General features: G+C 52.0%; 2 long non-coding RNA genes across 3 annotated transcripts; both read left to right on the forward strand.

The window, feature by feature from the left end:
* Nucleotides 1–21,316: 21,316 nt before the first annotated feature.
* Nucleotides 21,317–22,631, forward strand: LOC142058345 (uncharacterized). The gene is made up of 3 exons (XR_012660922.1): nucleotides 21,317–21,459; nucleotides 21,551–21,649; nucleotides 22,512–22,631. It is a non-coding gene; the product is annotated as an uncharacterized LOC142058345 (long non-coding RNA).
* Nucleotides 22,632–46,608: 23,977 nt separating this feature from the next.
* LOC142058346 (uncharacterized) lies at nucleotides 46,609–48,119 on the forward strand. Of its 2 annotated transcripts, XR_012660924.1 has the most exons (4): nucleotides 46,609–46,677; nucleotides 46,801–46,878; nucleotides 46,970–47,068; nucleotides 47,931–48,119. It is a non-coding gene; the product is annotated as an uncharacterized LOC142058346 (long non-coding RNA). The 2 variants fall into 2 exon arrangements; XR_012660923.1 differs by having other exon boundaries at nucleotides 46,801–47,068.
* Nucleotides 48,120–60,948: the final 12,829 nt, after the last annotated feature.

A 60,948-nucleotide genomic window follows, 5' to 3' on the forward strand; every position in this document is an offset into this window, starting at 1 on the left:
GATACCCAGAAGAGAGTATCTATCTCTTCTGTTACTGCTTATTGCACTAAGTGCTAAATAAATGAATTGCAAGTTCCCTGCAGTGAAGAGCTGATCTTTTAGGCCCTCTGACATACAGATACCAGTGAGTCTAACAAACAGAGCTATCTGGGTGTCTAAAATCCTGTGTCTCTGGGGGTGTTTGCAGTAGTTGGTCCCAGTTAAGAGGTGAGCAGCTGCATAGATGACCAGAGGAACCATAGCCATAGGACTGTGTGTGCTATGTGATAAGTACAGCCCCCACAGAGCTTCTTGTTTATTTCTTGATATTTTGATTTTCAGGTTTAAGTTTTATATTGCTAATATTTACTGGCCTGAAGAATTCCTGAAAGATGCAAGTGTTCAGGAATGTCCTGGTTTCAACTGGGATAGAGTTAAATTTCTTCGTAGTAGCTAGCATGGGGCTATGTTTTGGATTTTTGCTGGAAACGGTGTTGACAATGTGGAGATGTTTTGGCTGCTGCTGAGTAGCACTTACACTGGTCAAGGACTTTTTCAGCTCCCCGTGCTCTGCCGGGTGCACAAGAAGCTGGGAGGGGACACAGCCAGGACAGCTGACCCCAACTGACCAATGGGATATTCCATACCATGTGATGTCCTGCTCAGTATATAAAGCTGGGGGAAGAAGAAAGAGGGGGGGGACATTTGGAGTAACGGCGTTTGTCTTCCCAAGTAACTGTTACGCGTGATGGAGCCCTGCTTTCCTGGAGATGGCTGAACACCTGCCTGCCCATGGGAAGTAGTGAATGAATTCCTTGGTTTGCTTTGCTTCCACATGCAGCTTTTGCTTTACCTATTAAACTGCCTTTATCTCAACCCATGAGTTCCCTCACTTTTACTCTTCCGATTCTCTCCCCCGTCCCACCAGGGGGGAGTGAGTGAGTGGCTGCGTGGTGCTTGGTTGCTGACTGGGGCTAAACCACGACAAGGAAGGACATGAGGGAGGCAGTAAAACAACAGAGAGATGTATCTAAGAAAGAGATGGAGACACTGTTCAAGGAGACCAGGGGAAGATGATCAAGTTAGCAGCATAAGTGTACTAAAGGAAGGATGCCATGGCCCCTAATAGTCAATGGGCCATAAATTTCCAGAGTCTTACACCAGCATTGGGGGTGGCAAGGTGGACTTGATGTCAGTGGACACATCCAATAGACAGGGAGGTCAGCGGTACCAAAAAAAAAAAAAAAAGGAAAAGAAGGAAAGCAAATTATTCTAGATCAGTAAAGTAGCTATAGAAGGAAATGGGGACATATTCTGGGGAAAAAAAAATCAAAATTAAAGCAGAAAATCAAAGACTAAGCCAGCTCCCCAATAGCACCACATCCCTGAACAGTGTGTGAGGGTCTCTAACTACTGAAGATCAATAGACTTGATAAATAGCTGGCAGTGGCTGAGACCATCAGGCAAGACTGTGACAGAGTCAGAGGCAGACTAGAGAGGATGAGATCCCATCACCTCCAACCTTAGTTATTTGGCTAGGAGAAATATTCTCTGAAATAAAGCTTCAGGGCTTTATTGTAAAATATTTATGTCACTGTTTTGGAAACTTATAGGTGATCCACATCTGTGACAGATCGCAGTCCCCTTTTTGTTCCCCTTGTATTTCCCTTCTACGTAAGCAGCTGATCCACTTTTCCTGGGAAAGAAAGAGGGCAAAGCATACCAGCCCATGCTGCATACACTGTGTACATTTAGTACATAACTATACCAGTATATATAATCCTGTATGTGCATACTGAATGTCAATAGATTTGTGTTTTAAAACAAATGTAGAAAATGATGACCAAAGACACTCCGTTACACTGGAAACACATGAACTGCTAGCATGACTGCAAGGAAGGAAGCCATAAGAGAAATGGAGTTACAGTAATAAATATTTGTAATACCACAGTACATATCTACAGTACTTTTCTTTACCCATATGGTGAGACTGAGGTAAACAAGTCCTACAATCTGCAGTAAAAGATGCAAACCTTGTTTCAAAAACAACCCTTCTTAAATAGTGTTTTGTGCCAATATACATGTGAAAACATAGTTCAGACAATGTTGTGGCAAGAGTTAAAGATTTTCTATAGCAAGAAGCTCTCCAGAGATTTACTAAAATACACAAACTTTTCAGTGAGAAAAACATACATATGGCATTAACTTGATTTGTCCCAGTTTTGGAGAGTAGTGTTCATGTATATATTAATCCTGGCTCACCTGCCTTATGAGTCTGCTTGAGAATCGCCCCAAGGTATTCAGTCAATTTGCATGAAGGCTTGACATAATCTTTGAGACCCCTGGATAACCCCTAAGGTTTTTTTGGGTGTGGATTTTGTTGGGTTTTGGTGGTTTGTGTTCTTTTTTTACACTTCAGTTGCAGTTAATAGATCACAGAAGATGCAAGAAGTTCTCCACACAGAGGCAGTTCCTGCCTTGGGGCAGAGGCTCCGTGTTCCCCAGTCCCATCTTCATTACTGATTTAGCATGAGTCAGTTCAGAGTTAAGACAATAAGCTTCTGCTACGTGTGTGTCACAATCCACTGTTGGGTTGCACAATTTGGCAGAAGTTGAGCCCCCTTGCTTTCTAACAAACCTCAAATAATCCTGGGTGGCTAGGGGCGGCTGGGCTTAACTTCTGAGTGATGTTCAATTGGATGCGTTATCATGACCAGGTTTGTTGTATTCTCGGGAACAGAATTAAGACTCAGAACGGAGTCAAGTGCGAAGTCACTTTATTTGGCTGCCAACAGGTATGCAGGAGAAAAGGAGAGAAAGAGGAAAAAAGGAAAAAGAGAGAGCTGCAATAGCTACCACCACGGATCTGCGGCGTCCCGTCAGTCCGATGTATCTTCCGTCCGGTAGGGGAACGTTCCAACTAGTCTCTGCTGGTTCCGCCTTTTATAGCATTGTCCCGCTGCACAGTCAATGAGCTGTTTTACATAGCCACACCTCCCACTCGGCAGTGGGGCGCATGCGCAATATCTCACTAGGGGGTGCTCAACGGTTCCAGAGGGTTCCAGGGGGTGCAAGCCGCCCTCCCATATGTTGTAAGATGACCCTGGGGCCAGGTGCATGTGCAGAGGACTGGGCCTACATGCTCCGAGACAAGAAGATAGAGATATATATGTTCCTGTTGGGTAGAACTTCCTCAGTTGCCGTCGTGGTGAAGCCTTGGTAGTCAAGCCATTCTGCCGACAATGTTGAGACAAGTTTCTAGTCCCTTACAGTGTGTAATGAAGGGGGCTAAATAAATGGAAAATGCTAATTTTTTATGGGCCTAATGCCACAGTGTTATTTGTGTTTACTGAAGGCTGCCACACAAAACACTCTAAACTAGCATCCTGCAGCACTATCCATCCTGGTTTCCAGTTGCCCTTGCACAGACAAGGAAAGGGCTTCAGAGGATCTGCTTGGACTCCTTCAGCTTCTCCCGCACCCACTGAGGGCAAGGCAGGCTCACTGTGGTGCTCACAACTTGTCAGTGCAGATCTTCCAAAAACCAGTTAATGCCAATTACCTAACGCACCTCCTTACTCCTCCGTTGCAATTGCTACTTACTTCATTTAGATGTTTTAAAGAAAAACATAACCTCAACCTGAAACAGTTGCCACAATTTTCTTTTGTTTCTCTGTTTCAACCTTTTAGACTACTCACTCCACTATAACCAGCATTTGGGAAAAATACCAGAAAAATAGTTCAATTACCTGGTATAGAGCAGATATTGCTTTGGCATTCGAAATAACAGCAAGCAACTGTAAGCTTAAATGCTGTTTTAGCAAACTGAGAGTGGCTCTGTGCAGGTGTATGTCGTGGTTTAGCGGCAGCTCAGCCCCACACAGCCGCTCGCTCACTCCCCACCGGTAGATGGGGGAGAGAATCAGAAGGGTAACGCTCGTGGGTTGGGATAAGAACAGTTTAATAATTAAAATTAAAAGAAACAACAGTAGAAATGCAATGTAAAGGAGAACAACGAGAGGCGCAAAGCCCCGGGGGAGGGGGGAAGGAGGAGAGAGGGGGAAAGGAGGGGAGAGGGGGAACGAACCGCCGGAACAAACCGCACGCACCGCAGCCGCCCGCCGACCCGACGCCGCGCCGCCTCCCTGCTGCCACTGCCCCCCCTCAATATACTGGTCATGGTGTCACATGGTATGGAATGAACCTGCCATTGGCCAGTCGGGGTCAGCCATCCCCACCATGGCCCTGCCCCTCCCAGCCCCCCCCCCCCCCCCCGCCACGCGGCAGAGCGCGGGAAGCTGGAAAGGTAGCCGACCCCCACAGTGAGGAGAATTAACCCCTTCTCAGCCAAAACCAGCACAGTGTAGCAGTGCACAGGGACAGCACAGACCCAGCAGCCCAGCAGTCTTCTGCATTGTGAAGAACACAGAAAAGAGGTAGGAGTGTACAAGTAATCATCCTTGACTGAAGATCCTAAGATAGCATCAACATCCCTTACCAAAACTCGGTCCCACGCCTAAGGCATGAAAACAGGTGTATGTTTTTCAAAACCCTGTCAAAGCATCTGCTGGCACTGGCACCTTTCTGTTTTGCTGTTTCAGTTCACTTTTGTTGTGGTTTAACCCAACAGGCAGCTAAACACCACATAGCCATTCGCTCACTCCCTCTGCTCCAGTGGGATGGGGGAGAGAACTGGGAAAAAAAAGTAAAATTCATAGGTTGAGATAAAGACATGAAATGGGACAGAAAAGGAAGGGAAAATAATAATAATAATAATAATGATGATGATAAAAGAATATACAAAATAAGTGACAGTGCAACTGCTCACCACCTGCTGACTGACGCCCAGCCAGTTCCCATGCGACAATCGCAGCCCCCCAGCTAACTCCCCTCACCTTACATACTGACTATGACATCATATGGTATGGAATATCCCTTTGGCCAGTTTGAGTCAGCTGTCCTGGCTGTGCCCGCTCCCAGCTTCTTGCTGGCAGGGAAGCTGAAAACTCCTTGACTAGCATAAGCACCACTTAGCAATAACTAAAATATCAGCGTGTTACCAACATTCTCATACTAAATCCAAAACACAGCAATATACCAGCTATTAGGAGGAAAATTACCTCTATCCCAGTAATAAGTTATTAATTAATCTACTCAGACAATTTCATACCTTGCCATTCTGAGTAATAGTAGCAATTAGAAAATAAGGAATTGGATTTGAACAGTACTCCCATCTCAGCTAGCTTTTATGTAAATTTTAAACAAAGTTTACAGCTGTTCCTTGTCTTTAATACTAAAACATTAAAGATTTGAAATTGTTATACCTGAGACAAAACTACTGCTGATATTCTTGTCTGTTTCCCACCCAGTTGTTTTGCATGTCTGGTTTTCACCAGCTCATAAGTACATCAGAGGAGTAATGGGGGACAGTATCAAAGACCCACAGAGGCTTTTAAAAACATTTTTAAAAATATTTTAAAACTGGGTTTTGTTTCCTGTTCCCACCCTATAGACTACATATGTGAACACTCTAAAAATTATTATGTACTCTTGCTCTCCTGGGACATCCAGTTCCTTTAGAGTTACCAGTCTCTCCATGAATATCATTTTGGTGTCCCAAATGCCCAAGTTTTTAATTTCTTTGATCATATTTTTTGACAAATTAGATGCATGTTCCAGACGTATCACTCTACTGGACATAGTACAAGTTTATGTGTGGTTTTGTGGAGTGAACAATCTGCAGCACAGAGATACCCTGTAGGAATAAGTGTAATTGTGTTGGTGTAATAATAGGTGTAATTGAAGTTGCTGTTTTGCTCACATTGGCATTTGGATCAGGTTTCCAAATCAATCATTTTGGAACATTAAGTAACTGAAAAAATATTGATATACAGGCAGCCTTCTCACACAGTAGTGATACATGCAATAGAACCTAGAAAATGTGCCTAAAAAGTCATATTTGTTCTTTTCTAGGACTATTTCTGAATCAAGCACTATAACACAAAGGCAATTTTTCAGCTTTGAAATAACACATCTTTACAGATTCTACAATGCTTATTGGTTGCTGAATGCCACCTATACATGAATCAGTGACCAAACAGCCAAAAAACACTCTTTCTTGTCACCAGCCCATCTTTAACTATGGTTCTTCATCTTCAGAAATTATATGATAACAAAATATTTTTGCCTCTTAATAGCAATAATGCAGGATGGTAGCAGATGCAGTTTTACATTTTAATTAAAACCTGTGGTCCCCAGAGATGCTCCAGAGTTACCTGACTCTTCAGGCAAGTCCCAGTTCCCTCAAACATGACTGCCCTAGCCAGGGGCGTTTTTTTTCATGGCCCACAGTGGTAGAAAACCACTGCTACAAGGCTCTGACGCCAGCATTCCATGCTATAAACAGAGCAGACACTCTCTCTTCTTCTTTTGCTACTGTTTTTCTTCAGCAGGGGGTGGAGAAGTAGGAGCTAACTATTGAACTTACCTGGAGTTGATCAACAGCAGTATCTACAAAATTGTTTTTTATTGTCTCTGCTTCAGGGCTAAGGAGAAGAAAAACTTGCAAGCTTTTCAGGGGCCATATTCTGCTCTCAGGGGAATGTGCTCTTTATGGGAAGCTACCATCCAGCAGACCTCCTGCCAACGATTGCCTTAACCTATTTCAGCTCATTCCTTCATCCCTTTAGCAAGTCCCAGGTTCTGCTGCATGAGGAACCCTCCATCACCACAGCTCCCACCAGGCACCCTGTGGGCACCTGGCCCCCTCACTGGAAAGGTCCCAGCCAGGTGCCACTAGCTCTGCCTGCATTGGGGACCTCACTCTGTATAGACACACCTTATAAAAGTGTTATAAGCCACCGGCATTATAGTGATGTATTTTCATTGCTATAAAATTATGTCATTGCTTCCATAATAAAATTGTTTCATCAGGTTGTAAATCAAGTGTAAAAACGCTCTTTGGGCTGCAGTTTGGTGCATGCATGCATGCAAACACATACACAGAGCCTGATTTCTGGGAAGGGGAGAAGTGGGGAGAGATTCTGCAAATTACTTCTGAATCCTGTGCAGGAGCAGAGGATTTTCTGTGGGCTTTTTTCGTGGGCAGAAGCTGCAGAGCTCCTGCAAGGGCAATGGGGAAGGCAAGGACTGATGGAGGCAGGATGGAAACAAAACTGACCTGCAATACCATTCCCAGTCCTTTCCTTCCTACCTCCCAGCTCTGGAAACGAAAGGGGAAAGGCCACTTCTCTGCTGGCTCTGGACATTAAGGTCCCTCAGGAAAGGGACAGAGGTTTTCCGAGCTCAGTCTAAAACTATGAGAGTATAGGAACACTTCAGACTCCCCTGCATGTACCCCAGTCCCCCGATGCAGCTTTAGAGAAGGATTTCTTGGAACCTCACAGAGACTTGAGATAGACTAAACCCATCCTTCAAACAAGCTTTGTTTCAGATTGGTTTGGATGCACCTGAATATTACTGCAAACTGCAGAGGAGGAATGCCTTTATATGACCAGGACTTTACTCGGACATGACTACAAACAGTGCAAAACTGGCTGCTTACAGAGGCCCCTCCTACAGGGGCCCTGCAATTTCAGCACTAGTACTGGAAGAAGAAATCATGCACCTGGATGCCACATCCAGCGGTACTTGTACAGGACATTTAGTGGGAACGGGAGGAGTTTTTAAGAAGCGTAAGGGAAGAGAGTGAGCCTCTTACTATCTCTTGACACTTCACCCAGCTCCTCATTTCAGAGTTAGAGCCCTTCTACCAGAAAAGAGTAGGGCACAGATTGACTGTAACTGCAGCATCCTTTAGATCATTTGGAGTTGAAGGTGTTTAATATACTTGACCTTTCTTAATGAAACAATAAGTACATTTTCTTCATGCTTCCTTCACAGCCTACAAGTCTATTAAAAAATTTACTGAATCCAAAGCAGTCATGTGCTGTGACATTTTGTTCCCCAAATAACAAAGTGTTCCACCTTTATGTCAGTTTTCCTGTGGTTGAAAATCTCTGTCTAGCCCATGGACGTGAGTCATTTCCCCATGTGCTTCCACTGCTGCTGCAGCTGCAGCCCTCCTTGAGTCTAGATGATGAACATATATAAAGGAGAAGCACATAGTAAGAACTATAATAATATATTACCATATTATCCTGTAATAAAGAAAGGGAACATGGTTGACAATAAGGGTATTCTTATTTAATCTCATGTAAACATATTTAGTGATATTAGTGGTTTGAGCATTACTATTCATCATCCCAACTAGAAATTATCTGACTCTCTGGTTACACACATCATTGGAACTCAGGAACATATCACAGCTATGTCTTTCCATGGTACAGGAGGTCATGTGTACAGCAGTAGGATCTCTGTAACTATTTAACAGAGCAGACCCTGAGCACAGCATTTTGCTCCGACTCTGAGCACAGGGTGATCCCAACCTAAAAACTTTTGATGGATAAATTATTATGAGTATTATTACAGCAGGAACTCTGATGGTTATCATGAGATAATCATCACACATCTGTATTTATAAGACCTGGGGCATAGTCTGGTGCCTTCTATTCCCGAGTGACATGATCTCATAACCACATGCCCCTGGAGTTGCACTGTGGCTGCTGCTAATGAAGCACTTTATGGTGGGGGAAGTATGCATTTCTATGCTGGAAGAACATTAAATTGGCAGCTTGTAGCTGTAGTTTACGCAAAGCTGTTTGTTTCTTGTAAACAGATTTCTTTTTCTTCAGTGGTAGGGACCCAGGAGACCCACCACACAGCAGCATAACAGAGAGCATCTCCTTGCAGAGCAGTAGTGGGGGAAGGATGGACCTTCTGGTGCGGGCAGAGTGCTCCTATGGTGATTGCTTAGGTGAAGAGGTGTAGTGAATATGTAAGGCTAGATAAGGTCAGAAAATCTTTTGCTGTATGAATGAACTTACTACTATTTGTTCTGCAGGTTTCCAGGCATTCTGTTCTGGGGCTGGGCTAATAATTCTTCCCAAACAGAGGTGGTGCCATGTTGCTCCTTCCCTGGGTCTGTTTATAACTATCTGATCATTCCTCACAAGCTATGGCGCTAGCCCAGTCCTCACCCTCTCATCAGTAGCAAGCAAGATTTAAATGATCCTTACCCTCCATCCACAGAGATGTATTGAAACAGACCCACACTAAGTACGGAAAATACCCATATCCAAAACATCTGCTTGATACGACTTCAGATGATGCACCCTACCTGTGTCAGCCCCCAAAGTAAGGCAGGAAGGAGATCTCTGTGGCAGCTGAAGATCAACACTGAAACTCAAACTCTCTCAGGACTCCTGTCATCTCAGGTGCATGTAGGGCATCTCTCCATCCAGCCTGCCCCACTGCTTCTCATCAGTGAGGAAGGACAGTGCCCACTCACCACCCACACTGCAGCCAAGGAGGCAGCTGAAGCTTGCACAGATGTACTTCAGTTCCCTCTGAACTGATCAGGTTGGTGTCTGGGAACAGCATAACCATGACCACAATTATGGTGCTCAGTACAGGCTGCAAATTCTGCTGGAAACATACAGCAATATTTAGGTAGCTTTCTACACTAACCTCCATGTTTCTTTATGCTGTTCCTGGTACCTGTGCTGTGTGAACCCAGGCTGTGGATGCTCTTTGAGCAGAGATGAACCTTTGGGGCCAGCTGCCTAATGGCAAGGAGATGCCAGACTCTTCAGAGTTGCTGGTGTCCTCTGCCTGCCCTGCAATTAATAGCCACAAAGCATTTCTCTCCCCTCTTATTTCTTCTCCCTGTTCCCTCAGCCACTACATCAGCTCCTCAACCCTTTTTTCTGTCTCTCTAGAAATTGCAGGATCTCCTGTCCCCTTCGTGGGGAAAAGCACTGTGGACTCCCTCCCCCAGTCTTCACACCCGGTTTATCCTTCCACATGCTGGGAGATGCATTGGAGGATGGAGAGGGAGAAAACAGCAGAGGTCAGCCAAGACATTTATACAGGAGAGAAATTAGGAGAGTACTTAGTTATTGGGCTTTTTTCATTCCTGTCTTTCCTCTTCTTTCTCCAGCAGCTGAGGGAGTGCTGTAGAGGCTGCCTGACCCCTTTTCCTTTCTCCCATGCAAAGCTCCTACAAGTTCCTGAGAGAAGAAAGGAGATCTCTGACTTGGGCTCCAGCACACCTGATCCTTCCCTCACAGCAAAACTGCTCACAGTGGGATTTTTCCTCAAAGCAACGCTGCAGCTCCCTCAGCGTGAGGGCTCCCCGCAGCATCTCCTGCTGCACCCAAGCCCAGCCAAAAACAATCATTAAGAGTGTCACTCAGAAAGGTGGCAACTGTGGGAGCTGCCCCACAAAGCACTGGTTTCGTGCACTGACACTTACCTGCTGCTCTGTTCTGCTTATATTTCCAACTTGGGAGACAGTAGCCTGCCTGGCTTGTCCAGTGTCTGCAGCCATATCCAGCATTTCCTCTGCCTCATGTAGTTGGCTACATGTGCCGGGAGTGTTTGACAAATGGGGCTGGGAAATCTGGGGATAGGAAGCTCCTGTAACGTCATGGAGGAATTTATGGTGATGTGTAAGGAAAAGGGAAATTGAAGAGTAATTTGCCTTTTAGGGAAAAAAGCAGTGAATGTGCTAGTTTTTTATCACAAGGTCCAAGTATTTCAAGCAACATTTAATTATTTCTTGTAATCATAGCTATTTACTATGAGCAAGAGGAGAAAGAGATAGAAACACACAAAAATGTATTGGGAAATGTTATGTGCCTGCCCTACTCTGCTTGTGGCCTGGATGGCTCAGAGCAGCCCAGCCTGGATCACAGGGCGAGTCTTTGCAACACCAGCAGCAAAGGTTCACTGCCCCTCTGCAGCCAACGCCTTCCCACTGAGGATGTGCTGATGAGCAATGGCATGAAGGTTATTTAGCAGAGTACAGTCCTGAGGGGAGAAAAACCATCACCACCAAAACAGGGCAGAGAGAATCAGATCAAAACACCACAGAAAACACAGTTGTGTGCTGGAGCAAACATGAAGTTCATTAACAGCACTATGCACTTCACAGTGTAATGCCACTTACTTACATTTACAAAGCCAGGGTTATCTTATCGCTGGGTTGTTTGATTTGATTCATGGGATCCAACAAATCTGTTTTACATATTTTTAAAAGATTGCCTAGGATGCCCACCACCCTGGGTGGCTGCTCTTATTATAATCAATAAAAACGATAAAACAAAAAAATATGCCCAGCAGCTTGGCATGGTGTGTTATGCAAAAAGAGGGCCCATTCTAGACTCCAGTGGCACACACACTGATACTGATTTTCGTCTGGGAAAGCCGCTGTGAATTCATTGTGCTGAAATAATACACTGACCTGTGTGAACCAAATCTTCACAGCGGGAACATTTTTCCTCCTACTTTTTCCAAACAAAGATCAAACATATAGTAAGAAATCACCCCATCTCTACTAATCAATGGCAGCATGAGAACATCAGCAACGTTTCAAGTGAAAATCTTTCTAGTGCACTAAATTAAGCTTTCCCTGGAGTGGAGGAAGAACCTTTGTGCTTGAAAAACTCACTTTCCAGTAAATCCATGGGCTATAGGAAAAGCAGCCTTTTTTCTTCTTTTGATCTTTATTCAGTTTTTCATTTAGCCTTCCATACCTTTTAATTACCAAATACACTGTTAAAATAAGTAAGAACCTAGTTCAAAACACTTAAATGAATCATTCTGTCAGCAAGAAGACATGAGACTGAAGTGTCACTTTATTGTATGACATTCTATTACTGACCGCAGTTGGCTCCTTTCAGGCACAGCTTGCTCCCTTCCTCTGCCTCCCCTCTTCCATGTCTGGCACAAGCATCCTTCAAAGCAGCAACAGCAGGAAGGGGCTGCAAGAAAACCTCACTCTGCTCCTTTCCTGGAATGGGTGTGCAATGGTTTCAGTAGCATCGCTACATATCTCCCTGGGAGAGGGAGTTTAAAAAAAAACACCTCAGTGCAAAGGCAGATGCAAAGGGGGCAACACAAAAGGAGATGCAAAGCGGGCAACATGCCACATGAAGGTAAGCCGCAGAGAAACACAACATTGCTCGAGGACATGCCACTCACCCCCAAACAGGGGCTCCAGCTGGGCTCTCGCTGTTTCCCAGGTCCCCATGGGCACCCAGGGAAAAGCAAACCCCAGTGCACCCCAAGGGACAGAGAGGCACCTGCCACCTCCTGTACACCTCTGGCCAAAGCATGTCTAAGAAGCATGGAAAAATGGTACATTCAGAAAAGTGAACTTCACCCACTGACATGGTGGGCTGCAAAGTTCAGCACAGAGAGAGTTTCCACCTGGGCTGCTCCCCAGGGGAGCACCTCTGCCAGAGCCACTCCTCTGGTGCCTGCTGGGCAGCTTCCTCTGGCTGCTGGATATCTGCAAGGGTGGCTCTTGTGCCAGAGAGGAGCTACGGCACAGGACAAGAGGGACCCATTCCCAAGCCACCTCAGCCATGCTCAGGAGGGATAGCTGTCCTTGACTGGTACTTGAAGCAAAAGGGTTCCCCAAGTGGGTGTTACAGTGGGAAGCAAAAAGCAAAGGCTTAGGGAAAAAGGGACTGTTGCATGGACACAGAGGTTCTTTGTGTAAGGTATTATAAGAAAACATAACATGTAATGTTCTTGAACCATAAATAAGCCAGGAAAAGTGGTAGTAATTATTTCCCAATGCCTTTGAAATTAACCCACTTCCCCAAAATTCTCTCAAATTGTAATATTTAATAAAAATGTATACATAATATTGCACACATAATATTGTAAACACATCTATGTAGTATATATGCAATACGGCACCTCTCACTGCACTGCCCACCTACCTGTTACGGCTACTCCCTCTGCTAAGCCATAACCTGCTGCTCCACGCACCCCAGGAGGCTGCAGGACCACGCATGGGCAGGGGCTGTGGGTGTGTGGAGGCTGCTCTCCTGCTTGGCCTCCCCCTCTGGATCCCCCGCAAGGACATGCTTGTGACTTGGGCCGTCTAGTGCCACAAAGCCTGTAGGTTGTCGGTGTGTTTTGGAACTTACTGTATTATTGATGAATGTCTTGCTGTAAATTCAGTGAATCATGTCTCACCAGGACATGCTTCCAAATAAGGACAAGCAGGGGCTCATTGTCTGGAAGGGCTTTCCATAGAAATGGGAGGACCTGGACCAGTGGGACTGCTGAAGTGCAGTGGGGAGAGTGTCCAGGCAGGCTGCCAGTGCACCAAGCCTGGAGCAATGGAAAATCCATGGTGGGAAAGAAACAACAGAGCATCTGGTATTTTGAAATGTGGCTACAGTTCTCCTGTGCACTCTGGTTATGAGTCAGTAGTGACAGGCTGAGAGATTCCTGTGCTAAGCTGTTGTCTATCTCGCCCCAGTATGCTGCTTCCTTGGGGCTGAGCCATGGGGTGCAGCTCAGGGAGGAGACCTGGAGGAGGTTCTGGAGTCAGCCAGGTCTCTCAGGTCAGCTAGGGTCCCCCCCAGAGCAGAGTAGAGCCCTGCTGTGGGATCCCATCCCCCAAATGCAACATCAGAAGGTTGTTCAGGAGGTACATCCCTGCTCAGACAGGTGTTGCAGAGGTGTCTGTTCAAGGGAACATTAAGCAAAGAAGGCCCTGGGGGCAGAAATTACCGAGGCAACCAGTCGCCTGCAGCAAGCCTCACACTTCAGTAAGTTGAGTGGCAACAGTGTTTTGCCCCAGGCAGTCATGTGTACTGAGCCAGCCCAGCCTTGGGCCAGGCCAGAAGGAGCACAGGAGCACAGAATGTTTTTTGCCAGAAAGAAGAGAGGTCCAAAACAGATACTTCAGCAGCAATAGCAATGCTGCTTGCTGCCAGCCAGGCACTTTCCCTGGGACATCACTCTCCCATCCACACTGGGAGTAGGGCAGGTGTGCGAAGGGGAATTGCCTCTGGGTGATGGCTGGGGAGCAGCAGCCTGCAGGATGGGCGCTGCAGACCCTTCCATCTCACTGTGGCGAAGCACCACAAAGAAAGCAAATAGCAATGGAACAAAGTATTTTCATTCCATTAAAAGGCCAGCAGGACCACAAGCTGCTGTTTGTGTATAAAAATGTCATTACGGAAGCAACGGGGTAAATTAATAGTAACATCTGCTCCGAGGAGCCCTTTGCAGAGTGACCATGCATGCAGGGGCAGTAGCCACCCCATGATTCGGGGTGGGGGGAGAGAGGGAGAAGGTCATGCTTGCTATCCTTGCAGTCCTACTCAGCAATACCTGCAAGCGAAGGGGTGTGAGAGACGCTGCGGGAGCAATTGTCCGCCCCTCAGCAGCCTCCAGTAACTCAAATAGGGAAAACCACAGTAACACAAAACCAACCTTGGAAACCTTTCACGTCCATTCCAAGGGGCTGAGCAGGGAAAATGCTCAGAGAGCACACATGCAGTCCCTCCTCGTGCAAAGGGGAGAGGACTCAGCCCGAGATAAATACTTTGCCTGGCGAATCACTGAAGAGCTGGACACAGGTCCTGACTGCCAGCAGAGCCTCCAGCTCAGGGCTAAATTCACACAACCAAGCACAACCACAGCTGAGACCAGCCCCTGCATCAAGGTTTTACAGATCTCGTCACCATAAACCTGAGTACTGCATCGACAAATGACACCCTTGGTCTCACAGACACTTGGGAAAAGACCTTACCAGAGCTGATACCCTTTTTTTCTTCTGTTCTGCTGTATTCCTCCTCCCCTAGTGCAGAGCTGCTGTGAGATGAGCCCTTGCAGGACCAGGGACATGTGGGCAGCTGGACTGCCTGCTGCTTGCATTACTGGACACAGGGAGGCAACTGGCCAGCACCTGCCATCATGTTACCCATCACTTCCACCTTGCAATGCCTGGCAAGAGATACACAGAGGTACTGAAACAGTAGAAGGAGGCAGAATCTCAATTTTTTGTCTCAAAATAAATCTTTGAACACTACACCAGAATCTTAAGGATCCTTTTATCGTGCATCAGTGAAAAGTGTGAGCACTTGCATGTGGCTGTAGGAGACTGAATGAACAGTGAGAGGGATGAGAAGTATCTGTAAAAAATCATCTCCAGGCCTGCAGTGAAAAGGAGAAAACCCATCTTTTTTTCCCCCAGCAGTGAAAGCGTCATTTCAGAAGACATGAGCTTTCATTTCTTCAGAAGGCTGCCTCCTCCTCCCAAGTAAATTCCTAGACCAGAAAAATCACTCTCTGACTACATAGCAGTGGTGATAAAGAAGAAAGGATAAATTTGTATCAAAGCTACACAAGCAGATAAAAGCAGGTATCAGCTGGGTAATCAATCTACATAATAGTAAAAACAACTGCCCATAAAAAAAAAACACTCACTACCTTACAACCTATTTTTCTCCAAGAAGAGGGTTTTCTTCATCAGTAATAAATTATATTTAGGGATAACTCCCAGACTTGGAGGTATACACTAGGATATAGGGGAGATTCCGATTGGACACTGTCGTGGTTTAGCCCCAGTCAGCAACCAAGCACCACGCAGCCACTCACTCACTCCCCCCTGGTGGGACGGGGGAGAGAATCGGAAGAGTAAAAGTGAGGGAACTCATGGGTTGAGATAAAGGCAGTTTAATAGGTAAAGCAAAAGCTGCATGCGGAAGCAAAGCAAACCAAGGAATTCATTCACTACTTCCCATGGGCAGGCAGGTGTTCAGCCATCTCCAGGAAAGCAGGGCTCCATCACGCGTAACAGTTACTTGGGAAGACAAACGCCGTTACTCCAAATGTCCCCCCCCCTTTCTTCTTCCCCCAGCTTTATATACTGAGCATGACGTCATATGGTATGGAATATCCCGTTGGTCAGTTGGGGTCAGCTGTCCTGGCTGTGTCCCCTCCCAGCTTCTTGTGCACCCGGCAGAGCACGGGGAGCTGAAAAAGTCCTTGACCAGTGTAAGTGCTACTCAGCAGCAGCCAAAACATCTCCACATTGTCAACACCGTTTCCAGCAAAAATCCAAAACATAGCCCCATGCTAGCTACTACGAAGAAATTTAACTCCATCCCAGTTGAAACCAGGACAGACACAAGAGGAAAATTTTTCACAGTGAGGACAGTCAACCATTGGAATAATCTCCCCAGGGAAGTGGTTGACTCAGCCACATTGGACACCTTCAAGAGTCATCTGGACAGGGTGCTGGGCCATCTTGTCTAGACTGCGCTCTTCCTAGAAAGGTTGGACTAGATGATCCCTGAGGTCCCTTCCAACTGTGATTCTGTGATTCTGTGAAATAGTTTCTCCAGTATTACCTGGAATTTCAGCCATAACCCAGAGCACCCCTAGGGTCATTATTGCAAAGAATAAGTACTGAACAACAGCATCAGCAGCAGTTTTAATTTGGTAGAATCATAGAATAGTTTGGGTTGCGAGGGACCTTTAAAGGCCACCTAGCCCAACCCCCCCTGCAATGAGCAGGGCCATCTGCAACTACATCAGGTTGCTCAGAGCCCCATCCAACCTGACCGTCAATGTTTCCAGGGATGGGACAGCTACCACCTCCCGGGGCAACCTGTGCCGGTGTTTCACCACCTTCAGCATAAAAAATGTCTTCCTTATATCTACTCTGAATCTACCTTCTTTTAGAATCATAGAACCATAGAATCATAGACTGTCCTGAGTTGGAAGGGACCCATAAAGGTCATCAAGTCCAACTCTGTCCCTGCACAGGACAACCCCAAAATTCACACCATATCTCTGAGGGCATTGTCCAAGTGCTTCTTGAATATCGTCAGGCTTGGTGCCATGACTACCTCCCTGAGGAGCCTGTTCCAGTGGTCCACCACCCTCTGGGTGAAGAACCTTTTCCTAATATCCAACCTAAACCTCCCCTGGCACATCTTCCTGCCATTTCCTTGGGTCCTGTCATTGGTCACCAGAGAAGAGAGATCGGTGCCTGCCCCTCCTCCTCCCCTTGTGAGGAAGCTGTAGACCACGATGAGGTCTCCCCTTACTCCTTATACCGTTTCTCCTCTAAACCCTTCACCAACTTCATGGCCCATCTCTGGACACTATCCTGAGCTTTATATCCTTAATGTACTGTGGCACCCACAACTGCACACAGTACTTGAGGTGAGGCCACACCAGTGCAGCGTAGAGCGGGACAATCACCTCTCTCGACCAGCTGCAATACAGTGCTTGATGCACCCCAGGACACAGTTGGCCCTCTTGGCTGCCAGGGGACACTGTTGGCTTATGTTCAACTTGCCGTCGACCACAACCCACAGGTCCCTCTCTGCAGAGCTGCTCTCCAGCCTCTCGTTCCCAGGTCTGAACGTATATCCAGGGTTGCCATGCCCCAGGTGCAAAACCCAGCCCTTGCCCTTGTTAAACTTTGTATGGTTGGTGATTGCCCAGCTCTCCAGTCTGTCCAGATCCCTCTGCAGGGCCTTTCTGCCCTTGAAAGTGTCAATAGTCCTCCCAGTTTTGTGTCATCAGCAAAATTAATTAGTATTTCTTCCCGTCCTGCATCCAAGTCATTAACAAAGAGAGTAAAAAGTACCAGCCCCAAGATGAATCCCTGCAGAACCCCACTAGTGACTGGCCGCCAGCCCGATGTAACCCCATTTACTATAATCCTTTGAGTCTGACCCATCAGCCAATTGCTCACCCACTGCATTATGTGTTTATCCAGCTGTACGCTGGACATTTTGTGTGGGAGGATACTGTGAGAGACAGCATTGAAAACTTTACTGAAATCCAAAAAGATCATATTGACTGGCTTTCCTTGGTCAGCTAGGTGCATGACCTTGTAATAGAAGGAACTCAAAATTGTTCGGCAGGACTTTCTGCTTGTGAACCTGTGCTGGCTGGGACCAAAGAATGTATTGCCTTTCAGGTTTTTTTCAATAACTCTCAGAATAATCTTCTCCATAATTTTACCAGGCATAGAAGTGAGACTGACAGGCATGAAGTTACTGGCATCATCCCTGTTGTCCTTCTTGGAGACTGGGATGTTTGCCAGCTTCCAGTCAACTGGGATCTCTCCAGATTCCCAGGAGCATTGAAAAATCATTGAGAGAGGCCTCGCTATGACATCAACTAGCTCTTTAAGTACCCTTGGATGAATCCCATCAAGCCCCATAGACTTACAGGGATCTAGGTGTAGCAGCAAGTCCTGCACAAGGTCAGGGTTTATTAGGAGTTTATCATTCCCACAGTCATTGTTCCCTAGCCCAGGGCTCTGGGCAACCCTGAGCCCACCATCGGTGTTGAAGACAGAGGTGAAGAAAGCATTAAATGTCTCTGCCTTACATATGTCCTTGCTTGTGAGGTGACCATTCTCATCAAGCAATGGGCCAATGTTATTTATAGCTTTAACCTGCCTTTTGCCATTAACGTATTTTAAAAAGCCCAACCTAATAGCTTTCACAGTACTGGCCAGCTTCAACTCTAACTGAGCTTTGGACACAGGTATTTCCTCCTTGCAGTGGCGAACAGCATCCCTGTAGACCTCCCATGTCGCCTGACCTTCCTTCCACTGGCCATATACTTTCTTTTTTCTCCTTATTTCAAGAAAAATATCCCTGCTCAGCCTAGCCAGCCTTTTGCCTCACCTGCTTGACATCCTACACTTGGGGATTGCCTGCTCCTGTGCTTTAAAGAGGTGGTACTTAAAAAGCGACCAACACTGATGGACTCCAGCACCTTCAAAAGCTTTTTCACAGGGGACCTTACTAAGTACTTCATTGAGCAACCTGAAATTTGCTCCACACATGTCCACAGTTGAGGTCTTCCTGACAAAACTCAACTTTTTTTCCTTTAAAAACATTATCCCTTGTCCTATCACAACAGGCCCTCCTAAAAACTCTCTCCACATCTTCCTTACAAGCCCCCTTTAAGTATCGAGAGGCTAAAGGAGGTCTCCTCACACATATCTCAAGTCTGAACAACCGCAACTCTCTCAGCCTTTCTTCATAGGAAAGATGAATTTGTGGCACTCCTCTGCACCTGATCCAGCCCACCCGCCTTCAGGCCTAATGGTCCAGCCCTCCAGAAGGGGCTGAAGACAGCGCTGCCAGGGGAGGGCTTGGGGGTGCAATTACAGAGCAGGCTTACCAGTGGTGCACAGGATGGGCTGACGTTCCAAATTGCTCCTCCAGATGTGGTCGGCGAGACAACCCAAAGTGTTTCCAACCCCCAGAGCACCACTAGTTTTCTCTGACCTTAAGACGCGTGAAGAGGCTGTATGATAGGCACAGCAGCAGCCATCATTTCCGTGCCACTTACGATAGTGTTGTGCTATGTCATGATCCGGTGGCAGAGGAATAGAAGATGGTGAATCATACATTTTGCCTCCTCGTGACTGCTTCCTTTGACGACTGCTCGTCATAGCCATGAAGCATTCCTAGTCAGGCTGCTGTGGAGGGGCTAGTTAGGGCTTGGCCAAAAGCTCTGCTGAAGCTTCTGCTGCTATTGGGTGCTTTATCTGGCATCTTGATTCCTGGGCCTTCATCCTGGGAGCCCGCTCTGACTGGAGCCAGTGTCAGCTCAAACTGACCCTGCCTGGACAAGAGCAGCCCCTTCACGAGAGCCAGGCCAGGGACAAAAACTAGTGGGGATGAGCTTGCCCTAGAGCGCAATACACGCACTAGCACCAACTCCTGACCAGCGAACCTGCCCAGAGGAAATGCCCCTTCTCGCTGGGGCCATGAGGTGCAGGCGTCCACCTGGGCCAAGGTGTGCCGGCAGCTCACCCGTGCAGGGCAGCCTTGCCAGCTCAGGGCTGTGCTGTGGATTGGAGAGTCCCTGTGTCTCATCTGGAGCTAAGGGCCTCAGCAGCCTCTTCTCTCCACAGGCATGCCTCTGCAGCTTCAGAAGTCTGCCAGGAAACGGGTAGCTGCCCTTTGCGCCCGCAGAGCCGGACCCACCGGCCCAGCAACCCTGAGAGCTGGACCCAACGCCAGCGGCCGCCACTTGTGCATGGGAAACCGGCACGCCCGCCCTCCCCACGGCCCCTGCGCCCCCCCAGCCTGACCCCAGCAGCCTTCTTGCAGCGGGACCGGCCCAGCACCCTCCAGCACCAGCCCCAGCCTAAACGGCCCCCCCGCCCCCCAAGACCGATGGTCCGGCCCCCCGGCAGGGGCTGAAGGCAGCCCCGCCAGGGGAGGGCTTGGGGGTGCGCTGACAGAACCCCCACCAACAGCTTCGGGGATCCGCCGTTTCTCTACAAATAAAGAGGGACAGAGCTGGCGCACAAGTCTCCGGGTGGTACAAACAGCAAACCCCAGGAGGCACCAGCACCAGCTGAGCTCCGCAGCCGGGCGCAGCCACGGATGCCCACTGTGTCGGCAGGCAGGAGACAGGCACGGGTGGGCCCATGTCCCAGCCCTTGGACAGAGCTGCCGAATGGGACATGCTTCCCTCTCCGGGAGGGCAGCTCCACCGGCTGTTCCCCAGTAGCTCTCCACGAATGCCCTCAGAGCTGTCCCCATGCAGACTCAGCCCCGTCAAGAGGTCACAGCATGGCTGTAACGTCACAGAGCCTTGTGGTGCTACACTGGCCATGAGCACCGACCACCCAGTCCCGACATCAGAGGAGTAGCAGCATGGCCATGGCCACCACCCGCCGCATCTTCCTCCTCCTCCTCCTCCTGGTGGCCCTGCATGCCAGGGCTGCCCAGGCTGCTCCATGGCAAGCACTGGAAGCAGGTAAGCAGGCAGCGCTGGTGCAGCCTTTCATAGGCCAGGGGGCATGGGTGATGGGTTTTTTCCTCCGGACCTTTAACGAGGCTTACCTCTGTGTGTGTGAGAGAGCTCTCCCAAGAAGAAAGCCCCAAAGGGCCGTATGTTGGCCCGGCTGCTCCTCAACGGGTGTTGCACATGGCCTGCAAAGAGTGTCTGAAGAGATGCCAGGAGCCACCCAAGACGTCCCCGGGTCCCTCTGCAGCTTTGCCACTCCCCACCTACATCTGGCTCCCACCTTGTTACCTGACCCCCTTCCAGTGTCTGCAGTTCACAAAGGCAGAAGTGGATCCCAACATGCGATGGAAACATTTCTCATCTGTGCTTGCTTCTAGGCGAGGGGCGTGCCAACAATTATCCAGCTTCTCGCCTCGATGTTGGTTTGGAGACCTTGGGGCATCCTAGAGGTAAGGGCTCAGCATCCCTTTCCTTGAAAGAATTAACATTGACACTGTGGCAAGAGCTTAGTCATGTGCCATTTTCCTGAAGGTCCTCTCGAAGTCGAGAGCTTCCCGACTTCTTGGCCTCTTCCTGTCCCCGAGCCTGAGAGCAATCCCACAGGTTAGGCAGTGGGAGGAGGGAGCAGTCACCTTTTAATCTTCTTGCCATGCGAAATGCAAGCTGCTCCTTCCGTGGCCGATGATGCGCAGACAACAGGTGATGGAGGCTTCTCTGGGTGTTTAGTTACAGACGTGCCCGTAGGGAGGACTTCTGCGGCTCCTCGGCTGGATGCTGTGCTACAGCGCGGCTGGCATCGCAGGGGTGAGTGGTCCGTCTCCGCTGACCTTGCAGGCTAAGCACTGGTTGCCTGTAATTTATTCCTGTGAAATTGCACCAAATGCTTTCCCTGAAGGTCCTCCAAGAGCCAGGTACCAAGCTGAAGGAGGGAAAAAGTCCCCGGAGCCATCGCATGCCCTAAGGCAAATGCTGGAAGAACTGGAGAGAGGACACGGTGGGTGTCTTTCGCTCTGCCTTAGCCGTGAGATGTGACAACCGGAGGTTTTACATACAAGTCTGGGCACGCTGTAGCCTGCACAGCAGGAAGGGATCGATCAGGGCCTCGTTGCAGCAACACTGGCTTTCACACCTTGCAGGTGCTGGCAAGCCATAGAGATGGCGCAGAGCCTTTGCTGCCTGTTGTGCTTCAGGCCGAGTGCCAGAGGCAGCTGCAGTCCCAGCTTGCCCAGTACGGCTCAGAGGCGGCTTGTGCAGATGTCGCAGGCAGATTGGAGGGCCTGGCGCGTGCTGCACTTGTGCTCAGCTCACGCGCAGCACTGCTTGCCCACTGAGAGCCGGTTCCAGGTGGGGGTGAGGTCCCAAGCAGTGCTGCTTGCCCTTTCCTAGTGCTGAAGGTCGGGCGGAGATGCTGACTCAGCAGGCTTTCTGCCTTGTGCTCGATTTCCCATCTGCAGACCGATAGCTGGGATGGGACGAATGTGACCGATGCTGGGGCTTACAGGGAAGGGCAGGAGGGCCTTGCATAGGAGCCCTGCTCAGAAGGGCTGTTTCCCCGGCTGGCCTGGCTGCATCTTCTTCCCATCCTCTTTGAAGGAAGGCATTTAGCATCACCTTACCGTTTCCCAAAAACGCACTACGTGCTATGCGAGCCAGGAGATCGCGTGCAATTTCCTGGTCTCCCAGCAGGTCAGGCCTGGCTGTTGTTTGGACTATTGACTAGGCGCAGCCCCAAAAGCCCCGGCAATTTGTCTAAACCTTATTACCCATGCCTTTGAGAAGCACTGCCTCCCAAAGATGCCACCTCCCTGATGGGGAAGGCTTCCATCTAATCCAACTGTCCCACTTGGTTTCTCAAGGGACGGACCGAGAGGCTGCGCAGAAGGAGGCGTTTTTGGAAGGAAGCAGTGGTTCCCTGCCAGCCTCTGCTGAAGAAACAGAGGCGATGCAAGCCAACGGCATGCCAGGTAATTGCCGTCCCGTGGTCAGGCGGTGTCACCCATTGGGATCGCTATGTGTCAGCAGGCTCCTCCCCCAGTGCCGGCTCTGGCACGACACAGCAGCAGCCAAAGATGAAAGGGTTTTGGGTTCGAGGGATCGGGAACACGTTTCGCAGACGGTGGGAAACGTGACTCTTGCACAAACATACCTCCCGCTGTGGCTGCATCCCAGCGCTTGCCGTGAGTCCCTAGAGGCCCAAGGCACAAGAGCAGCACAGAGCGGGATCCCTCCCATGAGCTGAGGTCCAGAGCAATGCCCTGACTCCCCGACTGGGCAGGGCCTAGAGGGAACCTCCCCGTCCTCCTGCACCTGCTGCGCCTGGGCCGTGCCGAGGCTTTACCTGTCATCTCTGCTTTTTGCCAGGGCTGTCAAAGGCCAGAGGAGACCACCATGGCAGCGTACATGAATTTTTCCGCACAGACTCAGGTACTGAGCAGTCTCGCTGGGGTCCCTAAGCGGGAGACACGTCCCAAAACCTGGGAGCGGCTGCAGGTGGTGCCCATGCTGGAGAAGAGGCAGAAGGGGAGAGCAAGGCTCAAGGGTCTCTTGAGAAGGCCTGACTCAGTCCCCTCGGGGTGTGGGGCCTGGCCTGGAGGGAGGGAGGGAGGGAGGGTAGCGCGTGCCCCCCCCTGCTGCAGGGATGGTTTTTGTCCGTATCCCTCGAAGGAGCAACTGCTCAAGCAGCTGTGCTCCCCTGCCATGGTCTCCTGCCGGCCGCGTGAGTTTTGGTTGGTGGGACAGCCTGTTCCAAAGGGTGGGAGTGTACCTCCAGGCACCAGCACTGGGGGAAACAGAGACCTTCCTGGACAAATCAGACATGCCGCGGGCTTCCCAGTGGTGCACAGGACGAACTAACGTTCCAAATTGCTCCTCCAGATGTGGTCGGCGAGACAACCCCAAGTGTTTCCAACCCCCAGAACACTGCAAGTTTTTACTGTCCCCAACATGTGCGAAGAGCCTGTATGATAGTCACAGCGGGAGTCGCCGTTTCCGTGCCACTTGAGATAGCATTGTGCTATTTCATGATCCGGTTGTGGAAGCACTTCTAATAGTGAGTAGTTGATTTCCGCACCGACTGCTTCCTTCCATGGCTGCTCATCGTAGCCACGAAGCATTCCTAGTCAGGCTGCTGTGGAGGGGCTAGTTAGTTAGGGCTTGGCCAAAAAACTCTGCTGAGGTTTCTGCTGCTGTCAGATGCTTTAATTGGCGTCTTGACTCCCGGGCCTTTGTCTCGAGAGCCCGCTCTCACTGGAGCCAGTGTCAGCTCAAACCGACCCTGCCTGGACAAGAGCAGCCCCAGGAGCGCCAGCCATCGGCAAACCAAGGTCAGGGATGAGAAATAGCAGGGGTGAGCTTGCCCTAGAAAGCGAGACATGTGCTAGCGCCCACTCCTGACCAGCAAAGCTGCCCCGAGGAATGCCCCTTCTCGCTGGGGCCATGAGGTGCAGGCGTCCACCTGGGCCAAGGTGTGCCAGCAGCTCAGCCCTTGCTGGGGCGCCTTGCCATCTCAGGGCCGTGCTGTGGATTGGAGAGTCCCCGTGTCCCATCTGGAGCTGAGGGCCTCAGCAGCCTCTTCTCTCCACAGGCATGCCTCTGCAGCTTCAGAAGCCCGCCGGGAAACCAGCAGCTACCCCTCGCGCCCGCAGAGCCGGACCCGCCGGCCCAGCACCCCTGAGAGCTGGACCCAACAACAGCGGCCGCCGCTTGTGCGTGGGAAACCGGCACGCCCGCCCTCCCCACGGCCCCTGCGCCCCCCCAGCCTGACCCCAGCAGCCTTCTTGCAGCGGGACCGGCCCAGCACCCTCCAGCACCAGCCCCAGCCTAAACGGCCCCCCCGCCCCCCAAGACCGATGGTCCAGCCCCCCGGCAGGGGCTGAAGGCAGCCCCGCCAGGGGAGGGCTTGGGGGTGCGCTGACAGAACCCCCACCAACAGCTTCGGGGATCAGCCGTTTCTCTACAAATAAAGAGGGACAGAGCTGGCACACACGTTTCCGGTGGTACAAACAGCAAACCCCAGGAGGCACCAGCACCGGCTGAGCTCCGCAGCCGGGCGCAGCCGCGGATGCCCACTGTGTCGGCAGGCAGGAGCCAGGCACGAGGCTCCTCCGGCCAGCGGCGGGGCCCCGAGGGGCTGGGGCAGCCCACGGCCATGGCCAGCAACACCAACCTGACCCACACGCGGTGCGGGAGGCAGTGACGGGGGCCCAACCTGGCCAGTTACACGGCCCGGTGAGGGTCCGTGGGCTCAGTAAACGATTGTTGCAGCGGGATCATCTGGCCACAGCGGACCTCCTCAGATGGCATACCCAGGAAAAGGGGGGAGCCATCAAATGCAGCTCCAGGGGCACAAGCCTGACAAGCAAATGTACTGGAGGCAAAACAAGGTCCTCATTAATTGATGGGCCCTTGATGGGCCCTAATTGATGGGCCATCACCAATTGGGGGTGCTGCAAAGGGTCTCCACACCTGGCTGCTGAGCCTGCTGTTAAGCAGCTCCCTGAGCCAGGCCTTTACTGCCTCGGCAGTAAGAAAGTGGTGACCACCCCCACTGCTTGAAAGGCTGCCTGAGGCATTTGTAAGAGTTCAGCTGTGCTGCTCAGGCTGCGGCCACTGTTCACAGGACACCAAAGCAAACCACACACTGACAACCAAGGCCCTTTGCTGGTGCAGATCAGGCACTTTGGGCGAGGTACAAGAGTAAGCACGTGGCTTTTTAGACTAAAGGGAGGCTGGGCCCGCTCTTAGTTCTGAGGCCTTGGCTTAGATCGCAGTTATTATTGCCATCAAGGTGTAAAAGTGTTGAGGGGGAAAGGGGTTTAACGCTTCTCCTCCAGAAGCCTGGATGATGGTTTTGCCCTCCAGTGCTTCAGCGCGGGCTTCCCCTGTTTGCGTGTGAGCTCTCCGGGTCAGCGAGCCCAAGGGGCCGTACGTTGGTCCACCCGCTCCTCGACGGCTGTTGCACATGGCCTGGAAAGAGTGTCTGGAGAGCTGCCAGGAGCCAGCCAAGAGGTCACCAGGCTCCTCCGCTGCTCACCAAATTGGTGCTGTAGGTCACAGGGGCATGGGAGAGCACACAGGAGAAGTATCACGTGCTGGCCTTGCTCCAATGTGCCACCCTGGGCTTCGCCCACAGGCAAGGGACCCTAGGCTAGGCCAGCTTCGGGTTTGATGCCTCCCTCCTGTTGAGAGAACAGCAGGACTGCGGTCTTTCGTTCCAGCCATTTGTCACAGGCTCATTGATAGCATGAAGGTGCCCTAACTTTAGACACCTGGGCTGCTGCCACCTGCTCCAGTCCCCTCATCTTCATCTTTTTGGCCCTGCTCTGCGCCCGCTCCAGAAGGTCCCTGTCCTTCCTATGCTCTTTATTACCACCGTACACCCCGTGGGATAAACACCAGGGGAGAACCGCAGCTGAAGTCAATGTAATAGGAAAGACCCAGCCTGCCCCTGTGCAAAAGACAAGAGCAGAAAGGGGAAATTGGCCAGCACCCTCAGTCAACACTGAGCACAAGAGTTGGCGGAAGATGCGGTTAGACAAAGGGCTCCCTTCCAGTCCCTCAGAAAGGGCTGCCAACTCCCATTTTATGGTAATTGGTTGTATTTCCCTCATGAATTCCTCATCATGGTCCTCCGGGGTCTGTGTTGGGAAATGGAGTGACACCGTACGACATGGGATCCAGCGGATGTTAGGGGTGTGACCCCAAATCCATCAGCGCTGAACCGAGCCTGCCACCATGCGGGGAGCTGGGGTCAGAGCTTGATCCGTGGAGCCGCTGCCCCCACCGCTCAGGCTGCCAGGCCTGAGCCAATGGCTGCAATTAGGGATTGATTCTTGACAACGCTCCTCCTTCACACGCAAACCTAACTAGCGATGGCACGTCAGGACACTTAGCAAAGGACAGCCTCCACTGAGCAAACGTTGCCTTAGCATGTAACACAAAGCCAATATGTAGTTAAAAGGATGCCAGTGTCTGTTCAGGACCGCACAATGACTTTCCAGGGTTACTTGCTTGGGGTGGGACGCTCCAGCCCTCGCTGGGAGCTGGCACACTCTTTCTCAGGTTATTTCCATTTTCCTTCTGGAGGGCCAAAGAACAGAGGAAAAAAAACTCCCCAGCAGGCCAGGGCTTGACCAAAGCCCGTGGAGAAGGTAGTCCCAACAGTCAGCTAGTCAGCCTGCTAGGAGAACATGACGAGTTGGGCATAAGCAGGCAAGTCCTTCATTTCGCTTTCATTTGTGGTAGTGGAGGGACCAGGCACTCTCAGGCACTAAAGTTAATGCAAGTTCTGCTCCACTCCACCCAAAACAGCTCCGAGCAATACTTTTTCCTCTGCCACGCTCTTTCAGAGGCAAAAGCCCTTTGGCTTATCCTAACACATATTTCGCGTTCAGATTGACTTGGTCTTTGCAGTCGATGCTCCCAGCACCCTGAATCATAGCATCACAGAATGGTTTGGGTTGCGAGGGACCTTTAAAGGCCATCTAGCCCAACCCCCCCTGCAATGAGCAGGGCCATCTGCAACTACATCAGGCTGCTCAGAGCCCCGTCCAACTTGACCGTCAATGTTTCCAGGGATGGGACAGCTACCACCTCCCGGGGCAACCTGTGCCGGTGTTTCACCACCCTCAGCATAAAAAATGTCTTCCTTATATCTGCTCTGAATCTACCCTCTTTTAGTTTAAAACCACTACCCCTTGCCCTATCACAAGAGGCCCTCCTAAAAACTCTCTCTCCATCTTTCTTACAAGCCCCCTGCAAGTATCGAGAGGCCGCAAGGAGGTCTCCCCGCAGCCTTCTCTTCAGTTGGGCTGAACAACCCAACTCCCTCGGCCTTTCCTCATAGGAGAGGTGTTCCAGCCCTCTGGTCACTTTTGTGGCCCTCCTCTGGACCAGCTCCAACAGGTCCATGCCTTCCCTGTGCTGAGGGCTCCAGAGCTGGATGCAGTACTGCAGGTGGGGTCTCACCAGAGCGGAGTAGAGGGGCAGAATCATCTCCCTCCACCTGCTGCCCACCCTTCTTTTGATGCAGCCCAGGATAACATTGCTTTGTGGGCTGCGAGTGCTCATTGCCGGCTCCTGTGAAGCTTTTCATCCACCAGTACCCCCAAGTCCTTTTCCACAGGTCTGCTCTCAATCCCTTCATCCCCCAGGCTCTATTGATACCGGGGCTTGCCCCGACCCAGGTGCAGGACCCTGCACTTGGCCTTGCTGAACCGCGTGATGTTCCCATGGGCCCACTTCTCGAGCTTGCCCAGCTCCCTCTGGATGGCACCCCATCCCTCAGGCGTGTCAGCCGCACCACTCAGCTTGCTGTCGTCTGCAATTTGCTGAGGGGGCACTCAATCCCGCTGTCTATGCCATTGATGAAGATGTTAAACAGTACTCGTCCCAGTACAGACCCCTGAGGGACACCACTCGTCCCTGATCTCCATCTGGACACTGAGCCATTGACCACAACCCTCTGGATGCGACCATCCAGCCAATTCCTTATCCACCAAGCAGTCCATCCATCAGATCCATAGCTCTCTAATCTAGAGAGAAGGATGATATGGGGGACTGTGTCAAAGGCCTTTTGGAAGTCCAGCTAGATGACATCTGTAGCTCTTCCCTTGTCCACTGATGTAGTCACTCCATCATAGAAGGCCACTAGGTTGGTCAGGTGGCATATACACACCCTGTGCTCTCCTGGGTTCCCTTTTGCATGTCAAATAATTGGAGAGAGTACTCTTCTGTTTTAAGGATTGACTTTGCTCTTTCAGGAGCCTGACAGAGCGTACTCCCTTAAATTTCACACGAAGAAGGAATGGAAAAGTCAAGGCTTCATCTTTGGTGGAAAACAAAAGTGGCTCGTTAGCCCTGGGGTCCCCCAAGGCACCAAACTGGGCTCCAGCCTGGAAGCTGCTGACGGAAGGGGATCTTGCACTTGTCTTGAGACTGAAATAGCTCACTCTTCAGCCTCACGAGCTGTTGCTAACAGCCCCCAAGGAGGTCAGAAAGCCCTTGGCTGTGGTTTCTGGTTGTTCTGGGGGACTGTGAACTCCTTGCTGCCCCTGTGACAGTGCCCAGAAAACAGGGCAGAGCTGTGGGCTCAGCCCTGGCTGGGCCTGTGTCCCAGCCCTTGGACAGAGCTGCCCGACAGGATGTGCTCCCCTCCCAAAGAGGGCAGCTCCCCTGGCTGTGCTCCAGCGGCTCTCCATGAGCGCCCTGAGGGCCATCCCCACACAGCCTCAGCCAGGCTGTGAGGTCACAGCAGGGCTATGACATCACAGAGCCGTGCTGGCTATAAATACTGACCTCTCAGCCCCCGGACCTATCTGCTGCAGCAGCAGCGGCAGCGGCAGCAGCGGCAGCAGCAACCACACGGCCATGGCCATCACCCGCCACCTCCTCCTTGTCCTCCTCGTCCTGGTGGCCCTGCATGCCAGGGCTGCCCAGGCTGCTCCATGGCAAGCACTGGAAGCAGGTAAGCAGGCAGCGCTGGTGCAGCCTTTCATGGGCCAGGGGGCTCTTCTCCCCAAGAAGCGTGGGTGATGGGTTTTTTCCCTCCAGACCTCTAGCGAGGCTTACCTCTGTGTGTGTGAGAGAGCTCTCCCAAGAAGAAAGCCCCAAAGGGCCGTATGTTGGCCCGGCCGCTCCTCAACGGGTGTTGCACATGGCCTGCAAAGAGTGTCTGAAGAGATGCCAGGAGCCACCCAAGACGTCCCCGGGTCCCTCTGCAGCTTTGCCACTCCCCACCTACATCTGGCTCCCACCTTGTTACCTGACCCCCTTCCAGTGTCTGCAGTTCACAAAGGCAGAAGTGGATCCCAACATGCGATGGAAACATTTCTCATCTGTGCTTGCTTCTAGGCGAGGGGCGTGCCAACAATTATCCAGCTTCTCGCCTCGATGTTGGTTTGGAGACCTTGGGGCATCCTAGAGGTAAGGGCTCAGCATCCCTTTCCTTGAAAGAATTAACATTGACACTGTGGCAAGAGCTTAGTCATGTGCCATTTTCCTGAAGGTCCTCTCGAAGTCGAGAGCTTCCCGACTTCTTGGCCTCTTCCTGTCCCCGAGCCTGAGAGCAATCCCACAGGTTAGGCAGTGGGAGGAGGGAGCAGTCACCTTTTAATCTTCTTGCCATGCGAAATGCAAGCTGCTCCTTCCGTGGCCGATGATGCGCAGACAACAGGTGATGGAGGCTTCTCTGGGTGTTTAGTTACAGACGTGCCCGTAGGGAGGACTTCTGCGGCTCCTCGGCTGGATGCTGTGCTACAGCGCAGCTGGCATCGCAGGGGTGAGTGGTCCATCTCCGCTGACCTTGCAGGCTAAGCACTGGTTGCCTGTAATTTATTCCTGTGAAATTGCACCAAATGCTTTCCCTGAAGGTCCTCCAAGAGCCAGGTACCAAGCTGAAGGAGGGAAAAAGTCCCCGGAGCCATCGCATGCCCTAAGGCAAATGCTGGAAGAACTGGAGAGAGGACACGGTGGGTGTCTTTCGCTCTGCCTTAGCCGTGAGATGTGACAACCGGAGGTTTTACATACAAGTCTGGGCACGCTGTAGCCTGCACAGCAGGAAGGGATCGATCAGGGCCTCGTTGCAGCAACACTGGCTTTCACACCTTGCAGGTGCTGGCAAGCCATAGAGATGGCGCAGAGCCTTTGCTGCCTGTTGTGCTTCAGGCCGAGTGCCAGAGGCAGCTGCAGTCCCAGCTTGCCCAGTACGGCTCAGAGGCGGCTTGTGCAGATGTCGCAGGCAGATTGGAGGGCCTGGCGCGTGCTGCACTTGTGCTCAGCTCACGCGCAGCACTGCTTGCCCACTGAGAGCCGGTTCCAGGTGGGGGTGAGGTCCCAAGCAGTGCTGCTTGCCCTTTCCTAGTGCTGAAGGTCGGGCGGAGATGCTGACTCAGCAGGCTTTCTGCCTTGTGCTCGATTTCCCATCTGCAGACCGATAGCTGGGATGGGACGAATGTGACCGATGCTGGGGCTTACAGGGAAGGGCAGGAGGGCCTTGCATAGGAGCCCTGCTCAGAAGGGCTGTTTCCCCGGCTGGCCTGGCTGCATCTTCTTCCCATCCTCTTTGAAGGAAGGCATTTAGCATCACCTTACCGTTTCCCAAAAACGCACTACGTGCTATGCGAGCCAGGAGATCGCGTGCAATTTCCTGGTCTCCCAGCAGGTCAGGCCTGGCTGTTGTTTGGACTATTGACTAGGCGCAGCCCCAAAAGCCCCGGCAATTTGTCTAAACCTTATTACCCATGCCTTTGAGAAGCACTGCCTCCCAAAGATGCCACCTCCCTGATGGGGAAGGCTTCCATCTAATCCAACTGTCCCACTTGGTTTCTCAAGGGACGGACCGAGAGGCTGCGCAGAAGGAGGCGTTTTTGGAAGGAAGCAGTGGTTCCCTGCCAGCCTCTGCTGAAGAAACAGAGGCGATGCAAGCCAACGGCATGCCAGGTAATTGCCGTCCCGTGGTCAGGCGGTGTCACCCATTGGGATCGCTATGTGTCAGCAGGCTCCTCCCCCAGTGCCGGCTCTGGCACGACACAGCAGCAGCCAAAGATGAAAGGGTTTTGGGTTCGAGGGATCGGGAACACGTTTCGCAGACGGTGGGAAACGTGACTCTTGCACAAACATACCTCCCGCTGTGGCTGCATCCCAGCGCTTGCCGTGAGTCCCTAGAGGCCCAAGGCACAAGAGCAGCACAGAGCGGGATCCCTCCCATGAGCTGAGGTCCAGAGCAATGCCCTGACTCCCCGACTGGGCAGGGCCTAGAGGGAACCTCCCCGTCCTCCTGCACCTGCTGCGCCTGGGCCGTGCCGAGGCTTTACCTGTCATCTCTGCTTTTTGCCAGGGCTGTCAAAGGCCAGAGGAGACCACCATGGCAGCGTACATGAATTTTTCCGCACAGACTCAGGTACTGAGCAGTCTCGCTGGGGTCCCTAAGCGGGAGACATGTCCCAAAACCTGGGAGCGGCTGCAGGTGGTGCCCATGCTGGAGAAGAGGCAGAAGGGGAGAGCAAGGCTCAAGGGTCTCTTGAGAAGGCCTGACTCAGTCCCCTCGGGGTGTGGGGCCTGGCCTGGAGGGAGGGAGGGAGGGAGGGTAGCGCGTGCCCCCCCCTGCTGCAGGGATGGTTTTTGTCCGTATCCCTCGAAGGAGCGACTGCTCAAGCAGCTGTGCTCCCCTGCCATGGTCTCCTGCCGGCCGCGTGAGTTTTGGTTGGTGGGACAGCCTGTTCCAAAGGGTGGGAGTGTACCTCCAGGCACCAGCACTGGGGGGAAACAGAGACCTTCCTGGACAAATCAGACATGCCGCGGGCTTCCCAGTGGTGCACAGGACGAACTAACGTTCCAAATTGCTCCTCCAGATGTGGTCGGCGAGACAACCCCAAGTGTTTCCAACCCCCAGAACACTGCAAGTTTTTACTGTCCCCAACATGTGCGAAGAGCCTGTATGATAGTCACAGCGGGAGTCGCCGTTTCCGTGCCACTTGAGATAGCATTGTGCTATTTCATGATCCGGTTGTGGAAGCACTTCTAATAGTGAGTAGTTGATTTCCGCACCGACTGCTTCCTTCCATGGCTGCTCATCGTAGCCACGAAGCATTCCTAGTCAGGCTGCTGTGGAGGGGCTAGTTAGTTAGGGCTTGGCCAAAAAACTCTGCTGAGGTTTCTGCTGCTGTCAGATGCTTTAATTGGCGTCTTGACTCCCGGGCCTTTGTCTCGAGAGCCCGCTCTCACTGGAGCCAGTGTCAGCTCAAACCGACCCTGCCTGGACAAGAGCAGCCCCAGGAGCGCCAGCCATCGGCAAACCAAGGTCAGGGATGAGAAATAGCAGGGGTGAGCTTGCCCTAGAAAGCGAGACATGTGCTAGCGCCCACTCCTGACCAGCAAAGCTGCCCCGAGGAATGCCCCTTCTCGCTGGGGCCATGAGGTGCAGGCGTCCACCTGGGCCAAGGTGTGCCAGCAGCTCAGCCCTTGCTGGGGCGCCTTGCCATCTCAGGGCCGTGCTGTGGATTGGAGAGTCCCCGTGTCCCATCTGGAGCTGAGGGCCTCAGCAGCCTCTTCTCTCCACAGGCATGCCTCTGCAGCTTCAGAAGCCCGCCGGGAAACCAGCAGCTACCCCTCGCGCCCGCAGAGCCGGACCCGCCGGCCCAGCACCCCTGAGAGCTGGACCCAACAACAGCGGCCGCCGCTTGTGCGTGGGAAACCGGCACGCCCGCCCTCCCCACGGCCCCTGCGCCCCCCCAGCCTGACCCCAGCAGCCTTCTTGCAGCGGGACCGGCCCAGCACCCTCCAGCACCAGCCCCAGCCTAAACGGCCCCCCCGCCCCCCAAGACCGATGGTCCAGCCCCCTGGCAGGGGCTGAAGGCAGCCCCGCCAGGGGAGGGCTTGGGGGTGCGCTGACAGAACCCCCACCAACAGCTTCGGGGATCAGCCGTTTCTCTACAAATAAAGAGGGACAGAGCTGGCACACACGTTTCCGGTGGTACAAACAGCAAACCCCAGGAGGCACCAGCACCGGCTGAGCTCCGCAGCCGGGCGCAGCCGCGGATGCCCACTGTGTCGGCAGGCAGGAGCCAGGCACGAGGCTCCTCCGGCCAGCGGCGGGGCCCCGAGGGGCTGGGGCAGCCCACAGCCATGGCCAGCAACACCAACCTGACCCACACGCGGTGCGGGAGGCAGTGACGGGGGCCCAACCTGGCCAGTTACACGGCCCGGTGAGGGTCCGTGGGCTCAGTAAACGATTGTTGCAGCGGGATCATCTGGCCACAGCGGACCTCCTCAGATGGCATACCCAGGAAAAGGGGGGAGCCATCAAATGCAGCTCCAGGGGCACAAGCCTGACAAGCAAATGTACTGGAGGCAAAACAAGGTCCTCATTAATTGATGGGCCCTTGATGGGCCCTAATTGATGGGCCATCACCAATTGGGGGTGCTGCAAAGGGTCTCCACACCTGGCTGCTGAGCCTGCTGTTAAGCAGCTCCCTGAGCCAGGCCTTTACTGCCTCGGCAGTAAGAAAGTGGTGACCACCCCACTGCTTGAAAGGCTGCCTGAGGCATTTGTAAGAGTTCAGCTGTGCTGCTCAGGCTGCGGCCACTGTTCACAGGACACCAAAGCAAACCACACACTGACAACCAAGGCCCTTTGCTGGTGCAGATCAGGCACTTTGGGCGAGGTACAAGAGTAAGCACGTGGCTTTTTAGACTAAAGGGAGGCTGGGCCCGCTCTTAGTTCTGAGGCCTTGGCTTAGATCGCAGTTATTATTGCCATCAAGGTGTAAAAGTGTTGAGGGGGAAAGGGGTTTAACGCTTCTCCTCCAGAAGCCTGGATGATGGTTTTGCCCTCCAGTGCTTCAGCGCGGGCTTCCCCTGTTTGCGTGTGAGCTCTCCGGGTCAGCGAGCCCAAGGGGCCGTACGTTGGTCCACCCGCTCCTCGACAGCTGTTGCACATGGCCTGGAAAGAGTGTCTGGAGAGCTGCCAGGAGCCAGCCAAGAGGTCACCAGGCTCCTCCGCTGCTCACCAAATTGGTGCTGTAGGTCACAGGGGCATGGGAGAGCACACAGGAGAAGTATCACGTGCTGGCCTTGCTCCAATGTGCCACCCTGGGCTTCGCCCACAGGCAAGGGACCCTAGGCTAGGCCAGCTTCGGGTTTGATGCCTCCCTCCTGTTGAGAGAACAGCAGGACTGCGGTCTTTCGTTCCAGCCATTTGTCACAGGCTCATTGATAGCATGAAGGTGCCCTAACTTTAGACACCTGGGCTGCTGCCACCTGCTCCAGTCCCCTCATCTTCATCTTTTTGGCCCTGCTCTGCGCCCGCTCCAGAAGGTCCCTGTCCTTCCTATGCTCTTTATTACCACCGTTACACCCCGTGGGATAAACACCAGGGGAGAACCGCAGCTGAAGTCAATGTAATAGGAAAGACCCAGCCTGCCCCTGTGCAAAAGACAAGAGCAGAAAGGGGAAATTGGCCAGCACCCTCAGTCAACACTGAGCACAAGAGTTGGCGGAAGATGCGGTTAGACAAAGGGCTCCCTTCCAGTCCCTCAGAAAGGGCTGCCAACTCCCATTTTATGGTAATTGGTTGTATTTCCCTCATGAATTCCTCATCATGGTCCTCCGGGGTCTGTGTTGGAAATGGAGTGACACCGTACGACATGGGATCCAGCGGATGTTAGGGGTGTGACCCCAAATCCATCAGCGCTGAACCGAGCCTGCCACCATGCGGGGAGCTGGGGTCAGAGCTTGATCCGTGGAGCCGCTGCCCCCACCGCTCAGGCTGCCAGGCCTGAGCCAATGGCTGCAATTAGGGATTGATTCTTGACAACGCTCCTCCTTCACACGCAAACCTAACTAGCGATGGCACGTCAGGACACTTAGCAAAGGACAGCCTCCACTGAGCAAACGTTGCCTTAGCATGTAACACAAAGCCAATATGTAGTTAAAAGGATGCCAGTGTCTGTTCAGGACCGCACAATGACTTTCCAGGGTTACTTGCTTGGGGTGGGACGCTCCAGCCCTCGCTGGGAGCTGGCACACTCTTTCTCAGGTTATTTCCATTTTCCTTCTGGAGGGCCAAAGAACAGAGGAAAAAAAACTCCCCAGCAGGCCAGGGCTTGACCAAAGCCCGTGGAGAAGGTAGTCCCAACAGTCAGCTAGTCAGCCTGCTAGGAGAACATGACGAGTTGGGCATAAGCAGGCAAGTCCTTCATTTCGCTTTCATTTGTGGTAGTGGAGGGACCAGGCACTCTCAGGCACTAAAGTTAATGCAAGTTCTGCTCCACTCCACCCAAAACAGCTCCGAGCAATACTTTTTCCTCTGCCACGCTCTTTCAGAGGCAAAAGCCCTTTGGCTTATCCTAACACATATTTCGCGTTCAGATTGACTTGGTCTTTGCAGTCGATGCTCCCAGCACCCTGAATCATAGCATCACAGAATGGTTTGGGTTGCGAGGGACCTTTAAAGGCCATCTAGCCCAACCCCCCCTGCAATGAGCAGGGCCATCTGCAACTACATCAGGCTGCTCAGAGCCCCGTCCAACTTGACCGTCAATGTTTCCAGGGATGGGACAGCTACCACCTCCCGGGGCAACCTGTGCCGGTGTTTCACCACCCTCAGCATAAAAAATGTCTTCCTTATATCTGCTCTGAATCTACCCTCTTTTAGTTTAAAACCACTACCCCTTGCCCTATCACAAGAGGCCCTCCTAAAAACTCTCTCTCCATCTTTCTTACAAGCCCCCTGCAAGTATCGAGAGGCCGCAAGGAGGTCTCCCCGCAGCCTTCTCTTCAGTTGGGCTGAACAACCCAACTCCCTCGGCCTTTCCTCATAGGAGAGGTGTTCCAGCCCTCTGGTCACTTTTGTGGCCCTCCTCTGGACCAGCTCCAACAGGTCCATGCCTTCCCTGTGCTGAGGGCTCCAGAGCTGGATGCAGTACTGCAGGTGGGGTCTCACCAGAGCGGAGTAGAGGGGCAGAATCATCTCCCTCCACCTGCTGCCCACCCTTCTTTTGATGCAGCCCAGGATAACATTGCTTTGTGGGCTGCGAGTGCTCATTGCCGGCTCCTGTGAAGCTTTTCATCCACCAGTACCCCCAAGTCCTTTTCCACAGGTCTGCTCTCAATCCCTTCATCCCCCAGGCTCTATTGATACCGGGGCTTGCCCCGACCCAGGTGCAGGACCCTGCACTTGGCCTTGCTGAACCGCGTGATGTTCCCATGGGCCCACTTCTCGAGCTTGCCCAGCTCCCTCTGGATGGCACCCCATCCCTCAGGCGTGTCAGCCGCACCACTCAGCTTGCTGTCGTCTGCAATTTGCTGAGGGGGCACTCAATCCCGCTGTCTATGCCATTGATGAAGATGTTAAACAGTACTCGTCCCAGTACAGACCCCTGAGGGACACCACTCGTCCCTGATCTCCATCTGGACACTGAGCCATTGACCACAACCCTCTGGATGCGACCATCCAGCCAATTCCTTATCCACCAAGCAGTCCATCCATCAGATCCATAGCTCTCTAATCTAGAGAGAAGGATGATATGGGGGACTGTGTCAAAGGCCTTTTGGAAGTCCAGCTAGATGACATCTGTAGCTCTTCCCTTGTCCACTGATGTAGTCACTCCATCATAGAAGGCCACTAGGTTGGTCAGGTGGCATATACACACCCTGTGCTCTCCTGGGTTCCCTTTTGCATGTCAAATAATTGGAGAGAGTACTCTTCTGTTTTAAGGATTGACTTTGCTCTTTCAGGAGCCTGACAGAGCGTACTCCCTTAAATTTCACACGAAGAAGGAATGGAAAAGTCAAGGCTTCATCTTTGGTGGAAAACAAAAGTGGCTCGTTAGCCCTGGGGTCCCCCAAGGCACCAAACTGGGCTCCAGCCTGGAAGCTGCTGACGGAAGGGGATCTTGCACTTGTCTTGAGACTGAAATAGCTCACTCTTCAGCCTCACGAGCTGTTGCTAACAGCCCCCAAGGAGGTCAGAAAGCCCTTGGCTGTGGTTTCTGGTTGTTCTGGGGGACTGTGAACTCCTTGCTGCCCCTGTGACAGTGCCCAGAAAACAGGGCAGAGCTGTGGGCTCAGCCCTGGCTGGGCCTGTGTCCCAGCCCTTGGACAGAGCTGCCCGACAGGATGTGCTCCCCTCCCAAAGAGGGCAGCTCCCCTGGCTGTGCTCCAGCGGCTCTCCATGAGCGCCCTGAGGGCCATCCCCACACAGCCTCAGCCAGGCTGTGAGGTCACAGCAGGGCTATGACATCACAGAGCCGTGCTGGCTATAAATACTGACCTCTCAGCCCCCGGACCCATCTGCTGCAGCAGCAGCGGCAGCGGCAGCAGCGGCAGCAGCAACCACACGGCCATGGCCATCACCCGCCACCTCCTCCTTGTCCTCCTCGTCCTGGTGGCCCTGCATGCCAGGGCTGCCCAGGCTGCTCCATGGCAAGCACTGGAAGCAGGTAAGCAGGCAGCGCTGGTGCAGCCTTTCATGGGCCAGGGGGCTCTTCTCCCCAAGAAGCGTGGGTGATGGGTTTTTTCCCTCCAGACCTCTAGCGAGGCTTACCTCTGTGTGTGTGAGAGAGCTCTCCCAAGAAGAAAGCCCCAAAGGGCCGTATGTTGGCCCGGCTGCTCCTCAACGGGTGTTGCACATGGCCTGCAAAGAGTGTCTGAAGAGATGCCAGGAGCCACCCAAGACGTCCCCGGGTCCCTCTGCAGCTTTGCCACTCCCCACCTACATCTGGCTCCCACCTTGTTACCTGACCCCCTTCCAGTGTCTGCAGTTCACAAAGGCAGAAGTGGATCCCAACATGCGATGGAAACATTTCTCATCTGTGCTTGCTTCTAGGCGAGGGGCGTGCCAACAATTATCCAGCTTCTCGCCTCGATGTTGGTTTGGAGACCTTGGGGCATCCTAGAGGTAAGGGCTCAGCATCCCTTTCCTTGAAAGAATTAACATTGACACTGTGGCAAGAGCTTAGTCATGTGCCATTTTCCTGAAGGTCCTCTCGAAGTCGAGAGCTTCCCGACTTCTTGGCCTCTTCCTGTCCCCGAGCCTGAGAGCAATCCCACAGGTTAGGCAGTGGGAGGAGGGAGCAGTCACCTTTTAATCTTCTTGCCATGCGAAATGCAAGCTGCTCCTTCCGTGGCCGATGATGCGCAGACAACAGGTGATGGAGGCTTCTCTGGGTGTTTAGTTACAGACGTGCCCGTAGGGAGGACTTCTGCGGCTCCTCGGCTGGATGCTGTGCTACAGCGCAGCTGGCATCGCAGGGGTGAGTGGTCCATCTCCGCTGACCTTGCAGGCTAAGCACTGGTTGCCTGTAATTTATTCCTGTGAAATTGCACCAAATGCTTTCCCTGAAGGTCCTCCAAGAGCCAGGTACCAAGCTGAAGGAGGGAAAAAGTCCCCGGAGCCATCGCATGCCCTAAGGCAAATGCTGGAAGAACTGGAGAGAGGACACGGTGGGTGTCTTTCGCTCTGCCTTAGCCGTGAGATGTGACAACCGGAGGTTTTACATACAAGTCTGGGCACGCTGTAGCCTGCACAGCAGGAAGGGATCGATCAGGGCCTCGTTGCAGCAACACTGGCTTTCACACCTTGCAGGTGCTGGCAAGCCATAGAGATGGCGCAGAGCCTTTGCTGCCTGTTGTGCTTCAGGCCGAGTGCCAGAGGCAGCTGCAGTCCCAGCTTGCCCAGTACGGCTCAGAGGCGGCTTGTGCAGATGTCGCAGGCAGATTGGAGGGCCTGGCGCGTGCTGCACTTGTGCTCAGCTCACGCGCAGCACTGCTTGCCCACTGAGAGCCGGTTCCAGGTGGGGGTGAGGTCCCAAGCAGTGCTGCTTGCCCTTTCCTAGTGCTGAAGGTCGGGCGGAGATGCTGACTCAGCAGGCTTTCTGCCTTGTGCTCGATTTCCCATCTGCAGACCGATAGCTGGGATGGGACGAATGTGACCGATGCTGGGGCTTACAGGGAAGGGCAGGAGGGCCTTGCATAGGAGCCCTGCTCAGAAGGGCTGTTTCCCCGGCTGGCCTGGCTGCATCTTCTTCCCATCCTCTTTGAAGGAAGGCATTTAGCATCACCTTACCGTTTCCCAAAAACGCACTACGTGCTATGCGAGCCAGGAGATCGCGTGCAATTTCCTGGTCTCCCAGCAGGTCAGGCCTGGCTGTTGTTTGGACTATTGACTAGGCGCAGCCCCAAAAGCCCCGGCAATTTGTCTAAACCTTATTACCCATGCCTTTGAGAAGCACTGCCTCCCAAAGATGCCACCTCCCTGATGGGGAAGGCTTCCATCTAATCCAACTGTCCCACTTGGTTTCTCAAGGGACGGACCGAGAGGCTGCGCAGAAGGAGGCGTTTTTGGAAGGAAGCAGTGGTTCCCTGCCAGCCTCTGCTGAAGAAACAGAGGCGATGCAAGCCAACGGCATGCCAGGTAATTGCCGTCCCGTGGTCAGGCGGTGTCACCCATTGGGATCGCTATGTGTCAGCAGGCTCCTCCCCCAGTGCCGGCTCTGGCACGACACAGCAGCAGCCAAAGATGAAAGGGTTTTGGGTTCGAGGGATCGGGAACACGTTTCGCAGACGGTGGGAAACGTGACTCTTGCACAAACATACCTCCCGCTGTGGCTGCATCCCAGCGCTTGCCGTGAGTCCCTAGAGGCCCAAGGCACAAGAGCAGCACAGAGCGGGATCCCTCCCATGAGCTGAGGTCCAGAGCAATGCCCTGACTCCCCGACTGGGCAGGGCCTAGAGGGAACCTCCCCGTCCTCCTGCACCTGCTGCGCCTGGGCCGTGCCGAGGCTTTACCTGTCATCTCTGCTTTTTGCCAGGGCTGTCAAAGGCCAGAGGAGACCACCATGGCAGCGTACATGAATTTTTCCGCACAGACTCAGGTACTGAGCAGTCTCGCTGGGGTCCCTAAGCGGGAGACATGTCCCAAAACCTGGGAGCGGCTGCAGGTGGTGCCCATGCTGGAGAAGAGGCAGAAGGGGAGAGCAAGGCTCAAGGGTCTCTTGAGAAGGCCTGACTCAGTCCCCTCGGGGTGTGGGGCCTGGCCTGGAGGGAGGGAGGGAGGGAGGGTAGCGCGTGCCCCCCCCTGCTGCAGGGATGGTTTTTGTCCGTATCCCTCGAAGGAGCGACTGCTCAAGCAGCTGTGCTCCCCTGCCATGGTCTCCTGCCGGCCGCGTGAGTTTTGGTTGGTGGGACAGCCTGTTCCAAAGGGTGGGAGTGTACCTCCAGGCACCAGCACTGGGGGGAAACAGAGACCTTCCTGGACAAATCAGACATGCCGCGGGCTTCCCAGTGGTGCACAGGACGAACTAACGTTCCAAATTGCTCCTCCAGATGTGGTCGGCGAGACAACCCCAAGTGTTTCCAACCCCCAGAACACTGCAAGTTTTTACTGTCCCCAACATGTGCGAAGAGCCTGTATGATAGTCACAGCGGGAGTCGCCGTTTCCGTGCCACTTGAGATAGCATTGTGCTATTTCATGATCCGGTTGTGGAAGCACTTCTAATAGTGAGTAGTTGATTTCCGCACCGACTGCTTCCTTCCATGGCTGCTCATCGTAGCCACGAAGCATTCCTAGTCAGGCTGCTGTGGAGGGGCTAGTTAGTTAGGGCTTGGCCAAAAAACTCTGCTGAGGTTTCTGCTGCTGTCAGATGCTTTAATTGGCGTCTTGACTCCCGGGCCTTTGTCTCGAGAGCCCGCTCTCACTGGAGCCAGTGTCAGCTCAAACCGACCCTGCCTGGACAAGAGCAGCCCCAGGAGCGCCAGCCATCGGCAAACCAAGGTCAGGGATGAGAAATAGCAGGGGTGAGCTTGCCCTAGAAAGCGAGACATGTGCTAGCGCCCACTCCTGACCAGCAAAGCTGCCCCGAGGAATGCCCCTTCTCGCTGGGGCCATGAGGTGCAGGCGTCCACCTGGGCCAAGGTGTGCCAGCAGCTCAGCCCTTGCTGGGGCGCCTTGCCATCTCAGGGCCGTGCTGTGGATTGGAGAGTCCCCGTGTCCCATCTGGAGCTGAGGGCCTCAGCAGCCTCTTCTCTCCACAGGCATGCCTCTGCAGCTTCAGAAGCCCGCCGGGAAACCAGCAGCTACCCCTCGCGCCCGCAGAGCCGGACCCGCCGGCCCAGCACCCCTGAGAGCTGGACCCAACAACAGCGGCCGCCGCTTGTGCGTGGGAAACCGGCACGCCCGCCCTCCCCACGGCCCCTGCGCCCCCCCAGCCTGACCCCAGCAGCCTTCTTGCAGCGGGACCGGCCCAGCACCCTCCAGCACCAGCCCCAGCCTAAACGGCCCCCCCGCCCCCCAAGACCGATGGTCCAGCCCCCTGGCAGGGGCTGAAGGCAGCCCCGCCAGGGGAGGGCTTGGGGGTGCGCTGACAGAACCCCCACCAACAGCTTCGGGGATCAGCCGTTTCTCTACAAATAAAGAGGGACAGAGCTGGCACACACGTTTCCGGTGGTACAAACAGCAAACCCCAGGAGGCACCAGCACCGGCTGAGCTCCGCAGCCGGGCGCAGCCGCGGATGCCCACTGTGTCGGCAGGCAGGAGCCAGGCACGAGGCTCCTCCGGCCAGCGGCGGGGCCCCGAGGGGCTGGGGCAGCCCACAGCCATGGCCAGCAACACCAACCTGACCCACACGCGGTGCGGGAGGCAGTGACGGGGGCCCAACCTGGCCAGTTACACGGCCCGGTGAGGGTCCGTGGGCTCAGTAAACGATTGTTGCAGCGGGATCATCTGGCCACAGCGGACCTCCTCAGATGGCATACCCAGGAAAAGGGGGGAGCCATCAAATGCAGCTCCAGGGGCACAAGCCTGACAAGCAAATGTACTGGAGGCAAAACAAGGTCCTCATTAATTGATGGGCCCTTGATGGGCCCTAATTGATGGGCCATCACCAATTGGGGGTGCTGCAAAGGGTCTCCACACCTGGCTGCTGAGCCTGCTGTTAAGCAGCTCCCTGAGCCAGGCCTTTACTGCCTCGGCAGTAAGAAAGTGGTGACCACCCCACTGCTTGAAAGGCTGCCTGAGGCATTTGTAAGAGTTCAGCTGTGCTGCTCAGGCTGCGGCCACTGTTCACAGGACACCAAAGCAAACCACACACTGACAACCAAGGCCCTTTGCTGGTGCAGATCAGGCACTTTGGGCGAGGTACAAGAGTAAGCACGTGGCTTTTTAGACTAAAGGGAGGCTGGGCCCGCTCTTAGTTCTGAGGCCTTGGCTTAGATCGCAGTTATTATTGCCATCAAGGTGTAAAAGTGTTGAGGGGGAAAGGGGTTTAACGCTTCTCCTCCAGAAGCCTGGATGATGGTTTTGCCCTCCAGTGCTTCAGCGCGGGCTTCCCCTGTTTGCGTGTGAGCTCTCCGGGTCAGCGAGCCCAAGGGGCCGTACGTTGGTCCACCCGCTCCTCGACAGCTGTTGCACATGGCCTGGAAAGAGTGTCTGGAGAGCTGCCAGGAGCCAGCCAAGAGGTCACCAGGCTCCTCCGCTGCTCACCAAATTGGTGCTGTAGGTCACAGGGGCATGGGAGAGCACACAGGAGAAGTATCACGTGCTGGCCTTGCTCCAATGTGCCACCCTGGGCTTCGCCCACAGGCAAGGGACCCTAGGCTAGGCCAGCTTCGGGTTTGATGCCTCCCTCCTGTTGAGAGAACAGCAGGACTGCGGTCTTTCGTTCCAGCCATTTGTCACAGGCTCATTGATAGCATGAAGGTGCCCTAACTTTAGACACCTGGGCTGCTGCCACCTGCTCCAGTCCCCTCATCTTCATCTTTTTGGCCCTGCTCTGCGCCCGCTCCAGAAGGTCCCTGTCCTTCCTATGCTCTTTATTACCACCGTACACCCCGTGGGATAAACACCAGGGGAGAACCGCAGCTGAAGTCAATGTAATAGGAAAGACCCAGCCTGCCCCTGTGCAAAAGACAAGAGCAGAAAGGGGAAATTGGCCAGCACCCTCAGTCAACACTGAGCACAAGAGTTGGCGGAAGATGCGGTTAGACAAAGGGCTCCCTTCCAGTCCCTCAGAAAGGGCTGCCAACTCCCATTTTATGGTAATTGGTTGTATTTCCCTCATGAATTCCTCATCATGGTCCTCCGGGGTCTGTGTTGGGAAATGGAGTGACACCGTACGACATGGGATCCAGCGGATGTTAGGGGTGTGACCCCAAATCCATCAGCGCTGAACCGAGCCTGCCACCATGCGGGGAGCTGGGGTCAGAGCTTGATCCGTGGAGCCGCTGCCCCCACCGCTCAGGCTGCCAGGCCTGAGCCAATGGCTGCAATTAGGGATTGATTCTTGACAACGCTCCTCCTTCACACGCAAACCTAACTAGCGATGGCACGTCAGGACACTTAGCAAAGGACAGCCTCCACTGAGCAAACGTTGCCTTAGCATGTAACACAAAGCCAATATGTAGTTAAAAGGATGCCAGTGTCTGTTCAGGACCGCACAATGACTTTCCAGGGTTACTTGCTTGGGGTGGGACGCTCCAGCCCTCGCTGGGAGCTGGCACACTCTTTCTCAGGTTATTTCCATTTTCCTTCTGGAGGGCCAAAGAACAGAGGAAAAAAAACTCCCCAGCAGGCCAGGGCTTGACCAAAGCCCGTGGAGAAGGTAGTCCCAACAGTCAGCTAGTCAGCCTGCTAGGAGAACATGACGAGTTGGGCATAAGCAGGCAAGTCCTTCATTTCGCTTTCATTTGTGGTAGTGGAGGGACCAGGCACTCTCAGGCACTAAAGTTAATGCAAGTTCTGCTCCACTCCACCCAAAACAGCTCCGAGCAATACTTTTTCCTCTGCCACGCTCTTTCAGAGGCAAAAGCCCTTTGGCTTATCCTAACACATATTTCGCGTTCAGATTGACTTGGTCTTTGCAGTCGATGCTCCCAGCACCCTGAATCATAGCATCACAGAATGGTTTGGGTTGCGAGGGACCTTTAAAGGCCATCTAGCCCAACCCCCCCTGCAATGAGCAGGGCCATCTGCAACTACATCAGGCTGCTCAGAGCCCCGTCCAACTTGACCGTCAATGTTTCCAGGGATGGGACAGCTACCACCTCCCGGGGCAACCTGTGCCGGTGTTTCACCACCCTCAGCATAAAAAATGTCTTCCTTATATCTGCTCTGAATCTACCCTCTTTTAGTTTAAAACCACTACCCCTTGCCCTATCACAAGAGGCCCTCCTAAAAACTCTCTCTCCATCTTTCTTACAAGCCCCCTGCAAGTATCGAGAGGCCGCAAGGAGGTCTCCCCGCAGCCTTCTCTTCAGTTGGGCTGAACAACCCAACTCCCTCGGCCTTTCCTCATAGGAGAGGTGTTCCAGCCCTCTGGTCACTTTTGTGGCCCTCCTCTGGACCAGCTCCAACAGGTCCATGCCTTCCCTGTGCTGAGGGCTCCAGAGCTGGATGCAGTACTGCAGGTGGGGTCTCACCAGAGCGGAGTAGAGGGGCAGAATCATCTCCCTCCACCTGCTGCCCACCCTTCTTTTGATGCAGCCCAGGATAACATTGCTTTGTGGGCTGCGAGTGCTCATTGCCGGCTCCTGTGAAGCTTTTCATCCACCAGTACCCCCAAGTCCTTTTCCACAGGTCTGCTCTCAATCCCTTCATCCCCCAGGCTCTATTGATACCGGGGCTTGCCCCGACCCAGGTGCAGGACCCTGCACTTGGCCTTGCTGAACCGCGTGATGTTCCCATGGGCCCACTTCTCGAGCTTGCCCAGCTCCCTCTGGATGGCACCCCATCCCTCAGGCGTGTCAGCCGCACCACTCAGCTTGCTGTCGTCTGCAATTTGCTGAGGGGGCACTCAATCCCGCTGTCTATGCCATTGATGAAGATGTTAAACAGTACTCGTCCCAGTACAGACCCCTGAGGGACACCACTCGTCCCTGATCTCCATCTGGACACTGAGCCATTGACCACAACCCTCTGGATGCGACCATCCAGCCAATTCCTTATCCACCAAGCAGTCCATCCATCAGATCCATAGCTCTCTAATCTAGAGAGAAGGATGATATGGGGGACTGTGTCAAAGGCCTTTTGGAAGTCCAGCTAGATGACATCTGTAGCTCTTCCCTTGTCCACTGATGTAGTCACTCCATCATAGAAGGCCACTAGGTTGGTCAGGTGGCATATACACACCCTGTGCTCTCCTGGGTTCCCTTTTGCATGTCAAATAATTGGAGAGAGTACTCTTCTGTTTTAAGGATTGACTTTGCTCTTTCAGGAGCCTGACAGAGCGTACTCCCTTAAATTTCACACGAAGAAGGAATGGAAAAGTCAAGGCTTCATCTTTGGTGGAAAACAAAAGTGGCTCGTTAGCCCTGGGGTCCCCCAAGGCACCAAACTGGGCTCCAGCCTGGAAGCTGCTGACGGAAGGGGATCTTGCACTTGTCTTGAGACTGAAATAGCTCACTCTTCAGCCTCACGAGCTGTTGCTAACAGCCCCCAAGGAGGTCAGAAAGCCCTTGGCTGTGGTTTCTGGTTGTTCTGGGGGACTGTGAACTCCTTGCTGCCCCTGTGACAGTGCCCAGAAAACAGGGCAGAGCTGTGGGCTCAGCCCTGGCTGGGCCTGTGTCCCAGCCCTTGGACAGAGCTGCCCGACAGGATGTGCTCCCCTCCCAAAGAGGGCAGCTCCCCTGGCTGTGCTCCAGCGGCTCTCCATGAGCGCCCTGAGGGCCATCCCCACACAGCCTCAGCCAGGCTGTGAGGTCACAGCAGGGCTATGACATCACAGAGCCGTGCTGGCTATAAATACTGACCTCTCAGCCCCCGGACCCATCTGCTGCAGCAGCAGCGGCAGCGGCAGCAGCGGCAGCAGCAACCACACGGCCATGGCCATCACCCGCCACCTCCTCCTTGTCCTCCTCGTCCTGGTGGCCCTGCATGCCAGGGCTGCCCAGGCTGCTCCATGGCAAGCACTGGAAGCAGGTAAGCAGGCAGCGCTGGTGCAGCCTTTCATGGGCCAGGGGGCTCTTCTCCCCAAGAAGCGTGGGTGATGGGTTTTTTCCCTCCAGACCTCTAGCGAGGCTTACCTCTGTGTGTGTGAGAGAGCTCTCCCAAGAAGAAAGCCCCAAAGGGCCGTATGTTGGCCCGGCTGCTCCTCAACGGGTGTTGCACATGGCCTGCAAAGAGTGTCTGAAGAGATGCCAGGAGCCACCCAAGACGTCCCCGGGTCCCTCTGCAGCTTTGCCACTCCCCACCTACATCTGGCTCCCACCTTGTTACCTGACCCCCTTCCAGTGTCTGCAGTTCACAAAGGCAGAAGTGGATCCCAACATGCGATGGAAACATTTCTCATCTGTGCTTGCTTCTAGGCGAGGGGCGTGCCAACAATTATCCAGCTTCTCGCCTCGATGTTGGTTTGGAGACCTTGGGGCATCCTAGAGGTAAGGGCTCAGCATCCCTTTCCTTGAAAGAATTAACATTGACACTGTGGCAAGAGCTTAGTCATGTGCCATTTTCCTGAAGGTCCTCTCAAAGTCGAGGGCTTCCCGACTTCTTGGTCTCTTCCTGTCCCCGAGCCTGAGAGCAATCCCACAGGTAAGGCAGTGGGAGGAGGGAGCAGTCACCTTTTAATCTTCTTGCCATGCGAAATGCAAGCTGCTCCTTCCGTGGCCGATGATGCGCAGACAACAGGTGATGGAGGCTTCTCTGGGTGTTTAGTTACAGACGTGCCCGTAGGGAGGACTTCTGCAGCTCCTCGGCTGGATGCTGTGCTACAGCGCGGCTGGCATCGCAGGGGTGAGTGGTCCGTCTCCGCTGACCTTGCAGGCTAAGCACTGGTTGCCTGTAATTTATTCCTGTGAAATTGCACCAAATGCTTTCCCTGAAGGTCCTCCAAGAGCCAGGTACCAAGCTGAAGGAGGGAAAAAGTCCCCGGAGCCATCGCATGCCCTAAGGCAAATGCTGGAAGAACTGGAGAGAGGACACGGTGGGTGTCTTTCGCTCTGCCTTAGCCGTGAGATGTGACAACCGGAGGTTTTACATACAAGTCTGGGCACGCTGTAGCCTGCGCAGCGGGAAGGGATTGATCAGGGCCTCGCTGCAGCGACGCTGGGTTTCGCACCTTGCAGGTGCTGGCAAGCCATAGAGATGGTGCAGAGCCTTTGCTGCCTGTTGTGCTTCAGGCCAAGTGCCAGAGGCAGCTGCAGTCCCAGCTTGCCCAGTATGGCTCAGAGGCGGCTTGTGCAGATGTCGCAGGCAGATTGGAGGGCCTGGCGCGTGCTGCACTTGTGCTCAGCTCACGCGCAGCACTGCTTGCCCACTGAGAGCCGGTTCCAGGCACGGGCGAGGTCCCAAGCAGTGCTGCTTGCCCTTTCCTAGTGCTGAAGGTCGGGCGGAGATGCTGACTCAGCAGGCTTTCTGCCTTGTGCTCGATTTCCCATCTGCAGACCGATAGCTGGGATGGGACGAATGTGACCGATGCTGGGGCTTACAGGGAAGGGCAGGAGGGCCTTGCATAGGAGCCCTGCTCAGAAGGGCTGTTTCCCCGGCTGGCCTGGCTGCATCTTCTTCCCATCCTCTTTGAAGGAAGGCATTTAGCATCACCTTACCGTTTCCCAAAAACGCACTACGTGCTATGCGAGCCAGGAGATCGCGTGCAATTTCCTGGTCTCCCAGCAGGTCAGGCCTGGCTGTTGTTTGGACTATTGACTAGGCGCAGCCCCAAAAGCCCCGGCAATTTGTCTAAACCTTATTACCCATGCCTTTGAGAAGCACTGCCTCCCAAAGATGCCACCTCCCTGATGGGGAAGGCTTCCATCTAATCCAACTGTCCCACTTGGTTTCTCAAGGGACGGACCGAGAGGCTGCGCAGAAGGAGGCGTTTTTGGAAGGAAGCAGTGGTTCCCTGCCAGCCTCTGCTGAAGAAACAGAGGCGATGCAAGCCAACGGCATGCCAGGTAATTGCCGTCCCGTGGTCAGGCGGTGTCACCCATTGGGATCGCTATGTGTCAGCAGGCTCCTCCCCCAGTGCCGGCTCTGGCACGACACAGCAGCAGCCAAAGATGAAAGGGTTTTGGGTTCGAGGGATCGGGAACACGTTTCGCAGACGGTGGGAAACGTGACTCTTGCACAAACATACCTCCCGCTGTGGCTGCATCCCAGCGCTTGCCGTGAGTCCCTAGAGGCCCAAGGCACAAGAGCAGCACAGAGCGGGATCCCTCCCATGAGCTGAGGTCCAGAGCAATGCCCTGACTCCCCGACTGGGCAGGGCCTAGAGGGAACCTCCCCGTCCTCCTGCACCTGCTGCGCCTGGGCCGTGCCGAGGCTTTACCTGTCATCTCTGCTTTTTGCCAGGGCTGTCAAAGGCCAGAGGAGACCACCATGGCAGCGTACATGAATTTTTCCGCACAGACTCAGGTACTGAGCAGTCTCGCTGGGGTCCCTAAGCGGGAGACATGTCCCAAAACCTGGGAGCGGCTGCAGGTGGTGCCCATGCTGGAGAAGAGGCAGAAGGGGAGAGCAAGGCTCAAGGGTCTCTTGAGAAGGCCTGACTCAGTCCCCTCGGGGTGTGGGGCCTGGCCTGGAGGGAGGGAGGGAGGGAGGGTAGCGCGTGCCCCCCCCTGCTGCAGGGATGGTTTTTGTCCGTATCCCTCGAAGGAGCGACTGCTCAAGCAGCTGTGCTCCCCTGCCATGGTCTCCTGCCGGCCGCGTGAGTTTTGGTTGGTGGGACAGCCTGTTCCAAAGGGTGGGAGTGTACCTCCAGGCACCAGCACTGGGGGGAAACAGAGACCTTCCTGGACAAATCAGACATGCCGCGGGCTTCCCAGTGGTGCACAGGACGAACTAACGTTCCAAATTGCTCCTCCAGATGTGGTCGGCGAGACAACCCCAAGTGTTTCCAACCCCCAGAACACTGCAAGTTTTTACTGTCCCCAACATGTGCGAAGAGCCTGTATGATAGTCACAGCGGGAGTCGCCGTTTCCGTGCCACTTGAGATAGCATTGTGCTATTTCATGATCCGGTTGTGGAAGCACTTCTAATAGTGAGTAGTTGATTTCCGCACCGACTGCTTCCTTCCATGGCTGCTCATCGTAGCCACGAAGCATTCCTAGTCAGGCTGCTGTGGAGGGGCTAGTTAGTTAGGGCTTGGCCAAAAAACTCTGCTGAGGTTTCTGCTGCTGTCAGATGCTTTAATTGGCGTCTTGACTCCCGGGCCTTTGTCTCGAGAGCCCGCTCTCACTGGAGCCAGTGTCAGCTCAAACTGACCCTGCCTGGACAAGAGCAGCCCCAGGAGCGCCAGCCATCGGCAAACCAAGGTCAGGGATGAGAAATAGCAGGGGTGAGCTTGCCCTAGAAAGCGAGACATGTGCTAGCGCCCACTCCTGACCAGCAAAGCTGCCCCGAGGAATGCCCCTGCTTGCCGGGGCCATGAGGTGCAGGTGTCCACCTGGGCCAAGGTGTGCCAGCAGCTCAGCCCTTGCTGGGGCGCCTTGCCATCTCAGGGCCGTGCTGTGGATTGGAGAGTCCCCGTGTCCCATCTGGAGCTGAGGGCCTCAGCAGCCTCTTCTCTCCACAGGCATGCCTCTGCAGCTTCAGAAGCCCGCCGGGAAACCAGCAGCTACCCCTCGCGCCCGCAGAGCCGGACCCGCCGGCCCAGCACCCCTGAGAGCTGGACCCAACAACAGCGGCCGCCGCTTGTGCGTGGGAAACCGGCACGCCCGCCCTCCCCACGGCCCCTGCGCCCCCCCAGCCTGACCCCAGCAGCCTTCTTGCAGCGGGACCGGCCCAGCACCCTCCAGCACCAGCCCCAGCCTAAACGGCCCCCCCGCCCCCCAAGACCGATGGTCCAGCCCCCCAGCAGGGGCTGAAGGCAGCCCCGCCAGGGGAGGGCTTGGGGGTGCGCTGACAGAACCCCCACCAACAGCTTCGGGGATCAGCCGTTTCTCTACAAATAAAGAGGGACAGAGCTGGCACACACGTTTCCGGTGGTACAAACAGCAAACCCCAGGAGGCACCAGCACCGGCTGAGCTCCGCAGCCGGGCGCAGCCGCGGATGCCCACTGTGTCGGCAGGCAGGAGCCAGGCACGAGGCTCCTCCGGCCAGCGGCGGGGCCCCGAGGGGCTGGGGCAGCCCACGGCCATGGCCAGCAACACCAACCTGACCCACACGCGGTGCGGGAGGCAGTGATGGGGGCCCAACCTGGCCAGTTACACGGCCCGGTGAGGGTCCGTGGGCTCAGTAAACGATTGTTGCAGCGGGACCATCTGGCCACAGCGGACCTCCTCAGATGGCATACCCAGGAAAAGGGGGGAGCCATCAAATGCAGCTCCAGGGGCACAAGCCTGACAAGCAAATGTACTGGAGGCAAAACAAGGTCCTCATTAATTGATGGGCCCTTGATGGGCCCTAATTGATGGGCCATCACCAATTGGGGGTGCTGCAAAGGGTCTCCACACCTGGCTGCTGAGCCTGCTGTTAAGCAGCTCCCTGAGCCAGGCCTTTACTGCCTCGGCAGTAAGAAAGTGGTGACCACCCCACTGCTTGAAAGGCTGCCTGAGGCATTTGTAAGAGTTCAGCTGTGCTGCTCAGGCTGCGGCCACTGTTCACAGGACACCAAAGCAAACCACACACTGACAACCAAGGCCCTTTGCTGGTGCAGATCAGGCACTTTGGGCGAGGTACAAGAGTAAGCACGTGGCTTTTTAGACTAAAGGGAGGCTGGGCCCGCTCTTAGTTCTGAGGCCTTGGCTTAGATCGCAGTTATTATTGCCATCAAGGTGTAAAAGTGTTGAGGGGGAAAGGGGTTTAACGCTTCTCCTCCAGAAGCCTGGATGATGGTTTTGCCCTCCAGTGCTTCAGCGCGGGCTTCCCCTGTTTGCGTGTGAGCTCTCCGGGTCAGCAAGCCCTGAGGGGCCGTACGTTGGTCCACCCGCTCCTCGACGGCTGTTGCACATGGCCTGGAAAGAGTGTCTGGAGAGCTGCCAGGAGCCAACCAAGAGGTCACCAGGCTCCTCCGCTGCTCACCAAATTGGTGCTGTAGGTCACAGGGGCATGGGAGAGCACACAGGAGAAGTATCACGTGCTGGCCTTGCTCCAGTGTGCCACCCTGGGCTTCGCCCACAGGCAAGGGACCCTAGGCTAGGCCAGCTTCGGGTTTGATGCCTCCCTCCTGTTGAGAGAACAGCAGGACTGCGGTCTTTCGTTCCAGCCATTTGTCACAGACTCGTTGATAGCATGAAGGTGCCCTAACTTTAGGCACCTGAGCTACTGCCACCTGCTGGGCCAGTTCCCGGCAGGGGCGAGGTCCCAAGCAGTGCTGCTTTCCCTTTTCTAGTACTGGAGGTCCGTCAGAGATGCTGACTCAGCAGTCTTTCTGCCTTGCTCTGATTATAGGGCCTTATTGCAACAGGCCCTACTAAAAGGCCTTAGATTTACAGGCTGCTGTTGAGCTTTAGAGAAGCAGAACAGCAACATGGGCTGTAGCAAGGTGAGAAGGTATAATGAGCTGCCTCCGAGTGAGCTTCAGCTGCAAAGGGATCTCTCTCACTGTCAAACCTTGCAGCTGACCTGCAGCTCTTCCTACATATCCTAGCAAGCATTAAAATTTTCCTTTACCAACAGAAAAGAAGAAATCAAGGGAATCCATTCTCAACACATGTGGCATCGGACAGCAGAACAGCCTCGCACCTTTCTCTTCCACAAAGTAGTAAGAAAAAATTATCTTTTGATATATATTGTATTTAATTTTACATCTGTGTTGACAGAGAAAATGACAAACAACCTGGTGAGAGCACCAGTGAGTGCCAGCTGGTGTTTGCCTAGATGTGGGCTGTTACCTTCCATTTACATTCTGTGTGTCACTCACCAAGACTGGAATTTGCTCTCCCTTTCACACTTACATGCCCTGGAGAGAGCCAGGCCCCTCACAGGCTGCACAGCTAGTTTCAGGGCATCACTATTGCAACTCAGTAGCTTTTTATCAAATTATTTTGTATCTCTGTGTGTGTGTCAGTAACAGTAACTCATTTGCAGATCATTTACATCTTAAGATACATATTCCTGGGTTGTTGGTTTTTTTTTGAAAAATGAAACTACCCATGGAAAAAACAATCTTTTAAATAGTAGCTAAATGCATTTATCTTCATTTTTCAAAGAAATGACAACATCAAAAATATTTTTCATAGTAAAGAAATCCAGATGGTTGTCCCCATTTTCCCCACCAACTGAGTGTTTAATTGTCAAACTATTTTCACAATTCTGGGAAAACAAAAATATTCTGACATTTCTGTAGGGAAAAATACATTATATTTAATTCTTAATCTTTACTCAAGGAAGCACTAAGGTACACTAGTGAGAACCAACCTGCTGGAGAGGCTCTTTTCCAGCTAGAGATTTGTACCTAATCACAACCTGATAACCCACAACCTTGGCAAATCCACTCCTTTTCAAAGATATTTTTGAGGATTTTTCTTCTTCTGTGTGTTTGCAAAAGTACTTCAGGTGTAGGGCATTTCTGACAAGGTAACCTGTTAGTCTCTGGAGATGGCCTTTAGCACAGCAGGCTCCAGGAAGCTCCTGAAGACATGATCTTCATTTGCTTCTCGAAGAACTCACTCTCTCTTCTAAAACGGGGAATCGCTTTAAGCTTTCTGCTGCTCTGTTGCATTTCAAGGCTGTCCCTGTTGAGTGGTCCCTGCTCCTCTGGCTGGAGATGCAGTGCCCATGCAGTTCCCAGCCTGTTTTCCCATGGAACTGATTTAGTGCTGTAAAAGACATTACCTCTGCAAAAACAGCTCAGCAGCATTTGAGAAGCTTTATATCTGTGTTTACATTAGCTTGTTGGATTCTCTGAACAAGAGCTTAGCTTTTGTTGAATGATATATTTCACCTGGCAGAAGAACTGATGCTGTGTTTCTTATGGAGGCTAAACTCCTGTTGACTTTAATAGCTGTTTGGCCAGCATAAGACCTGGAAAACCATTTAATGGAGCCATTTAGTACTGAAAATGGCCCAATATATGTATGAAAAGAGCTTGTTTAAATGTTGGAGCTGATTAGAGCATGCCTTAAATTAGTCCACAGCAAATCTTTCTCCCTCCATCGCCCATGAGCAGCATTTTTAACATAGTTCTTTTCCCCAGAAACTAAACTGCTCATTTTTGTTCTGGAAAAAAAAAGTAAATATATTGTGTATTCCCATCATCATCAGAATGAGCTGCTTAATAAAAAATACATTAACTCAGACTGTGGAGTTATTTCCTTGGATTGCAACACTATCTAAAGGATTTCTGTAAATGGTTATGAAACTGGCTATATCATCCCTTGAAAATGTAGAAGCGCTATAATCTTTAAAAGCAGTTCGATACAATGCTACAGCCTGTAGACATAACTCTGGAGTCTTCCACAGCAATATAAAAGCTTTAGTGATTAGGTCTAAACTGATACCGATGTCTGTCTTGCATCTGGAGCAAACTGCACCAAAAGTGCTGGCTGGAGGGGGACTCTGGCTGCAGGTAACGCACCGCTCTCAGGACGTACACTATCATCCTGCATTAGGACTGTGCTTGGGTGGAAATAATATCTGGAAAAGGAAAACAAGGTGACAAAAGACCCTGGAGTCCCCTGGCAGGCAGGTCAGGACGCAGCTGAAACAAAGTCGACCCAGAAGGGCTGCCCAGATCAGATCTCTTCCAAGCCCACCACACTTGGAGCCGCTCAGGGTTTGAATGAGTCCAGAGCTCAAGCTTTCTTCCGAACCTGCAGCAGTCACCACAGTAAAATAAAGCTAATACTGTTCAACTCTTGGGAACGAGTCTCAAACTGAGTTAGCTTGTAGCCTTGCTGCTCTAGTCACTGTCCTGCTTAACCCCAGCTGCACCCTGCTGTGCTCTAAATTTAGAGTAAACTGCTCTTACTTTCTGTTGCATGTGTTAAGGTCATGATACAGAAACTCTCAGGTAAATCAGTGTGAGCAGACAGCCAGCTCCAAAAAGAGACCCACACCTAGAAGATAACCTTTGGATATTTTGAGAGTACAGACTTGCAGCCCTGAGGAGGGAAATAAAAGTCCAGGGACACACTGTCTCTCCTTTTATGAAAATGCTTTGGAGAGGTACTAGGAAGCCACAGTCTTTATAGCTAAAGCTCCTCTGCCCTGTGAGGACAGGAGCTTTCTCTATGGTTTTTTCCGACATTTGCTTTACCCTGGAAAAGATAAGAGGCATCAAATTTATTATGCGTCTTCAGTAACTGAGCTGAGCCAGCTGCTGTGTCTCTAATTAACAACAGTTTTTAGAAAACTCACCTCAGCCTTTTCCCTGTATTGCAGAATTTAAACAGTCAGCAGCATGTCCCCAGCTCCTGCTCCAACACTTTACCCGGCCGCTATCCAGAATGAGAAACAGAACAAACATTATGGATACAAACATGCAATTTGTGCTCTTGGGTTGAGAATACGGAATAAAGCATGGGCTCTGAAAATGACTGAAAATGAAGATGCCTACTGCAAATATAAGAGACATGCTGCTATCCACATCTTTGCAGCTTGCTAAGTTTTGGTTAGCTTCAGATGGCCCTCCATATATGTTTTACAGATGAATCTTAGTCTTTTCAGTCTTCGTCCTTTGTTTTATTTTTCTCTTCTGAAAAGACGGAGCAATACAGGTCAGAAGCCCTAGGATCACATTTGCAGAAGTCATCAGGTGTACAGAAAAATCTCAGCTGTACCCTCACCAACTCACCAAGGGACCCTAAGTCTATTGGGAGTCAGAGATGTGAAGCAGAGAGAGATCATGGGGTGGAGGATGCTGTGAAGGATAAGAGGGGTCTCTGCACTCAACAGGTCTCACAGGAATTTGTATATTGAAAGCTACAATCTTGTCTGACTGTCCCAGAGGTCAGAAAAACTCCCCCTCATGTACAAAACTAAAAGCGAAGAGCGGAGAGCTACCAAGATGATCAGGGGGCTGCAGCACCTCCCTTATGAGGAAAGGCTGAGAGACTTGGGCTTGTTCAGCCTGGAGCAGAGAAGACTGAGGGGGGATTATATCAATACCTATATACATATCTAAAGGGAGGGTGTCAGGACGATGGGACTAGGCTCTTTTCAGTGGTGCCCAATGACGGGACAAGGGGCAACTGGAACAAGTTGGAACACAGGAAGTTTCACCTAAACATGAGAAAAAACTTCTCTCCTGTGAGCGTGACAGAGCAGTGGAACAGGCTGCCCAGAGAAGTTGTGGAGTCTCCTTCCCTGGAGACATTCAAAACCTGCCTGGACGTGTTCCTAAGCCCCCTGCTCTGGGTATGCCTGCTCAAGCGGGGGGTTGGACAAGATGATCTCCAGAGGTCCCTTCCAACCCCTGCCATTCCATAAGTCTGTGATTCTGTGAATTGTAAATATCAAGAAACAGCCATAATGCCAAGATGACAAGTATTTTCTGTAGAAAATGTTTCCCCTTCCTTGTTTACTAAAAGCTTAATGACTTTTCCTAAAACACACAAAACCAAACCAAAACCCCCAACCTTCTCTTACAGAAGTGGGACCTGCCGAGTTCAGACACCCATCTTCTTCATCCTCTAGAGCATCCCCACCCCATGATCTCTCGCTGCTTCGCATCTCCAACTCCCAATGGACCAGGGTTCCTGGGCAAGTCAGTAAAAAACCCAGGTGTCTGTAATGCTTTTCCCAATGTGAAAATTTAGGTGGCACAGCAGTAATTACTGAAGACAAGAGTCAAGGTATGTATGCTCTCTCACCCTTACAGACACTGCACCCTTGGCCTCTCCTCCAAAGCATCCTTACTTTCTGAAAGTAGCCCACGTCCTACACTCAGCCCTGGTGTGGAACGAAAGGGGAAACAGGTCAGCTTTTCGCTACTGCATACCTCTGTCTTAAAATTCTTCCATATTACTTTTGCTGAAAACCGTTCAAAGTTTACATATTTCTCCACTTGGGTGTAAAAGAAGAGAACTACATGTAATACATTTGATGGGAAAGGGAAAAGCCCCAACACAACCATGTTGTCCCTGCAAAGAACAAAATCCTTTTGCTGATGAACTCGATATGTGAAGTACCACAAGGTTCAGATTTCCTGCCAGAATTTCATGTCACCCATCCAAACGTAGTCAAAATATTTCCTTAATAAAAAACAAACCCAGGAACTCTGATAAAAACCTGGTTTTAGTTGTGACCAAGGTAAATGTAGACATGGAACAGGAAACAGTGTTGCAGTTGGACTCAGCTGTATGGCCAAATCACCTGAAAGCAAATCCCTTGCAGTTATTGTGGGCACTTTAAAATGTGTTTGCTAACTTCGAAATGAATAATGAAAAAATGTCTCTTTTCTTAAAAAGACAGCTATATTGTCGTGTAATGAAGAGCAGATGTCAAAAAGTATTTCAAAGACTTGAAAAAAAAAAACCCTTAGAAAAATAGCACAAAGGCTACACTCGCTAACTTTGCTGGAGCTTCTCTAGTCTCCCTTACAAACCTTTATCCTACATGTGTTGTCACTTTGCTAATTTGAAAGCACAGTCCCTGGGAGCTCCGGTATGCATGGTCAGTGCTCATCCACCACTTCCACTGCACAGGTGTGTCACGAGTAGGGAATCTCTTCCCGGCAGCAGGAAATTTCCCTTAGTGCAACTGGCAGCACAGAGGGGAAATTTGCAAGTCAGACGTGAAGGGAAGGAAGCTTGCCTCAAAGAATAAAGTGTGAGGCGCAGCCAAGTCCAGGAGATGCATAGGAGGGATGCACATCATGCTCCAGGGACGCGTGCCCTCCCAGCCACGCTGCCAGCCCTGTGCATGGGCAGTGCTCATCCTTGTCCTCCCTCCTCTGCAAGCACAGTGGGGGCCAGGGCAGGAGCCAGGACTCTGCCACCAAGAGAAAAGGGCTGGATCCTCATCGGATCTATCACAGTGGAATTGCTTTGGCTTCAGGCAGCATTGCCAATTTACACTGCTGAGAAACCAGCTCATTTTTTAAAGTATTTAAACTGCAAAACTGAGTTCAATTTTAATGTACGATTTTATTAGAGGCCAGAACTGTGACCAACTGTTTATCTGGTGTCTGGCCCAAGTGCTGATAAAGACTTGGCTGAAATTTATATAATCTGCCATTAATAAATGCAATTGCATAGTCTCAAGGCAAGACAGGACCACTGCTGGCTCCATTAGTGGTACGCTCAGCAGAGGCCATGGATTTAGTCAGTACAGAGACAAGACTTAATTAATTTCTTGGCCCTAAATGCTGGTATTTAGGTCAGGCCCAAGACAAAAGACTATGTAAATCTAAAGGCTCCACGTCAGAACTGCCAGGCTTTGCTAATATGAGCTCAGTTGCTTTAATACAACCCAACGCCCTACTTTATAATTCCAGTGACCCATCTAAAGCAAATATTGGCTCCAATAACCACACTCCAGTTAAAGTGATAAGCCCTGAAGCTGATATGATAGATGTATGAGCTTAATTTTACACACTAGAAGTAGTTCTGCTGAAGTGCAGTGGGACAGAGCCCAGCCCATAAACACCTTTTCAGAACTAGAGGCATTGAGATCAGAGACAGAGAAAACCTATTACATCGTGTAGTCCAGGACCCCTCTCTGCTCTCCCCCTATCCTACTTTTTTTTTTTATGCCCTTTGGTGCTTTGTGAGCTGGCACAGACTGTCTTTGTGCTTTTCCTTTGCCCAACACTTCACCCAAATACCAGGATCCCAGCTCCTGATGGGGTCTGCTCAATGATTTCTGCAGGGAGCTGCTGAACACCCCAGGGCAAAATGCTGTAAGGAGAAATAGCACATGCAAGCTGACAAAGAGCTGAATATACAGGAATAACTTACGTTTCCATTCATGATGCCTGATCAGAAGAGAATTAATTCAAGGAAATAAATTTATTTGGCAAATGCCATCATATTTAAATCCAGCTTAATATAAAGGTCCATATTCCATTGCCTATAATACATTTAAAACTTACGCTTACCATTAACAGAATGTATACAAGTCTGATCCTTAAGTAAGCTCTGCATATTTAAGGAACCTATACTTAAATGTACATACACTTTATAGTTCAAATTCATCCTTTGAAAAATTCCATAGCCCTATCTGAAAGCCAAGAAATATTTCTTTTCAAGATCTGTGATGAATGAGATCCAGACACAGGACTGTTTCACAAAGTATCATCCATGCCAAAATGTTTAGCCAAAGAAAAATTCCAGGAACGATTATGAGGATCTAAATATCAAAGACCCATTTCTGCTGTATTCCAAGCAAAAGAGAAATTTATAAATGCATGGATAAATCACTTAAAAAGTACATGTCAGAAGGCATTAAAAGGCAGGCACCTAAAATAATTTCTAAAAGATTACTAAATGAGTAATTTTTGGACTGTCTTTTCAGCGTCTAATATAACATCACTGTGATCTAGTGCTGAAGGATCCCAATATGCTTACTTATTATTCCTCTAGATAATCGGACTCTGCAACAGGGTAAAATTCAAAGACGACAACACAAATAACAATAAACACTGCAGAATTTCACTGAAAAAAATTTTAAAACTCATCTAGGCTCTTTTCTCTCTCTATCTCCACCTACCTTGAACTACTCCAATACTTCCAACCAGACAGGACAAAAATTCTTGGCATCAAAGGTTACACCACTGCTAAAATTTAGCTCCGGGTATGAAGTTGTCCAGAACAAATTTTCTCTGACAGCTCTTGCCAAGAGACCCAGCTTGCAAGTCCTCCTCCTGGTCTGTCCACCCTGCTCCCCACCTCCATTCTTAAATACCTTCAGGTGGTGGGATCCCTACGCCCACTGTCTATGGGTTGCCATTCAACTCCAAACATTTCCAACTTGCAGTCCTACCACTGCTGATCTCCAAAGGAAAGGGACCTGAGAGGAGGCAGAAAGCTGACCTCTGCTAAACAATGTCTGAAAATACCAACAACAGACGAACTGCTGAAGGTTGCCTAAGTTCCTATCAATTGCATCTAATTCATGGCAGTGCAAATGAAGCAGTAATGGAGAAAAACCCTGTTTACAGCCACTAACGAGAGAAGAATTTGGCCTTTTTTGAATCCAGGACAAAACCTGACTGTGCAGGGGTGAAAGAGCACACATGGTGTATCTCCTGCTTTCCAAGGAACACTGCTGCTGTCATGGGGTTTTCTGCCAGACACCTTGACCGCGACACTGCTCAGCCATCCCTCACCACAGCGATGCTGGTGGAATGTCCAGGAAAAACTGGATAGCCCAGAGCTCTGAAGACCCTCCTCAATTTGGCTCTTGTACACAGGGGTCCCTCAGGTCTTGAGATGTGACCAAGATTCCCTTTTTTGGCATCCCAAGCATGGCAGCCCAACTAGTGGTTATTTCTGTGCTAAAAAAACCCCACAACTGAACCTTGACATACCTATAACCATTTCTGTTAACATTGATGAGAACAGATCTTGATTAGAAGACAGCAAACATTACAGCACTTAGGCCATTAACCAGTGACTCGGTAATGGTGTCTGTTTAAAGAACAGAAACATATGATTTAAGACTTAGGTGAACCATAATACTCATATATCAACCCATTAAACCACTTTATAATAGCATTACACTTCAGAAAACATTCCACAACTTCAGTAGTGAACACATTTATAAAAAATGCTGCTTGTAAACAAGAAGATTATTAAATTTGCTTTATAAATTTTTGTCCTACATGGCATAGGTGGCTTTCATTCACATGCTGCATCCGCCGGTTTGATCACCTGCAGCAGGCAGGCACTCCTCAACAAAAGGCAAAATACATAAACCAGGAGCGTGGTTAAAAGAATTACACATTTCCTTGACTCAATGACCAACACCACTTTTGGTTACACAGAAAATAGTTCAACATAAGGAAATAAACCCACTTTGACAGACCACATAAAGGGCAGGAGCCTCTTAAACCATGCAACTGGCCCTCCCTGGGACCCCCTGGGGGCTGTGCTGCTGGATCCCATGCCAGGAGGCTCCCTTCAGCTCTGTGGACCTCAGATTCGGGGCTGGCCAGCAACTGGAGCTCCCCAAGCAGCCCAGCTGCTGCACCATGGCACAGCCAAGGGCATCCCCTGTATATTTTACTCTGCTCCAAGGGTGGCATGTCACTGTTTTACAGCTCATCCATTAAATTGTGTTGATCTGGGCATCTTGCCCATTTGTGTTTGTGGGTTGATTTTATTGTTTTCCTTTTAATTTTGTGAACATATGCAGAACCTATTGAATGTACCCATTTAAGGCTGTTTTCATCACAGGTTTAACTCGAGTTTGCTGCACTCAAGTTAATTCCCCTTGCATTAGCTGCACTTAAGTGAGAGCAGATAGAGCACTAAATATTATTCAAAGTGCAGAGATTTTATTAGCAGCTGGGGAGCTGCGCTAGCTCAGGCTGTAAGCAACACCCCCAGAGAGAGAAGCCAGCTCAAGTTCAAAACCACAAATAACTGTTTGCGTGTGCAGACAGGCCCAAGGCGTATAACTAGAGGTAAGCCTGCAGCAAATGCTAGCCTCAGCAAAAATCACCTATTATCTGGTTTGACACAGAAGAGAATTTGAAGCAGTCCTACAGAAAGTTCTAAAGACAAAACCAAATGCTCTCTTAATCAAATGAACACAAAACAGTTTACATTTATCATTGCTTCTGTAATTGATTTGGGCCTCTAGCTGTAAAAAAAGTGATCAAGCTGTATGTATTTCCATACACAGACAATTATTAGCTACCTATTCTTGACATTCCCTTTTCGCAAGTGGCATTGTGTTCTGAGCTCCCCATTTTTACCAGAAGCTTTAGGGCTACAAATCTCAGGCATCTGCCAGTCAAAAATACATTTCCCAT

Source organism: Phalacrocorax aristotelis, chromosome 6 (genome assembly GCF_949628215.1).
Source record: "Phalacrocorax aristotelis chromosome 6, bGulAri2.1, whole genome shotgun sequence".
In the NCBI taxonomy this organism is placed as follows: domain Eukaryota; kingdom Metazoa; phylum Chordata; class Aves; order Suliformes; family Phalacrocoracidae; genus Phalacrocorax; species Phalacrocorax aristotelis.